This window comes from Lactuca saligna, chromosome 8 (assembly GCF_052625555.1).
Source record: "Lactuca saligna cultivar CGN05327 chromosome 8, ASM5262555v1, whole genome shotgun sequence".
Classification (NCBI taxonomy): domain Eukaryota; kingdom Viridiplantae; phylum Streptophyta; class Magnoliopsida; order Asterales; family Asteraceae; genus Lactuca; species Lactuca saligna.
Genome location: NC_136424.1, coordinates 120355127 through 120427215, shown reverse-complemented (window position 1 = coordinate 120427215; position 72089 = coordinate 120355127). Strand labels below are relative to the sequence as shown.

The 72089-nt window shown below is 39.3% G+C and overlaps 1 long non-coding RNA gene and 1 pseudogene across 1 annotated transcript; both read left to right on the top strand.

Moving 5' to 3' along the window:
• The first annotated feature begins 13245 nt into the window (after positions 1-13245).
• On the top strand, positions 13246-42903 carry LOC145010054 (uncharacterized; annotated as a pseudogene).
• A 3658-nt stretch (positions 42904-46561) lies between these two features.
• On the top strand, positions 46562-47001 carry LOC145011991 (uncharacterized). Its single transcript, XR_013664345.1, has 2 exons — positions 46562-46778; positions 46901-47001. It is a non-coding gene; the product is annotated as an uncharacterized LOC145011991 (long non-coding RNA).
• The last annotated feature ends 25088 nt before the right edge of the window (positions 47002-72089 follow it).

The following is a 72089-nucleotide window of genomic DNA, read 5'->3' as shown; positions in this document are numbered from 1 at the left end:
TTCAGCAGAGTATGGATAATGACCACATACTCCTTCTAGACAGTCTCCTGGAACGCTAGCAGGTTCATAACCTGTAGGTGTTGTGAACGATGTGTTCACCGGTGTACTCTATCCCCCTCATGGTTGACTTTAGGATATCTATTGTTGAGGAAACCCCTTAGCAGTAATGTCCGTCCCGATGAAAATCCTAGATTAGGTCCCTTGAGATAGATGTTGTTTTAGGGACGTAAAGTGAGGATAACGGGAATGGGTAATCGGGATAGTGATTGGTTGGTGAAATTAAATATAATTTATTTATTGTGGGTTGAAAACCCTATATGCTCACCAGGCTCCCAAGCCTGACCCACTCAGTTTTATTTGTATTACAGGAAGTGGCGCAAGGGCGTAAGATGGACGAACCATCAAGTTGTTTTGTTTACAAGTCTGTATATGTATATATTTGTTGAATGACTTGTAATGTTATTATTTATGCTTAATGGTCTGTATCGGAACATGACACCCCGAGTTTTAATTATATAATGAAAATGCATCTCTTGATGAAATGCTTTGATAAATATTATTTTATCATGTTTTGTTTTGGGAACAAATTCCGCAACTCTTTCAAATCAAAAGGATTTACTCTGAATTTATTTTAAAATCATAAATGAAAATCGGTCTTTTCTGGCCGTGATTTTGGGGATGTCACAAAAACTCATTTGGATATCTCTTCTATAGACCGAGTGACAATGTTGTTTTCGTTGTGAGGAGAGGAGAATTTCACAAGAGATAGCTCATATGCCAAAAGGAAAGTGGGAGGCAAATTGATCTTGAAGAGCTTCAAGAGACAAGAGATGAAGGAACCTCCAACACTAGCGATCAACTTGAGGAGGAAACTCCTATTGAGCCAGTTGACAAGTCCCTACCTCTTAGACGTCCTAGTAAATTTAGTGGTCCACCTGTGTTGTATGGGTTCCATATAACATCTGAGGGTGATACGTTTAATAGTGATGACACTCTAGTAAATTTGGATGAACCTAACAGCTACAAGGAAGCCATGGCAAGCCCTGAGTTTGCTAAATGGAAAGAGGCAATGGACAGCGAGATTCAGTCCATGTATGACAATCAAGTTTGGAACTTAGTTGACAATGTACCAGGTCGTAAGACGGTTGGGTGCAAGTGGATCTTCAAGAAGAAGACTGACATGGATGGGAAAGTGAATAGATATAAGGCGCGATGGGTTGCGAAGGGATTTACTTGTAACATCCCAAAAATTGAGACAAAAAATTTTTGTTTTTAATTATATTACTTATAAAATGGTCCACGGAAAAATAACGTCAATATCATAGCAAATCATAAAATCACAATCACGTGTCTGAAAAACATATCATCAAGTAGTAATAATGTCAGAGTACAACCCCAGGGATTTCAAATGCAGAATCATGTGTGTGTGATGCACTGCTACCCTGCTGGCTCCTTCCTATTTGACGAAGAGGCACCTAAAACCAAAAATGAAAATCGTAAGCACAAATCTTAGTGAGTTCCCCCATCATACCACATACCATACAATAGATATACTGTCGGGCAATTTTGGGGTGCCTGACTTACCCATGTCAAGTCGTTCTGGGGTGCTGATCTACCCATGTCAAGCCATTTTGGGGTGCTGACCTACCCATGTCAGGCCATTATGGGGTGCTGACCTACCCTCCAGTGTATTTCAACCGGATATCGAGGGCTATTTCACATCCTACCACTACCACATAATAACACAACATATTAGCACACAAATACAACCGATAGTGGCATACCCGACAATTATCACACAGACAAATATCTACTACAAGCTCCTACTAGCGGGTCCGCATTGTGGCCTTAGACCCACTTCTACTGGAAGGTAACTCACCTCGATGTCGTGTAGTGTTTGCACTGTCCTTGATATGGAAATCAATTCTTCTCAACTCCTCAATCCCTACACAACAAACTTCCTAAATTACCATTTCATACTTATAATCCTTACAAGGTTCACTTTAGGTCCAAGTCAAAGTCAATGTCAAAACCCTGGTTAAAGTCAACTTTGGTGAAAGTCAACATCTGGTTGACTCGACTCGCCGAGTTGGTCTACCAACTCATCGAGTTCCCTCACTCACAAAATGCTAAAACCTCGTCCCTACTCACCAAGTCTAGCAAGATGTCGACGGGTTCTCCTTCAACAAAACATTGGGACCTTCTTCAACTGACTCACTGAGTTCATCCTTGAACTAGTCGAGTTCATCTTCATTCGTATGAAATTGTTTAGTCTAGGACTCTCCGAGTTCTTCTTTAACTCGTCGAGTCTGTCTTCATGTGGTTAGGACATTGCCTTGAACTCGTTGAGTTCATCCTTGAACTATTCAAGTACGTCAATTTCCAAGTCTATAATGAACCCCAACAAACTGAGTTTTTCCTTCAACTCAACAAATGACCATTTCCAGAAGTCATTTGGGGGAAACTGCGACCCGACTCGCCGAGTCCCATGAGCGACTCGTTGAGTTCCTCTTTGTCCAAAACTATATAGTCGATTTCAGTTGGTCTCATTGCATCCAAACCATAGATCTGAACTCGTAGGGTCCATATTATACATAAAGTTCCAAGCTTGACGTCCATGCATGGGGGATTTGGCCCAAATGGCCCTAGAATGAAGTCTACAAGATGCATGAGGTACATATGGCCATAAAGTTGGCACCTTTATGCCATAAGGACCCTCAATGGATCAAGATCTAAAGTTATACCCTCGATGAACCACACAATCCCGAGTATGGCACTTCTATGGCTTAGAAAAGGTAGAAATGAACCCTAACTAGAGATCTAAGATATACATGGTCAAGGTTTCAATTTATACCTCAAGTGAGCTGGAAATAGGGCACAACATTTGAATCTACTAGCTTCCACTTGAACTTCCAAACTCCTTCTTCTTTCTTAAGCTTCACAACCACCACAAACACAAAAAAATGGCTCAAGATCACTCAAACAATGTTAGAGTTTCGATTTAGGGTTTATCTGAGTTGGGAAGGACGATGGAGGATAGGTTGGGACAATATAACGCGTTTAAATTGGGTCCAAACCCTAAATATTAGGATTTCATCCAGATAGCCCTACTCGTCGAGTCGGTCTCCATACTCGTCGAGTAGGTCACTAAACCCCCCGATCAAAATCGAGTCTACTCGACGAGTTGGGCCTCCAACTCGCCGAGTCCCAGAGAAAAACATGAAATTACTTGAATTCAATATGTATCAGGGACCAGGTGTTATAAATCTCCCCCACTTATCTTAGACTTCATCCTCGAAGTCTGCTGCTGAATCCGAAAAAATCTCGGGGTACTATTCCCTCATCTCGTCCTCCAACTCCCTCGTCCATTCTGAGCCCTTACGATGTTGCCATTGCACCTTCACCATCTCCACCCTCTTGTTCCTCAGATCCCTCGACTTCTTGTTGAGGATAGCTACTGGCCGATCGATGTAGCTCAAACTGTCATCCACCTGAATATCCTCCAAAGGCACCATTGCCGAATCGTCTACCAGACACTTCCGCAGCTGGGAGACGTGAAAAGTACTGTGAATCTGACTGATTTCAGCTGGCAGGTCCAACCGATATGCCACCTTGCCGACCCGGGCTACAACACAGAACGGTTGAATATACCTGGGGCCCAAGTTTCCCTGCTTCCTGAACCGAATGACACCTTTCCAAGGTGACACCTTCAGGAGCACCATATCCCCGACCTGGAACTCCAGGTCCAAACGATGCTTGTTGGCATAACTTTACCGCCGACTCTGAGCAGTCTGAAGCCTGCTCCGAACCTGTTGGATCCTCTCTTTAGTCTTTAGTACCACTTCGGTATTCCCCATGACCCTCTGTCCCACCTCACCCCAGCATATCAGGGTCCTGCACTTCCTCCCGTACAACATCTCGAAGAGAGGACGGTCGATACTTGCGTGATAGTTGTTATTGTAGGAAAACTCTACCAAAGGAAGGTAAGTGTCCCAACTACCTCCAAAGTCCAAAACATGTGCCCGCAACATGTCCTCCAAATTCTGGATGGTCCGCTCGCTCTGACCATCCGTCTGCGGGTGAAAAGCGGTGATAAAGTGTTGGCGATTATCCAGCTCGTCGTGAAACTTCTTCCAAAATCTGGAATTGAACTGCACATCACTGTCGAAGACCACCGAGAGTGGCACCCCATGGCGCTCTTGGTCAATCGATGCACGATGACCCAAATCGAATCCACTCTCTGCGCGGTCCTGGGAAGCTTCGTGATGAAATCCATAGTGATATCTTCCCATTTCCACATTGGAATATTCAATGGTTTGGTCTTTCCGTGAAGCCTCTGGTGCTCTGCCTTGACCTTCCTTCAGTTCAGGTATCTCTCCACATACCAAGCTACGTCCCACTTCATGTAGGGCCACCAATAATTAGGACAAAGATCCCTATACATCTTCGTCGCCCCAGGATGAATGGAAAACCTAGACTTAAGCACCTACTCCATTAATACCTGGTTCACACCTCCATGATATGGTACCCACACCCTACGGTGTAGGGTCAACAATCCATGGCTATCATAATCGAAGGAGGAAACTTGACCCACGATACACTCACTTTTATGATGTTCCTCCTTCATAGCCTCCTGCTAGGCCTCTTTTATACGTTCCAATAGCGGAATCACCACTATTATCCTCAAGGAAATATCTCTAATCGGGGTTGCCTTGTGACTAAGTGCATTGGCCGTGATGTTAGCCTTCCTGGGTGGTAAAGGGTCTCACAATCGTAATCCTTCACCACATCTAGCCATCGATGTTGCCTCATATTCAGATTCGGTTGATCCATGAGATACCTCAAACTTTTATGGTCCGTGTAAATGGCACAACGGACCCCATAGAGGTAATGAAGCTAAATATTGAGGGCAAAACCAACTACCCCAACTCCAAATCATGCGTCGGATATTTTTTCCTCATGAGGCTTCAGCTGCCTCGAGGCATAGGCGATAACATGCTCCCTCTGCATCAATACCGCGCACAAACCGATGTATACGCATTGAAATATACTACAAAATCCTCCACGCCCTCTTGCAGTGCTAAGATTGACGCTTCGCACAATCTCTATCTCAGTGTCTCAAATGCGGCTTGCTGCTCAGGCCCCCAACGAAAGACCACGACTTTTTTTGTCAACCGGGTCAAGGGTACGACTATCCTGGAAAAGTCCTGAATGAACCTCCAATACTAGCATGGCAATCCCAGGAAACTCCAAATCTCAAATGGAGACCTTGGAACCTCCCATCTCATCACGGCCTCTACTTTGGCCGGGTCAACCAAAATCCCGTTCTGGTTGACAAGGTGCCCGAGAAACTGCACCTCGCACAACCAGAACTCACACTTGGAGAACTTGGCATACAAGTTCTCCCTCCTTAGAGTATCCAACACCTCATGCAACTGCTCCTCATGATGCTCCTGGGTCTTGGAATAGACCACGATGTCATCAATGAAAGCTATCACAGACCAATCCAACATCGGTCTACATACGCGGTTCATGAGTTCCATGAATACGGCAGGGGCATTGGTGAGCCTAAAGGGCATCACCATGAACTCTTAGTGACCGTATCGTGTCCGAAAAGTAGTCCTATGCATATCGTCTTCTCTGACCCTCATCTGATGGTAGCCTGACAACAAATCTATCTTGGAAAACCAAGATGCCCCCTGAACATGGTCAAAGAGATCATCAATCCTCAGGAGTGGGTAACGGTTCTTCATCGTAACCTTATTTAAATCCCGGTAAGCTATACACATCCAATGTGACCCATCCTACTTCTTCACGAATAGCATCGGGGCTCCCCAGGGTAAACTGCTCGGTCTAATGAATCCCTTGTCTAACAGCTCCTGCAAGTGTGTAGACATCTCTTGCATCTCAGAAGGAGCCAACTGATATGGTGCCTTGGCTTTCGGAGCCACTCCAGGGACTAGGTTGATCCTGAACTCTACTTGCGTCTCTGGAGGTATCCCATACAACTCCTTTGGGAATACATCTGCGTACTCTCGCACCAATGGTACATCACTCACCGTCACCTTACCCGCCTCCTGGGTGTCCAAGACATAGGTGAAATACCCTGCGCATCCCTGTTGGAGATAGCGCCTAACTCTTGCTGCTGAACATAGAACTGGTCCACGTTGTGGCCTCTCACCCTGAATCACCAGCTCTCCCCCACTTGGGGTCCTGATCCAGACCAACTGTTGGGCGCAGTCGTTCACTGTCCCGTTAGGGCTCAACCAATCCATGCCTATAATAACCTTGTCCCCCCATAATGGTATGGGAACCAAGTCTACCAAGTAGCGCTCCTCGTACAACCTCAATACACAGTGTCTAAAAACCTCCGATGCTCAAACTGATCGGTCGTCCGCAATCTCGACCTATAGAGGGCAATCCAACATGCCCGCAGACTCTGGGAACCTCTTGCTAAGTGCATGAGAAACAAATGATCGGGTAGCACCCAAATCGAACAACTGCCACAACTGGCATTTTGCTAGGAAATTCTATTCCCATGTAAACATCATCCATTAAAAAAAACATGTACTCTAAATGAATATCATGCTCTATGTTCACTAAATACATCTCTTATAGTCAATTATGTGTTGAAAACCCTAGAGCTTCCGGTTCAAGTTTAATATGAACTAGGATTCTCTTATTGGGCCTAATGGCCCAATAAACTTTCAACTTCATCACTTTGGGCCTAGGAAACCTAATTGGACTCTAAATAGACCATATTCATAAAACTTTAGCATTTTGGGCCATGTGGGCCTAAAATAATCCATCCTATCTCTAATGGGCCTTGTTGGGCCATAAAAGATTTCATTTTCCCTAATGGGCCATAAACTCTTTTATTGGGCTTCATTTGGGCCGATAAACTTAACAAGGGATCCAATGGGCCGAAAAGTATTCTTAAACTTCATAAAAATTGAGCAAAGCCAAGATTGAGACGAAATCACTTCAACTCCTTTCTCCTAGCCCAAATTCTCAGCCCAAGGTGTTTATTAGACGAAAAAAATGAGATATTATGAGCAAGTGCCACCTCAATATTGCATGGTGATCACCCATGCACCAAAACCCCACATACAACAAGGTAAGATCTCATATAACTAGGCAAGTCTTCTCTCTCCCTATCCCCTCTTCAAAAATCATGGCCATAAGGCCTCCTCACCATTTTTTTACTTTCTCAAACTCTCACAAGAAGTCCCTTAAGAACTCTCCTACATTTTCCCTCTAACTTTTTGAGTTTTGGTGTCGTTTCAAGAGGTGTTTTCATCAAAGACCATCATCCTTGGTAAGATCTCACAAACTAAGTTGATTTACTACATATTTAAACTCAAATCACTCCTCTTACACCATATTTTCGTGGATCATGATTCTTAGAACCATCTAAGTTCAAGATCTACTCAAGAAAGCTTGCTAGGATCAAAAAAATTCTTCAATCTCTTCCTCAAACCGAATCCAAACCCCAAATGTGAGTTCATACCCGTTGTTTTTGGTTTTCATATGATTTTTAGGGGATAATACAAGTTGCTTTGTGTAGATCTATGTGTATGTGCTTGAATATGTGTGTTTCTCATGACTTATTTGTTGATTATGTGCTATTTACCTCCTAAATCTAAAGATATGCTAAGAATATTAAGTTTTACCACTTGGATCTTGATGAAAACTTTTAGATAAGTGTGTGTTATCACACATAATACATGTAACCTTGTAGATATGGGATTTACACACTTTAAATAGCAAAAATGAATGTTGTATTTAAAGATCTATAAACTATACTCATAAAACAGCCGTTGACATAAAAGATTTGGTCCAATCTCAAACTGTTTTGACCAATTAATGACAATATTTTTCAAAACTATTATACATGAAAAACATTCAGGTTTATACCTTTAAAATGACTACCCTCACGTTTTCATACGATTTTTCTATAATTTTTGGTGAAATTTACAAAACTGCATATCATATTTGAAATAATTTCGGACCAACCAGTGAACGTGAGCAATTTCACACTAGTTGAGGCCAACAAAAATTATGAAAAAATTGTGAAAAAAGTTCACAAAAATTCCAAAATTTGAGAGTTTTTGGATCCAAATTTCAATTTACGGTGATTTTTCTACAAATTTTCCAACAACCAGGTCTGAAAAGTCAAAGATCAGAAAAATATGCATTTTCACTAAAATCAAGCCAAAAATGATATTTTTGACAAAAATGGGTTAGAAATGTTATTTTTACTAAAAAATAGGCATGAATGCAAGTTTTGTACAAAAATGGGGACTAAAGTTTATTTTTACAAAAATTGGGCCTTAACTGTAAATTTTTGGCTTATTGGGCCAAGAATGTCATTTTTACAAAAAAGTGGGTTTTTATGCTATTTTAGTGAATACTTGAACCAAAACCAATGATAAACTAACAAACGGATTAATTTGATCATTTTCTAGGTTATTGGGCCTTTATGGCCCATTTTTATGTGTAACCGGTCCTGTATACTATTTGTATGTTTATTGGGCCTTATTGACCCATTAACATGTGCGACGAACCTTGGATACTCTTTGTGTGCTATTTGGGCCTGTAAATACCTTACATGTGAAATGGGCCTTAGTTGTCCTTTCATATATATTTCGGGCCCATGTTATATAATCTTATTCCAATTGGGCCTTGAAATGATTTACACGTTTAGCGATGCCTTAGTGGTTCACTTGTTGGATTAGTGTCTAAGTCCATAACTATTTTGGTATGTACTTGACCCGATGGTGCATGGTCCTTTTGGGTTGCCTTCGTCAAAGCAACTTGATAGGGTGAATTATGGAGAGAAAGGATTAAATATGATTTATTAATATATTATGAGAATAATATATTAAAGGAGAAATCATATTGTTTAATTAATATTAGTCAAGAATTAATTAGTAATTAGTTTTGTGACTAAAAGAGATTAATTAAACTTAAGGGACTGGAATTGTAATTATAAGATAATTGCAATTTTGGGCTATGGATTGTCTTAAATTAAGGAGTGGACGAATTCTATGGGGAAGCCCATAAGGAAATCGTCCAATGCCTTAATTAAAGGAGTCTATGGGTTGCTTAGGGCTTAAGCATCCAAATTAGGGTTTCCTTGTTAGATAACCCTAATAGCCTCACTATATATAGAACCCTTAAGGCTCAAAAACGTGAAAAAACTTCTCTTCTAAGGTTAGAACACATTTTGGGCAGCCTCCATCATCTCTCCTCTTCATCCTCTTGCTCTTGGTGTTTGTGAACCATTAGAGGAGTGACATTTGTGACTCTAAGCTTTCTAAAGTCAATACAATCAGGAATTGGATTGTTATTGCTACATAACAATCAAGGTATGATCTTAAACCTATTCTCATGTTAATATGATTACTTGAATGCTGCAATTAGGGTTTATAGTCTTGGATAACTTGCATGTACAATAGAGAAACCTAGATCCAAGCATTAGGGTTTGTATGAGCACATAGGATGTTCTTATGACCAAAACCCATCATCACTTACACGGTTCATTGGGCCTGGAATGAGTTTATACTTTTCTTCGTGTAAATTCGATTAAAGATCTAGTGAGTTTTGTCGGTTGGCACCTATTAAGTGTACGATCATAGCCTGTAGTTATAACCAGAGTCTCTTGGAGGGGGAGCGGGGATTTGTGTATAGATCTAAACAGGGATGACACCCTACACTTGAGTTGTTCGCTACATTTAGAGTAACTCAGTCTAGGGTGATGAAAACCTTATAATCAAAAATGAAAACTGGCGTCCAACAACGCCAAGACAGGCAAAATTGTCATTATTTAGTATGGTTATGACGACTCACTTAGAGGAATTAACATTATGAAGTTTACAGAAGACGATTCTCTTTTCTCTTGGATTACTCGGAAACATTCTCGTATTGGTACTCAACCTCGGGGGTTGGTATGGCAGCTTTCTCTTTTACAGACAACATCGGGTTGTCTGGTAACATTCTCTTTACATGCTCTTTACATTTTCTCTACATTCTCTTTATCCTTTTTGAGTCAAATAAACAATAACATACATGCATTAATACAAGATCTGACACAAACATACTAAACAGTTTGTAGAAAATATAGGATTTTCTGGTGGTTTTAAAAATATACAAATCAATTGCAAAAACATGCTTATGAACTCACCAACATTTTTATGTTGACCGTTTTCAAAATAACTTGTATTCTTAGGAAACCGTTGACACAGGATGAACAAAACAAACCAATGGATATTGTGTTATATTTTGTTTCATCACACTCTTACTATTTTGGCATGTAATATTCAAAAAAGTACTCGATGTAAACAATGAATGTTGTTATATTACATGTGTGATGATGATGATGATGTTATGTTTCAATTATATACTTTGTAATGATACTACAACAATGAAGTCACACATAAGCCCCTGGACGTTTCCGCCGTCTGGTTTGGGGGTGTGACAGATTGGTATCAGAGCATTGTTTATAGTGAACTAGCATATCTAATCATACAAGATATGTAACTATAAATACAATGGGTCTAAATAACTCTAAACATAATAATTAAAATACATACTTTTATGTGCATTTTAGATTAATAACAAAACAAGAACAATAAAAGTCTTTAGAGGATTTGAACAACGCTATTAAACCCGGACAGTCATGTAGTTGTATTGGGAGTGAATGTAGCCTGATCAACTACATTCATTCAAAATACGACCAACATGTGTTCGGGAGCAATGTTGTAAAAATCTCCGAGTTGGCCGATTACTCCTCTGAGTACTCTCTACTCGGCCCCTTACCGAGGCGAGTTATAGAATCCTGAGTACTCCCCAATCGACCCTTTTACTGAACTGAGTAGTGTTGTAAAACATGGTCAATTCGGTAATTAATATGTATAATATACTTAATGATTTATTATTTAACACACATATGTGATTATTACTACATATATATTTTAAATTTTTAGTAATTATTCATGAAGTGAGACCATTATGTGTTTTCTTAGCTTTTTTGTATTCACATGTACATTATTTTGTTATATATTTCAATCAACTTATGATTTTAACTTATGATTTTGACATATATAATTTTCCTAAAAATATTTCTACATGAATTACCGAATCCGAGTGCTCCCGAGTACTCTAGGGTACTCGCTACTCGGTAGTCGGCCGAACAGGTACCAAGTAACGAGTTCTGCAACCTTGTTCGGAAGTAATTGTGATGGACAATGAGTCAAAAACTTACCACCTAATTATCCAAAGGGCTTATAGAACCAATCCTAAACAAAATTAAAATACTATAGGAGTATTTGGTGTACTATTTGTTTCTAGTACTCATACCCCTTCGTGAAATAAACTATAGACAGGTATCATTAGCCAGGAAACCCCTATCTCCCTAGTCAGGGAAAAGCAAGGTGGCTCGACCCAGAGGAAGATCCATAATGAGAATCAGAGGAGGAACATGAAGTACAACTTACAGATGAGCCCGCCGAACCAATATTGAACCTCGAAGAGGAAGAGCTCGAGTGCGATGACGATGATGACTCGGATGTAGAGTCTGAGGTCATCAATATTCCATACATGGCCAGAGTACCGGATTATCGTAAGGACCCTGATGGCCCTACGCCCCATGAGCACATGATAATTGGAGATGGAGTCACCAGCAGGGGATGCAACCACACTACGGTAGGAACCGAGGTCTCTTCGATCTTAGTCATAGAGGACCACCTGATCGGGCCCTCCCAGTCATGGTCTGACGCACCCGAGATGCTGGCAACCAAACTCAGGTCACCCACAAGAAAATGGAACAAATGCGGGCTGCTGTTGAGAGAACTGAGAGACAAACTGAGGAGTTGATCGGGACTCCCAAACGAGGCAGTTAGTTCAGGAGGCACGACTATGAGACACCGAGCGAGAAGTAGCTCATCCTCAGGGTGCATCCACTTCATCAGCACCACCACCAGATACTTTCCACCATAATTAGGATCAACCTTTTCTTTTTTCCCCTACTATCTGATATGACTCTCTTTCATGTACTAAGATGGTACTTACCAATGAAAGAATTATGTGCTATCTTTATTTCATGTAACCACATAAATTCAATTATATGCACAGCTGAACCCTCGAAACCGCTAGATACTTAAGGATCTTGAAACCGAAACGACCCATATACCTAAGGATGGATGTAACGATCATGCCAAATCTGCGATTACCTACTACCGTAAATACATCATAGGGATGTAGATGGAAACAGTGAAAATTATACAACAAGATGAAAATTTTATAGAGTACAACCAGGAATGATGATCATTACTTACTATCTGGCTTATTAACATGCAGCAGGAAAATGTCATCCCACAGAAATGGTGGATTAGTGTCTAAGTCCATAACTATAATTGGTATATACTTGACCCGACTCAGCATGGTCCATTTGGGTTGCATGGCGTCAGAACATTTGGATAGACCGTTTATGAGAAGAAGACATTTGTGACATATTAATATATTATAAGTTCTAATATATTAATATGAAATCATGTTATTTAATTAGTATTGATCAAGAATTAATTTAGACTTAATTTAGTGATCAAAAGAGACTAATTAAATATACAGGGATTGATTGTTTAAATCATTCATTCTTATATATGTAGGCTTATGATCTATGATTCCTTATGTTGGGTTTAACCCATGTGGTGACCCATGGACACTCCATGGGGGTTAAAACCCATGGATCATAAGGAATGGGTAAAGTCATGAGTTACATAGTGTAACCCTAATAGCCACACTATATAAAGACCCCTTTAACTCAAGAAATTGGCACTAGTGATACATATGTGAGGTCTAGCCTATTTGAGCATGAAATGTCTTCTTCTCATGGTTATTCCAAGTGTTGATGATGTGTGAACCATTTGAGGTGTCACACTTGCGACACTAGGCTCTCGAGCATCATGGAGTCAAGCTACATCAACAAGGTATGTATTATAACTTGTTATATTACCCAAGTATCAAAAGATTGTATGCTAGATAGGGTAATACCTTGGAATATTCATATCTGCATGTATAATAGAGAAAACATAGATCCAAAGTATTTAGGGTTGCATGTACACTTAGGAGTGTTAGAATGCTCAAAACCCAACAAGAAATAACAAGCACACCCGCGAGACACCGCTCCTTCAGATGGACTCTACTACATTCCAAGCTGCTGTAACAGCGGAAGTAACCGCGACTATGACACAAATCAACGCAAACAACACCAATAGAGGTGGAAATAGCATCAACAACTCCCGCCAAAGGAACGAGCATGGAAACCAACAAGTGACAGCTTATCAAGGTGCTCCAAACCCCAAGCTTAAGATCAGGAAGCGGAAGTATGGAAGTAAGAGAAAGGGACAGCCTACTCAAGGGTTCTCGAAGAAGCAACATGTTGTTGTTGTCCATGCAACCATGACCCCTACTACATTAACACCAATGAGATCATATGTTGGAAGCCTTCCCAAATGAAACTAGTGCAATTTCCATCATAAGGGAGCCTGTTGGGAGCTGCATTGTAAGAAATGCAACCAAAAGAGTCACACCACCAAATACTGTAGAACTTATCCACAACAGAATCAACATCCAAACAAAAACAACAACAATCGCAGCAACCTTAACCACAACACCAATGTTGGGACCAGTCACACCTGCTATGGGTGTGGAGGAGCCGATCACTTCAGGCATAATTGCCCCAAGGCTAACAATCAAGGAGCAGAAGGATCAGAAGTGATCCTGACCTTGGGTCAAGGTGAAGCACTCCAAGACCCGACGGTTGCTATTGGTACGTTCCCACTTAACAACCCCTTATCTTGCATTTTATTCGATAGTGGAGTTGAGAGAAGCTTCGTTAGTAACAAATTCGAGCACTTACTAAAACAACAACCCTAAAAGCTAAACGAAGCCTTCACGATGGAGATGGCTAATGGGAATAACCAAATTAACCTAGGATATTTAAGTGGAGTACACCTTAACTCTACAAAACCATTCATTTCAAATAAAATTTAATGCCAATAAATATTAGGAGTTTTGATGTGATAGTTGGAATAGATGGGTTAAGCCCCTACCATGCTGATACTATGTGTCGCGAGAGGCCTGTTTGCCTTCACCTCCCCAATCACAAAACCCTAATAACCTATGGTGATAAACCTGGCACCAATCTTCGTCTTATCTCGTGCATTAAGGCACAAAAGTGCATGCACAAGAAGAACTACGTTTTCCTCGCTCATGTCGTGGACAAGACCAAGGAAAAAGTAAGCATACAAGGCATTCCAGTAGCATACGATTTTCCAGATGTATTTCCCAAAAAACTTCCAGGAATATCCCAAAGAGACAGGTCGAATTCCGAATCGACCTAATAATAGGAGCCACATCAATTACCAATTCAACCTACAGGTTAGCTCCCGCTGAAGTTAGGAGTTATCCAGTCTATTAAGAAAATCGTTGAGCAAAGGATTCATTAGACCAAGCTTTCCACCCTAGAGAGCTCTAGTCTTGTTCATCAAGAAGACGGATCCTTTAGAATCTGCACCGATTTTAGGAAATTGAATAAGCTCACTATCAAAAACCGATACCCACTCCCTCGGATTGACGACCTATTTGGCCAGCTCCACGCAACTAGTTACTTCTCTAAAATAAATCTAAGAATCGGTTATCATCAACTTCGAGTCTGAGAAAAGGACATTTCAAAAACTGCTTTCCGAACTCGTCGCGACCATTTCAAACTCATTGTGATACCCATAGGTCCAACGAATGCTCCCACAGTATTCATGGACCCTTCAAACCGAGTTTTCCCAAACATTCCTAGTTTGCCTTTTTAATTATTTTCATCGATATCATACTCGACGGCTCACGAAACAAGAACAAACATTGTCAACACCTATGATCGGCTTTGGAGGCGTCAAAGTCGAAGAATATCACGAAGGAAGCACTGCGTAGACTGGATAAACTCTCAAAGTCAAAAAGACGAAGCTTATTATTACAAGAGTTGGATTGAGCACGATTTGGGTGATAGTTGATAGGTCAACCAAATCTGCTCATTTCCAACTAATAAAGGAATCAAACAAGAAGGAAATATTAACACGGATCTGCATCAAGGAGATCGTGAGACTCCATGAAGAACCAACATCTATTATCTTGGATCGAGATAACGGATTTACTTCAAGATTTGGATAGTGACTTCAGAAGGCTATGGGAATACAGCTAGTCACGAGCATTGCTTACCACCCTCAAACCAATAGCCAAAGCGAACGGACCATTCAACCACTCGAAGTCATGCTATGAGTCAGGATGTTTGAATTCCACAAGTCATGGGATACAAAGTTGCCCTTGATTGAATTCTCATACGATAACGGCTATCACGCAAGTATCAAGGTTGCTCCATTTGAGGCCTTATATGGTCGCAAATGCAAATCGCCTCTATACTGGGATGAGATGGGTGACACCCAAGTGGCAAAAAGGGCAATCACCAAGCAACACACTTACGTGACCTAAAATCATTCGCGAAATGACAGAGAAGATAGTACAAATCAGAGCTCGACTTCAAGCATCGCGAGACCGACATAAGAGCTTTACAGACAAGAGGCAAGATCCATTATAATTTCAAGTCGGGGATCGGGTGCTACTGAAGGTCTTTCCCAAGAAAAGAATTATTTGCTTTGAAAAACGGGGAAAACTAAACCCACGGTACATAAGACCATTCGAGATTCTCGCCCGAATTGGTCTGGTAGCCTAAAAGCCGCGGCTACCTTCGGAGCTCAGCAATGTACATCCCATGTTCCGCGTCTCAAATTTGAAAAGTGCTTATCGGATAAAACTCTTATCGTCCCTTTAAAATAAATCAAAGTAAACGAGAATCTCTTGTTCGATGAAGAACCGGTCGAAGTTATGGATAGGGAAGTGAAGCGTACTTAACAAAGTCGCATTCCGATCGTGAAGGTTCGATGGAATGCCAAACATGGATCGAAATTCACATGTGAACACGAAGACCAAATGAAGCAGAAGTACCCTCACCTATTCTCTTATTCATGATCCAATCTTGCGAAAGAATTTCGGGACGAAATTCCCTCTAACGGGGAAAAGATGTCACAACTGGTATTTTGCTAGGAAATTCTTTTCCATTGTAAACATCATCCATTGCAAAAAAACATGTACTCTAAATGAATATCATGCTCTATGTTTACTCAATACATCTCTTATAGTCAATTATGTGTTGAAAACCCTAGAGCTTCCGGTTCAAGTTTAATATGAACTAGGATTCTCTTATTAGGCCTAATGGCCCAATAAACTTTCAAGTTGATCACTTTGGGCCTAGGAAACCTAATTGGACTCTAAATAGACCATATTCACAAAAATTTAGCATTTTGGGCCATGTGGGCCTAAAATAATCCATCCTATCTCTAATGGGCCTTGTTGGGCCATAAAAGATTTCATTTGCCCTAATGGGCAGTAAACTCTTTAATTGGGCTTCATTTGGGCCGATAACCTTAACAAGGGGCCCAATGGGCCGAAAAGTATTCTTATACTTCATAAAAATCGAGCAAAGCCAAGATTGAGCCCAAATAACTTCAACTCCTTTCTCCTAGCCCAAATTCTCGGCCCAAGGTGTTTATTAGACAAAAAAAATGAGAAATTATGTGCAAGTGCCACCTCAATATTGCATGGTGATCACCCATGCACCAAGACCCCACATACAACAAGGTAAGATCTCATATAACTAGGCAAGTCTTCTCTCTCCCTCTCCCCTCTTCAAAAATCACGGCCATAAGGCCTCCTCACCATTTTTTTACTTTCTCAAACTCTCACAAGAAGTCCGTTAAGAACTCTCCTACATTTTCCCTCTAACTTTTCGAGTTTTGGTGTCATTTCAAGAGGAGTTTTCATCAAAGATCATCATCCTTGGTAAGATCTCACAAACTAAGTTGATTTACTACATCTTTAAACTCAAATCACTCCTCTTACACCATATTTTTGTGGATCATGATTCTTAGAACCATCTAAGTTCAAGATCTACTCAAGAAAGCTTGCTAGGATCAAAAAATTTCTTCAATCTCTTCCTCAAACCGAATCCAAACCCCAAATGTGAGTTTATACCCCTTGTTTTCGGTTTTCATATGATTTTTGGGGGATAATACAAGTTTCTTTGTGTAGATCTATGTGTATGTGCATGAATATGTGTGTTTCTCATGACTTATTTGTTGATTATTTGCTATTTACCTCCTAAATCTAAAGATATACTAAGAATATTAAGTTTTACCACTTGGATCTTCATGAAAACTTTTAGATAAGTGTGTGTTATCACATATAATACATGTAACCTTGTATATCTGGGATTTACACACTTTAAATAGCAAAAATGAGTGTTGTATTTAAAGATCTATAAACTATACTCATAAAACAGCCCTTGACAGAAAAGATTTGGTCCAATCTCGAACTGGTTTGACCAACTTAATGACAATAATTTTCAAAACTGTTTTACATTAAACAATTTCAGGTTTATACCTTTAAAATGAATACTCTCATGTTTTCATACGATTTTTCTGCAATTTTTGGTGAATTTTACAAAACTACCTATCATATTTGAAATAATTTTGGACCAACCTGTGAAGGTGAGCAATTTCACACTAGTTAAGGCCAACAAAAACTATGAGAAAATTGTGAACAAAGTAGACAAAATTTCCATACTTTGAGAGTTTTCGGATCCAAATTTCGACTTACGATGATTTTTCTACAAGATTTTCAACAACTGGGTCTGAAAAGTCAAAAATCGAAAAAATGTGCATTTTCACTAAAATCAAGCCAAAAATGGGTTAGAAATGGTACTTTACTAAAAATTAGCCATGAATGCAAGTTTTGTACAAAAATGGGGACTAAAGTTTATTTTTACAAAAATTGGGCCTTAGTTGTAATTTTTTGGCTAATTGGGCCAAAAACGTCATTTTTACAAAAAGTGAGTTTTTATGCTATTTTAGTGAATACTTGAACCAAAACCAATGATAAACTAACAAACGGATTAATTTAATCATTTTCTAGGTTATTGGGCCTTAGTGGCCCATTTTTATGTGTAATAGGTCGTGTATACTATTTATATGTTTATTGAGCCTCATTAACCCATTAACATGTGCGACGAACCTTGGATACTATTTGTGTGCTATTTGGGCCTGTAAATACCTTACATGTGAAATGGGCCTTAGTTTTCCTTTCATATATATTTCGGGCCCATGTTATATAATCTTATTCCAATTGGGCCTTGAAATAATTTACATGTTTAGCGATGCCTTAGTGGTTCACTTACATGGTTCATTGGGCCCGAAATGAGTTTATACTTTTCTTTGCATAAATTCGATTAAGGATCTAGTGAGTTTTGTCGGTTGGCACCTATTAAGTGTATGATCATAGCCTCTAGTTATAACCAGAGTCTCTTGGAGGGAGAGCGGGGATTTGTGTATAGATCTATACGGGGATGACACCCCACACCTGAGCTCTTCGCTACAGTTAGACTAACTCAGTCTATGGTGACGAAAACCTTATAATCAAAAATGAAAACCGGCGTCCAACAACACCAAGACAGGCAAAATTGTCATTGTTTAGTATGGTTATGACGACTCACTTAGAGGAATTAACGTTATGAAGTTTATGGAAGACCATTCTCTTTTCTCTTGGATTACTCGGAAACATTCTCGTACTGGTACTCAACCTCGGGGGTTGGTATGTCAGCTTTCTCTTTTACAGACAACATCGAGTTGTTTGGGAACATTCTATTTACATGCTCTTTACATTCTCACTACATTCTCTTTACCCCTTTTAGTCAAATAAACAATAACATACATGCCTTAATACAAGATCTGACATAAACATACTAAACAGTTTGCAAAAAATATATGATTTTCTGGTGGTTTTCAAAGTTATAAAAATTATTTTCACAAACATCCTTATGAACTCACCAACATTTTTATGTTGACCGTTTTCAAAATAACTTTTATTCTCAGGAAACCGTTGATGCATGATGACCGAAACAAACTAATGGATATTGTGTTATATTTTGTTTCATCATACTCTTACTATTTTGGCATGTAATCTTCAAATACAATACTCGATTTAACAATGAATGTTGTTATATTGCATGTGTGATGATGATGATGATGTTATGTTTCAATTATATACTCTGTAATGATACTACAATAATGAATGTTGTTATATTACATGTGTGATGATGTTATGTTTCAATTATATACTCTGTAATGATACTACAACAATGAAGTCACACACAACCCCCGGACGTTTCCGCCGTTTGGTTCGGGGGTGTGACAATAACATTGATGCTCAATCCTGCATCTACTCTTTGTACTAGGTTGGACTTTCATTCGTAACCCTTGAGTTACAAAATAAGTCCTTATTGAGGACTCCTTCTTCTTCTTAGGATAAATTCTTTCCTTTACCTATTGTAACAGACCGATGGGTCATGTTCTAATGACCTCTCATTGTATGATGCAACGCTTAGACTCAAGTATCTTAGAGTCAAATTCCAAAATGGAATATACCTTCCTTCATATTCTAATGTGATATAATCACATTTTTACATGTAGCATCTCTACCTACAAGCTTCCTTAACAACGAGCACGATGCCATCGATCACATTGATTTCAATCTTCTGACTTAAGTTAAATGCAACATCGAACTCGGTTCTCTGAACCACGTAACAAACTCATCGTAGTCGGACTCAATTTGATATTACCACTAGGGTCAGAATATCAATCATCTTCTTAGTAAATACCGAAACGATGGTAACAACATACTTGAATAATACAAGACCAATCACTAGCTTCTTGGTAACCTTGTAACTTTCCCTGATCCAAGTGTGAGCCCTGTGCTTCCAGTAGTATAGATCTCTATTACTATTCACACCTACTCATACTCGTCTCAAGTATTGTCTCGCAGTCCCCAAGTCCTAAAATCACCAAACAATTTAACACATACGAATGTGTCTAATTAATCATACAACTTTTCCTAGACTCTACTAGGACTTCTTTCACGCGTATCTTTTATCATCATTCATGCTTCAACTTGGTTGGTGCGGGAAATTCCAAACGATGGGACAACTTCAAGAATTACACCAGTCGTTCCATCATCCTGCCAATCGAAGGTGTTCTTCAGACGTACCGTACTCCTTTAAGCGTTCTGTTATTTTATCATACCGCTCTTAAGATATCTTCGGATAGGTGTCATTCACTATCACAAAGCCTTTCATTTCCACCATTTACTCAATTCTCTACGATTCTTCTCCATAACGTTTTGTACATCTAAGGAGACGTTTGGTGTACCGGGCGAGAATTTAAGATAAGAAAGCTTTATTTACGATAGACGTATAAATATCGTTATCACTCCGAAACGTTTACATGCTAGTTATAATACCGTATTCATACACTTAAAATTCTAAACACATAAGGTTTCCAGATCCGGTTGGCAACAAACCATAGATCCAAACAAATAATATAATATATGGCAAACATATAACATTTAGCACATGAAAGCATTTTAGGCATCTTTCCTACAATATACTAGTGCTCGTGTCTTAAAATATATTAGACTATCATCTCGGAATCATCGCTTAGCATTCTAAGTTTAAGTCTAGAAATCCTACAAATATCTAGTTCGCTTAAACTAATGATCTGATACCAACTGTGACATCCCCAATTTCACGGCCAGAAAAGACTGATTTGTTTATGTTTTGTTTTATAAAATCAGAGTAATATTTTGATTAAAAGAGTTGCAGAATTTGTTCCCAAAACAAAATATGATAAAATTTATCAAAACGTTTCTCAAAGAGAATGTATTTTCATTAAATAATAAAACCTCGGGATGTCATGTTCCGATACAGACCAAAAGCATAAACAGTACAGTACAGACCTTACTACAGTTATTTGTAACTACTGGTTTATAATCCAAAATCTCTCTTCAAGTCCATCAATTTATACTCTTGTACCATTACCTGTAATGCAAAGAAAACTGAGTGGGTCAGGCTTGGGAGCCTGGTGAGCATATAGGGTTTTCAACCCACAATAATATAACTATTATATTTAATCATCAAACAATCAACCCAATTACCCATCCCCGTTATCTTCGTTTAATCTTCCCTAAAGATATTGTCCTATGGGTCATCTCCTATATCATATTTACCTCTCATCTCCTTACATATTATATCCTTATATGTTTGTTCCTAAGAACTTTTCCTAAGGATCATCGCCTACATCGCATAAACAATACTAATTCGGGGATTACTCCCTCAATATGTGTCTAGTAAGGGTTAGGGTATCATCGCATGATTATGCAGCCATAACATCGTCTGGACTCATAAATCATAATAAGGGTTAGACTATCATCGCATGAATACGCAGCCACAACATCGTCTGGACTCGTAAATAATAATAAGGGTTAGACTATCATCGCATGATTACGCAGCCACAACATCGCCTGGACTCGTAATTCATTACCTATCTATCATTACCTAATTATCATCACCATTATATCCTCACCTATCTGTTATCACATTATTTCATCACACACCAACTATTTCATCTACCCATGTTCTACCCAACATATTTGTAGCTATAAATTACATATACAGTTTAAAACTACTTAAAAACTTGTATAAAACATTCATTCAACATTCATAACAAGTAAACAACAGTATATAAACACATAACACGTATTTCATAGAAAATAATTCATATCTATGTGTTAGAAGAAAGTAACCACACACTCACTTGATTAGAAGATGATTGGACAGCGCTACGGCTTGTAGAAGTAGTACTCTTCAGTGACACCGGGAGATCTTCACAAAAACCAAGCTTCTCGCGGGCAGAGATTCGGCTCGAGAATTTCACTTCTCGGGATCTTCAGGGCTTCGGGACTTGCTTCGAGTCTCGGGAATGATATCGGGGCTTCGGGGTATTTCTTGCACGCAAAACAAGGTAAAAACACGAGAGAAATGGAAGAATGGAGCACCAAAACTCGGCTGCACTCGACATATATTTATAGGGGCTAAAACCCTGAATTATGTTGGGTGTAATCCTTAGTTACGCTGGGCGTAACCTGGATAAGGTTGCTGACCCCCCCTCCCCCCCCCCCCCCCTTTGGATAATATCGAAATTTATAATTAAATTTAATATTTTAATTATTTAATAAACTTCAGAAATTCATATCTTCTTTATACGAACTCCGTTTTCGACATTCTTTATATTCACGCGTAGGTGAGAGTATGTTCTACAACTTTTGTTTAGACTCCGTCGGCTAATTTTGATTTATTTTTATCATTTATTTTTAGTAGATCGGGACAAGAAAACTCTGTTATAAAGTCATAACTTCTTCATCCAAAGTCCGTTTTCGTATGTCTTTTTACCGTTGAACTACTATCAACAAGATCTTTGATTCTCGTTTAGATTGTTTTGGCTAAAAACCGCTTGATCTTAAATCGAGTATTCGGGCTGCATACAGCTAAATCGAAACTTAGAAAAATCATAACTTCCTCATACGAAGTCAGATTTGGACGTTCTTTTTATGCACGCTCATAGTTTAATGAACTCTACAACTTTCGTTTAGATCGCTAAGGCTAAATATCGCTCTAACATAAATTCACTTTTTACATCATTCAGCGTCATGTCGGTTCTGTCACGAAACTTCGACGAGTCATAACTTCTTCGTTATAACTCAGATTTCAGCGTTCTTTATATATATATGGAATCCTTGTAACATATACTATAACTTAGTTAAGATTAATCCTTCTAAATAATCCTCCATAAAAAAGTCATTTTTGATGCTTATCGTCTTTAGATTGACTAGCCCTAATCTACGGTCGTTACAATTGCTTCCCCGAAACCCCAGTAACCTACCCCGTCTCTGCCTTCCTCTTCTTGAGGTGCTCCAAATCAATCTCCCTCTCCGTCGCCTTGATAATAATGGACTCCAGGGTCGGGCAGGATGAGTAGTTGACATGCTCCCGAATATCTGCCCTCAACATGTCATGATAGCGGGTCTTGTGCATCTCCTCAGCCTCTGCATACCGAGGTACCAATAAGTCCCTCTCTTAGAACTTGGCGGTGATCTCCACCACTGACTCAGTAGTCTGGCTCATGTCTAGAAACTCCATGGCTAGCTACTGAAGCTCCACAGCTGGCGCAAACTCAGCCCTGAACCTGGTCACAAAGTCCGACCAAGTCATGACCTTGATGGTTGGGGCTCCCGCTGAGTCACCAACCGACTCCCACCAATCCCTAACTCTGTCTCTCAAACAACCCGCAACAAAGCGGACCTTTGACCCTTCCGAGCTGAAGCTCGTCTACTTTGCAGACAGTATGTGCGTACCCGACTGGCTGGGCGCCAAGTCACTCCTGAATGTCCGGAGGAGATCCTCCATCAACTCAATAGTCCCTTCCTTGATCGACCCAAAAATGACCGGGGTCGCCTCAGGGATATATGTTGTGATCTCAGATGCGATGAACTCGCGTAGCCCGTCATCAACCTGCTCGGATCCCACACCCGAACCTGATCCTGATACAGACCCTGAACCTCCTGCCCCATGTCGTGTAATCGCCATACTGAAATAAAACACATAAACCCCAGAGTCATACATACTCTCGAGAGGTCTCACACACTCTCCAAGTTCCCTGGTTTTTTCTTAGCCCTCCCTGATTCGAGTATGGATCCTCTGCTTCAAGTAGTAAGGGCCCGTACTACCTTCCACATTTATCCGTACTTTCCTCAAGGATTGCTTCGACTTCACCAAGTCCCTTCTAATAATACTGCTTTCCAAACTAATCCCATCCTAGGCTTGTCCTAGGGTACTCTCTGACCTTCTCTCCGTCATCAGTTGCACAAGGAGTCCCTATCATCTTTCCCTAACTAGCTTGAGAATACTATTTGTAACAACGCAAATTTTCAAATAAATTTTTCATTTAAAATAAAGTAGTTTCATTCAACCAATAATATTATTTCATGTCTCATATCAAATACATATATAAAATCCCCAAGATCTCAAATGGCAGCAGTGTGTATGCATCATGCCGGCGCCTTCCCACGGTCCTCGCTAGTACCTGAAACACATACATAACAACTTGTAAGCATAAATGCTTAGTGAGTTCCCCAGTATACACTTACACATATACGCCTTTCCAGGCCCTGACCTTCCGGTCCAAAGTACAACGCCTTCCGGCCCATGAGATAATTGCCTTCCGGCCCATAATATTTTGCCTTCCGGCCCATAACATATTACCTTCCGGCCCGTAACATATTGCCTTCCGGCCCGTAATATATTGCCTTCCGGCCCATAACAGATTGCCTTCCGGCCCATAAACATATGCAACACATAGTACAATTACTTTAACACATATAGCACATATATCATATATCATAACTGACCTTTCTGTCACATAATACTTTGCCTTCCGGCCCATAGAACATATATAGCATGCATAGCAACTACCTTTCCAATTATAGAATATGTATAACACATAACATATCCGACCTTCCGGTCACACATAGATACCCTTCCGGGTACAGTATAGTGAGAAGACTCACCTCGTGGTAATGTAAGCTATCAACTCTTGAAACTACTCGCACTCGATCCGCCGATCTGCAGACTCCCTATAATACCATATACCCTTATTAATACTCTTATCATTCAAGACAACTGACCATAAGAATTTACATGCAGGTCAACTCTGGTCAACGGTCAACTTGACCGGACTCGTCGAGTGCAAAGGCGACTCGGCGAGTCTAGACGTCCTCCCCAATTTTCCCTGTTGTTCTCCTTTCTACTCGTCGAGTATCCCTCTTGACTCGACGAGGTCCTCGTGGAAGAATCGCGGGGCCACCCCGACTCCACTCGCCGAGTCTGAAGAACAACTCGGTGAGTCCCAGTGAATCTTCAAGCTACTCGCCGAGTCTGCTCATCCGACTCGGCGAGTCCATGCCATGCAGTCGATCAACTGCTTCCTGAAACACGTATGATCCCGAAATACACACTCATGGGACTATCTGGACCTCTAAACATCCTATTACTGGGGTATAAACACTTGGGTAACAACATAATATTCCATCTAATCACCAAATGGGTTCTATAAACCCTAACTTCATATACACATCAATCACAGAAGAACGAAATCCAAGATATTACCTGATTGATGCACTTTCTGTGTCCCCAAATCCTTAGAACGTGATTCTCTTGCTGTTCCTTTAGCTAAACCTTCCTCTTCCTTGCACCCAACTCTTCCAAACCCAACAATGGTCTTCAATCCTTGCTCCAGATGCACACAATCGTTCTAGGGTTCTTCTCAGTAAGCAAAAACTAACAATGACGGCCTAAGAGGCGTTATATACGATCCAAAACCAAACGGCTAGGGTTTCTGCTGAACAGCGTCGACTCGCCGAGTCCCTAATGGACTCGTCGAGTCCAGTCGCGAATCCGCGACCAAGTCTGTGGTCCTACTCGGCGAGTCAGGCACTAACTCGCCGAGTCCCCTCCTAAAATGCCCCAAAAATAGTTTAAATCAATACCTGAAATTCCGGGCTGTTATAACTCTCCCCCACTAGAACTAGACTTCGCCCTCGAAGTCTCACTCTGCGAATAACTCCGGATGTTGCTCCCGCATTTCACGCTCCGGCTCCCAAGTCATCTCCGATCCCTTCCGGTGTTGCCACTGAACCAACACCAGGGGTACCTCCTTGTTCCGCAGAACCTTGATCTTCCGATCCCTGATAGCTACTGGTCTCTCGGCGTAATTCAGGCTCGCATCCACCTGAATATCCTCTAACGGAACCACCGCCGATTCATCGGCTATACACTTCCTCAACTGTGATACGTGAAAGGTATTGTGAATCTGTCCCAACTCTGCTGGTAACTCCAACCGATAAGCTACCCGACCTACCCTTGCAATCACACGAAATGGACCTATGAACCGGGGCCCCAACTTGCCCCTCTTTCTGAACCGAATCACTCCCTTCCAAGGAGAAACCTTCAGGAGAACGAAGTCGCCAACCTGGAATTCTAGCTCGGACCGGCGTCTGTCCGCATAACTCTTCTGTCGGCTCTGGGCGGTCAATAACCTCTGCCTAACCTGTTGAATCTGCTCTGTCGTCTGGAGTACGATCTCGGTACTGCCCATCACTCTCTGTCCCACCTCTCCCCAGCAAATGGGAGTCCGACACCTCCTACCATACAACAACTCAAAAGGTGGCATACCAATGCTCGAATGATGGCTGTTGTTGTAGGAAAACTCTGCCAAGGGTAAATACGCATCCCAGCTACCCCCGAAGTCTAACACACACGCTCGAAGCATGTCCTCCAATGTCTGAATCATCCGCTCGCTCTGCCCGTCGGTCTGGGGATGGTATGCGGTACTAAAATGCAGTTTAGTACCCAGCTCCTCATGAAATTTCTTCCAGAACCTGGAAGTGAAACGTACATCACGGTCTGAAACAATCGAGATCGGCACTCCATGCCGAGATACTACCTCTCTCACGTATAACTCCGCCAACTTCTCCGCTGATGAACTCTCGCTAATGGCAAGGAAGTGTGCACTCTTCGTCAATCTATCCACAATCACCCAAATTGCATCGACTCCCCTAGCAGTTCTTGGCAATTTGGTGATGAAATCCATAGTAATCTGCTCCCACTTCCACTCAGGAATCTCCAAGGGCTGCAACTTACCATGCGGTCTCTGGTGCTCGGCTTTAACCCTACGGCAAGTCAAACACCTCTCAACGAACCATGCGACGTCTCTCTTCATACAAGGCCACCAATATTCCTTCCTCAATTCCAAATACATCTTCGTAGCACCGGGATGGATCGAGAATTTCGATCTATGAGCCTCCTCCATCAAAATAGTACGCGTACCGCCCACGAATGGTACCCAAATCCGACCCTGAAACGTCAAAAGTCCTCGTCCATCCTTAACGAACTCTGAAATTAACCCAACGACTCTGTCTTTCTTCTGTATCTCGGATCTCACAGCCTCGGCCTGCGCCCCACGAATAGCATCTAATATCGGGGTCATCACTGTCAGTCTCAAACATACGTCTCGCAATGGAGTGCTCTCCGCTCTACGACTCAATGCATCGGCTACCACATTAGCCTTGCCTGGGTGGTATAGGATCTCACAGTCATAATCCTTAACCACGTCCAACCATCTCCTCTGACGCATATTTAGGTTGGGTTGATCCATCAAATACTTCAAACTCTTATGATCCGTGTATATAGCACAACGAACCCCGTACAGGTAGTGACGCCATATCTTGAGAGCGAACACCACTGCCCCCAACTCTAAATCATGTGTGGGATATCTCGCCTCATGAGGCTTCAGCTGCCTCGACGCATAAGCTATCACATGCCCTCTCTGCATCAACACCGCACCCAGTCCCGAAATCGATGCGTCGCAATATACGACAAAATCTTCCATCCCTTCCGGGAGAGCTAATACCGGGGCTTCGCACAGCCTCTGACAAAGTGTCTCGAAGGAAGTCTGCTGCTCGGGTCCCCATGAGAATGTAACACTCTTCCGGGTCAATCTGGTGAGCGGTACCGCGATCTTGGAGAAGTCCCTAATAAACCTCCGATAGTAGCCCGCCAACCCAAGGAAACTTCTGATCTCGGAAGGTGACTTCGGTGCCTCCCAACTCATCACTGCTTCCACCTTGGCCGGATCGACCAATATCCCTGCCTGATTAACAACATGTCCAAGAAATTGGACCTCCCGCAACCAGAAGTCACATTTGGAGAATTTTTCATATAGCTTCTCCGACCTCAGTACCTCAAGGACCTCCCTCAAATGTCCCTCATGCTGCTCTCTAGTTCGCGAATATACTAGGATGTCGTCGATAAATACAATCACAAACCGATCCAGCATCGGCCTGCATACCCTGTTCATGAGGTCCATGAACACTGCCGGGGCGTTGGTGAGCCCGAAAGGCATCACCACGAACTCATAATGCCCATACCGCGTCCTGAATGCTGTCTTCTGGACGTCCTCATCCCGCACTCTTACCTGATGGTATCCTGATCTCAGATCGATCTTGGAAAACCAAGATGCCCCTTGCAACTGATCGAATAGATCATCAATCCTCGGTAACGGATAGCGGTTCTTGATCGTCACCTTGTTCAACTCCCGATAATCAATACACATCCGGTGTGAACCATCCTTCTTCTTGACGAATAGAATCGGTGCTCCCCACGGCGAGCTACTCGGCCGAATAAATCCCTTCCCCAGCAACTCCTGGAGTTGCGAGGACAGCTCTTGCATCTCCGGAGGTGCAAGACGATAAGGCACCTTCACAATAGGCGCAGCCCCCGGAACCAGATCGATACCAAACTCTACTTGCCTCGCGGGAGGTACTCCCAGCAAATCCTCGGGAAAAACATCTGGAAACTTGCGCACCACTGGAACCTCCTCCACTGTCCTCGGTCTCTCGGAAGCCTCCCGCGTATCCATCACATACGCCATAAAACCTTTACATCCCTGCTGTAGACATTGCCTCGCCCTAGCGGCCGAACAAAAAGCTGATCCCGAACGGGTACCCTCGCTGTACACCGTAAGAACTCCCCCACTAGGGTCTCGTATAGTCACCAGCTGGCGCTCACAGTCGATGACGGCGCTGAATCGGCTCAACCAGTCCATGCCCACGATGACACAGACATCACCCATCGCAATAGGAATTAGGTCAATCGGAAACGCAACCCCAAAAATCTCTAGTACGCATCCCCGAAGAACCTCCGTAGCACAAACCACCCTCTCGGCCGCTATAGAAACGCTCAGAGGCCGACTTAACGACTCACGACTAATGCTGATATACTGACTAAAAGCTAAAGATACAAAGGATCTACTCGCACCCGAATCAAATAACACAAGAGCAGGCATAGAGTTCACAAGAAAAGTACCTACACATATATTAACATAAGCATAACATTTCAACTTTAAATAAATACGCGAATTACAGTATACCTGCCACAACATCGGGTGCAGCGCGGACCTCCTCCGCAGTCAGCTGAAAGGCTCTCCCGCGAGCCCTCAGGGCCTCGACCTTCGCCGGTCGTGTCTCGGTAGTCCTGGTAGTAGGTGTAGATCCCTGACGAAGCTGCAGGCACTCGGCCTTCCGATGGCCTGTCTGGTTGCAATGAAAGCAAACCATAAACCCCTTAGGGCAATCCCTGGCAATGTGTCCTTCCTTGCCACACTTGTAGCAACCCCCCGCTCGACACGCCCCCTCATGACTCTTGCCGCACTTTCCGCAAGTGCGGCCCTTCGAACCTCCCATCCTCGAATCAGCGGACTTGGTCCGCTTGGCTGCCGGCTGAAACTGAGCTGGTCGCCGGTCGCCGGTCCGCCCGCCGAGACTCAGCCTCCTCCCTGGCCTGGGTCTCTAACTCGATCTCACGCTTCCTGGCGTTCGCCTGAAGCTCAGTAAAAGTACGATAGGTGGAGTTTGACACAAACTCCCGGATATCCCTCCTCAACACGCCCAAGTACCAACTCATCCGTGACTGCTCTGTAGACACCAGCTCGGGGCAGAACATCGCCCTCTCGTGAAACTTCCGTGTAACCACCGCAACGGAATCAGTACCCTGCTTAAGGGTCAAGAACTCTTGAATCAATCGTTCCCTCTCCACTGGGGGAACATACTCGTCCCTGAACATCTCAGTAAACCTCTCCCACGTCACCATCAGGGTGGTCTTAATGGACCCAAACATCTCCGGGATCTCAGCCCGAACCGCCGCAGCTACCTCCTCCTGAATCATCTGACGAATCTCCTCGTCACTCATACTGCTCGAACTCGCTCCGTGGCGTGTCGTAACCATGATGTCTCTGAAATACAACATAAAATTATCAGAGACTCCATCAAGTACAATTGTACTTGATAACGCAACCCTACTCAGTCTCCGATGTCCAGGGATTCTTACTTGGGTCTTCCACCGACCCGGTGTCTTCGGTAGTACGGGCCCAATACTACCGACCACACCGTGTCAGTATTCGTCCCAAATCTTCCTCCCCAAACCCCGAATAGTGAGTACTCTACTTCTCGTATGCACTATCTACCTGCACGCTACCGAATATCTCATACAAGCAACCTCCCTAGACTAAGGCATCACAAAACAGGCCATTCTAGTCCTATCATGTATACCTAGTCTTCTAGCATGCATAACAATTCATAATTCAGTGCATAACATAACATTGTAAGGTATTCTAGGGATCTTTACCGTTCGGGCGCTGGCTGATCGTACACACTGCGTCTTTCTTGTTTACCACTTTACCATTTATAAAAGTTTATGTATTTATTATTATTTTTTTTTTAAAAGATTTTTCCTCAAATCCTCGGTTTGAGTTCAGTTACACCCGAAGGTACACCCGAATCCCTCAAACCAAGGCTCTGATACCAATTGTAACAACGCAAATTTTCAAATAAATTTTTCATTTAAAATAAAGTAGTTTCATTCAACCAATAATATTATTTCATGTCTCATATCAAATACATATATAAAATCCCCAAGATCTCAAATGGCAGCAGTGTGTATGCATCATACCGGCGCCTTCCCACGGTCCTCGCTAGTACCTGAAACACATACATAACAACTTGTAAGCATAAATGCTTAGTGAGTTCCCCAGTATACACTTACACATATACGCCTTTCCAGGCCCTGACCTTCCGGTCCAAAGTACAACGCCTTCCGGCCCATGAGATAATTGCCTTCCGGCCCATAATATTTTGCCTTCCGGCCCATAACATATTACCTTCCGGCCCGTAACATATTACCTTCCGGCCCGTAACATATTGCCTTCCGGCCCGTAACATATTGCCTTCCGGCCCATAACAGATTGCCTTCCGGCCCATAAACATATGCAACACATAGTACAATTACTTTAACACATATAGCACATATATCATATATCATACCTGACCTTTCTGTCACATAATACTTTGCCTTCCGGCCCATAGAACATATATAGCATGCATAGCAACTACCTTTCCAATTATAGCATATGTATAACACATAACATATCCGACCTTCCGGTCACACATAGATACCCTTCTGGGTACAGTATAGTGAGAAGACTCACCTCGTGGTAATGTAAGCTATCAACTCTTGAAACTACTCGCACTCGATCCGCCGATCTGCAGACTCCCTATAATACCATATACCCTTATTAATACTCTTATCATTCAAGACAACTGACCCTAAGAATTTACATGCAGGTCAACTCTGGTCAACGGTCAACTTGACCGGACTCGTCGAGTGCAAAGGCGACTCGGCGAGTCTAGACGTCCTCCCCAATTTTCCCTGTTGTTCTCCTTTCTACTCGTCGAGTATCCCTCTTGACTCGACGAGGTCCTCGTGGAAGAATCGCGGGGCCACCCCGACTCCACTCACCGAGTCTGAAGAACAACTCGGTGAGTCCCAGTGAATCTTCAAGCTACTCGCCGAGTTTGCTCATCCGACTCGGCGAGTCCATGCCATGCAGTCGATCAACTGCTTCCTGAAACACGTATGATCCCGAAATACACACTCATGGGACTATCTGGACCTCTAAACATCCTATTACTGGGGTATAAACACTTGGGTAACAACATAATATTCCATCTAATCACCAAATGGGTTCTATAAACCCTAACTTCATATACACATCAATCACAGAAGAACAAAATCCGAGATATTACCTGATTGATGCACTTTCTGTGTCCCCAAATCCTTAGAACGTGATTCTCTTGCTGTTCCTTTAGCTAAACCTTCCTCTTCCTTGCACCCAACTCTTCCAAACCCAACAATGGTCTTCAATCCTTGCTCCAGATGCACACAATCGTTCTAGGGTTCTTCTCAGTAAGCAAAAATTAACAATGACGGCCTAAGAGGCGTTATATACGATCCAAAACCAAACGGCTAGGGTTTCTGCTGAACAGCGTCGACTCGCCGAGTCCCTAATGGACTCGACGAGTCCAGTCGCGAATCCGCGACCAAGTCTGTGGTCCTACTCGGCGAGTCAGGCACTAACTCGCCGAGTCCCCTCCTAAAATGCCCCAAAAATAGTTTAAATCAATACCTGAAATTCTGGGCTGTTACACTATTACATATTCGCTTACTAGTTAGTTAAAGCTAGCAGGAACCCCTATAAGCAAAAAACAAGCAACATTCGTGCATTGAGTAACCAGTACCAAGCATAAACTAATAAGGCTACCATACCGCTGACTAACTAGCGCTAGCATATAGCTCAATAAACTCATACAACAAGCAAATAAGGCATTCTTCCTAGATCCTTAGCCCCAATCTAGCATGCATTTCTTATAATCATATAACAAGCATACAAGGCATCCTCCCTAGATCCTTAGCCATAGTCTAGCATGCATCTCTCATAATCATATCATATAACATAACATATCATGTATGGGTATCTTGGGGAAAACTTACTTGAGCTCGGCCGGTCGTACGCGTCACACACCTTGTTTTTTCTCAAAACTCCTTATTTTTAAATTTTAGAAAACCATTTTTCTTGTAAAAATCCTTCAAGCCCTCGATTTGAGTCCATACACCCCCGAAGGTGTGCCCGAATCCCTCAAACCAAGGCTCTGATACCAACTTGTAACATCCCAAAAATCGAGATCAAAAATTTTTGTTTTTAATTATATCACTTGTAAAATTGTTTGAGGAAAACATTAATGATATCACATCAATCAACAAAGCCATAGTTACATTTCTAAAAACTATAATGTCAAATAGTATAATGTTAGAGTACAATCCCAGGGTTCTCAAATGCGGAATCATGTGTGTGTGATGCGTTGCTACCCAGCCGACTCCTTCCCTATTAGATGAAGAGGACCTGAAACCAAAACTGAAAACCGTAAGCACAAAGCCTAATGAGTTCCCCCCATCATACCACATACCATACGATCATACATACTGTCAGGAAATTCTGGGTTGCCCGACCTACCCATGTCAAGCCATTCTGGGGTGCTGACCTACCCGTGTTAAGCCATTCTAGAGTGCTGACCTACCCGTGTCAGACCTTTCTGGGGTGCCTGCTTACCCTCCGGTCTATCTCACCCAATCATGGGCACTATTTCACCCCTACCACTAACACATAATAACATATCATGCCGCCAGACATATCTGGGGTGTTTGACCTACCCTTCAGTCATAACGACCGAATTGTAGGACTATTACCCTCCTACTACCACTATCACATAAAGCATATCATATTGGCACGTAGAACACATCGAGTAGTAGCAAACCAGACAATTATCACAAAGACAATCATCTCAACTATAATCAACCACCAGTGAGTCGGCCTTGGTTCCTTAGACCCATTTCTACTGGAAGGTAACTCACCTCAATGTCGTGTAGTGTCTGCACTATCTTTGGTAGGAAAATCAACTCTTCTCGACTCCTCGATCCCTACACGACACCCCTTCAAAATTATCATTTCATACTCATAACCCTTACAAGGTTCAACTCAAGTCCAAAACCTTGATCAAAGTCAACTCTGGTCAAAGTCAACATCTGGTTGACTAGACTGCCAAGTTGGTTCACTAACTCGTCGAGTCCCCTCGTGCACAAAAAGCTACAACTTCTTCCCTACTCGTCGAGTCTAGTAAGAGCTCAACGATTTCGCCTTTAACAACACATCAAACCTTCTTTAACCGACTCCCGAGTTCATCACTGAACTCGTCGAGTTCATCTTCATCCATATGAAGGTATTTAGTCTATGACTTGTCGAGTTCTCCCAGAACTCGGGAGTCCGTCTTCATGTGGTTGGGATATTGCCATGAACTCACCGATTTAGCGCATACACTAGCCGAGTTCTATGATTTTCGGGTCCCTAATGATCTGAGACTACTGAATGATCTTCAATCTTATCATCAACTCCTTTAACAGAAAGGGTTTGATGGAGAATATATCCCGAATCGGCGATTCCCATGAACGACTCATCGAGTTCCTCTTTGTCCCAAACTATACAGTCGATTTTAATCGATCTTAACGCATCCAAAAAATAGATCTAACCTCCTAGGTTCCATATTACACGTAAAGTTACAAACTTTACGTTCATACATGGGCCATTTAGCTCAAAAGGCCCTAAAATGGAGTCTTTAAGATGCTTGGGGCTCTCATGGCAGTAAAGTTGGCACCTTTATGCCCTGAGAACCCTCCTAGGTTCGAAATCTGAAGTTACTTCTCTACATAATGACCTAAACCCTAAGGTAACTTAGAAATGCACCAAAAATGACAAGATTTAAACCCTAAAGAGGATCTAACAAATGGAAAGTCAAGGTTGAAGATTTTTACCTCAAATGAGTTGGAAATAAAACACAACCTCTGGATCTACTAGCTTCAACCTGAACTCCCAAGCTCCTTCTTCCTTCTCAAGCTTCACAACGACCAAAAATGCACAAAAATGGCTCAAGAATCACTCCAACAAGGTTAGGGTTTTGATTTAGGGTTTCTCTGAGTTGGGAGGGATGATAGGGGCTGTTTTGAGGCATAATAAGTCGTTTAAATAGGGTGCAAACCCTATATATTATGGTTTCCTCCAGAAAACTTCTACTCGTCGAGTCAGTCTCCTGACTCGTTGAGTAGATCACTAAACTTCCTGGTCAAAATCGAGTCTACTTGACAAGTTGGGCCTCCAACTCGCCGAGTCCCAGAGCAAAACATGAACTTACTTGAATTTAAATACGTACCAGGAACTAGGTGTTACAGACATCCCAAAATTTTAAAATGAATAAAATACATTTCTTCAACAATGTTTTGATAACGTATTTATCATGTTTTTATGGGAACGAATTCTACAACACTTTTCTTTAAAATGTACTTTGATTTTCAAACAAAGCATAAACAAAATCGGTCTTTTCTGGCCGTGAAAATGGGGATTTCACAATCGTCAACATATGTGAAATCCCTTCTTCATCATAAAAACGGTTCAGCCCAGTCGATGTGAATTCTCCACCTCTATCCGTATGGAAAGTCTTGATCTCTTTACCGATTTGTTTTTCAATTGATATCTTGAATCTTTTAATAATTCTGGATGCATCGCTTTTGTTCTTTAAAAGAAAAGACCACATATATCTAGAATAATCATCAATAAGAACTAGAATATAAATATTACCCGCTTGGGTGGGGGGATCAACCGGTCCACAAATATCTCCATGCACCATTTCGAGAATATTTGTAGCTCTATAATTTGCTTTCTTTGCAAATGACTGCTTTGTTTGTTTTCCAACCATGCAAGATTCACAAAGTTGGTCTTGATGTTGGATTGTCGTCACCCCTTTAGCTAGCTTGTTCATCAAGTTTAGCGCACCAAAATTAATGTGGCCAAGTCGTGCGTGCCATAACCAAGCTTCCTCATTAAACTTGGCTTGTAAGCAATGTGGTTTTCCAACTTTCAACTTTATTTTGTAAAGTCGATTTTCACTTCTCGGGACCTTCATAATTAATCTTCCATCTCTATCTCGCATGGTTAGAAAATCACCTCGCATTCGGATATCACAACCGGCTATTGTAGATTTCACGAGGCTAATAACATTGATACGAAGTGATGGGATGTAACAAATATCCTTCATTAATTTTTACTCACCGCTTTTCCCTTCGAACAAAATTGACCCTTTTCCTTTAATGCTAACACACGATCCATCTCCAAGTCTCACTCTACCAGTTATATTTTTATTTAATTCAGAATGATAAGAGTAGTTGTCGGTCATGTGACCATTGTCTAAGTACCAAATCCCATCTTCGTCAGCATTTGCTTCAACTTTCGAAGGGATATATTTATCTTCGTTCAAGAACACCATTTTTTGAATTGTATTCATCATAAAGAACGTCCATTTTTCATGATTTATGTCTCCTTCGTGTGTCTGATTAAGGTTAGCCTCATGATTTTTTATTCAGTTCGGGCATCTTGAAGCAAAGTGTCCATATTTATCACACCGGTAACATTGGATGTATGCGAGATCTCTTTGCTCACGTTGTTTTCCTTTTTTTTCTTTAGATCTTCATGATTTTTAGGGGATTCTGAGTGATCGTGATTTTATGTAACATCCCAAGCCTAGGTATACCTTGTAAACCTTGACCATATGAGCATTTGTCCATTTTGGCCTTATTAGAGAAAAGGTGGTAAATGAGTACGCGAGGCGTACTAAAGTGTACGCTCAGCGTACTCATATGCATGCATATGACGCGGAGGCCACCTAGTATGTTGGGCGTACTAGGTCCAGATCGTTAACCCTAATTGTTGGTGAGTCCCCTATATAAAGGATATGATGGCCTCATTCCTGGCCACCATTCCCAAACACCAAACCCTCCTAACCCTAATTCTTTGTTCTTATAGCTTGTGAGTGCATTTGAGAGCTTGTGAGTGTATTCTTGTGTTCTTGAAGTTGAGAAGGAGTCTTGAAGAAGAAGGAGTGGGATTCTAGGCTTTGGATCTGAGCTTATCTGAGTGTGGAGCTTCATTTTAAGGTATAAAGCTTAAAGCTTTCTCACTTTTTGATTTGTGCATCTACATAGTGTATTTTAGGGTTGTCCCAAAAGATGGAGACTTTATGATATAATGAGCTCCAAAGACCATGATCAACCCTTTTTAGTGTATTTTGTGGAGTACTATCATAAAAATCCAATCTTGGACGTTAGAATCAAGCCATGCATGAGATATGAGCTTTATTACAAAAAAGGATGAGTGTTTTGGGTGTTTGTGACCAAATCAGCCATGCAAATGCTTAAAGTCACTCACTTTATGGATTAAAAGATATTAGGGAGTCCAGATATGCGATATGAGCCAAGGTCTTAACTAATTAAGACCAAATATGCGAGGAGGGTGAAACTAGGACTTACACTGGGTGTAATCCCAGTACGCGCGGCGTAGAGGTCGAGCATCCCCGATGCCTGCATGGCAATTGAGTACGCCCAGTGTAGAGAGTTGGTACCTTCAGCGTACTCCCCACCGTTAACTTTCAATTGACTTTTAAGGTTTGGTTAATGTGTGGATTATTAAGCCCAAGGAGGGGTAAATTGGTCTTTTACCCTTATGTGAGTGTATGGAAGGATTTGTCTAGCTTCATGAGAATCGTTATTAATTAGGGATAATTATTGTGTGTATTAGGCGGAGGCTAGTTCGAGATTTTCGAGCACAAGACTTTTACTTACTAGCTTACGAGGTGAGTCTTCTCACTATACTTACCAAGAGTTGTATTTTGGTGTGATTGAGATGTCTTATGTGCTTATTTGTGTATTGTGCTACTTTGCATTTTGTCCTTGTGGTTTATGCTTATTGTTATGAACTTATTGAGTGAGGGCCAGAGGGTCCTACCGAGTGTGGGATCGGAGGGTCTCCACTGGAACACATTGGCCAGAGGGTCGTATTGAGCTAGCCTCGAGTGGATAGTGTGATATGTGTGGTATTTTGGGAAACTCACTAAGATTTGTGCTTACCATGTTATGTGTTATGTGTTTCAAGTACTTCTTTAAATCACGGGAAGGCGTCCGCCTGATTGTACACACGTCAACGATTGAGTTATGATTTAGAGGATCATAGAGTTTTAAAATATGAACAATTTTAGATATGAGATTTGATTTGACATTTGATATTTTGTGTTTATTAATTGAGAAAAATGTGTTTTTAATTTTAAAATTTTGGTTGAAATTTCACGTCATTACATTTTGGGTGTTACCCCGACCACGTCCACCGCCACGTCCTCTTCCTCGATTATTTGAACCCCGACCTCTACCTCTTGATGAATCGGTGTTTCTTTTGGACGATTCAGTTCAAGAATAAAATAATTTATTTTGATTCTCAATTACTTTGTCTTCACCTTTGATTCTTTCTACATAAGCCTTTAAACGACCAACCATGTCTTCAAAGCCAATCGTTTTAAGATCCAAAACTTGTTCAAGGGCTGCAACAATGTGGAAAATTTTCCTAGGGAGAGTCGTAAGAAACTTCTTCGCAAGCTTCTGTTAAGTCATAACTTCTCCTAGTGAGGCGGATTTCGAAGCAATTATGGATAATTTTGCAGCGAACTCATCTATTGTATCACTCATCTTTAGATTTTCAAATTCTGTGATTAGAGTTTGGAATCAGGCTTCCTTCACACGATCAGCTCCTAAGTTACAAGTTTTAATCACTTCCCACATCTCTCTTTCGGTTTTCAAATTACCGATTTGAAGGATTAAATCCTTCGGAATCGATTGAAACAACAATCCTTTCACGATGTTGTTTTTCTTCATGGCATCTAGTCTAGGATCAATCACATCCCAAATGCCATGAATCCCGAGTAGCACCTCCATGCACATCCTCCAAATGATGTAGTTCGTCGATGTCAAAGTCGGACATTAGAACGTGAACGACATGTGTTCCTTAGCCGGTGGTTGGGATGATTCTCCTCCCGACACCGTGATTCGATTTTTGATTCCTCCTTAGGTGTCGATTTATAAAAAATATCGTAACCCTCCACACAAATCAGAAAACTGATTTAATATATATATATATATATATATATATATATATATATATATATATATATATATATATATATCAAACAATTCATAGATCAATAAAACATGTTTTTTTATGCACACAAATTAAAAAACTAATTTAGTGAGATTTGGGCCCATTAGTGAATAAAGGGTTTGTGATTTGAACAAGGGCCCAAAAAGAAGAAAAACATGGTTTTTTTCTTTAGGGCAAAACAGGATCTCTTCCTCGCAGCAGGTTCACTTCGTGTGTTTGGCGATCTTCCAAATAACTTACGACCTCAAGATTATTCACGAGCCAAGTTTAAACTATCGATGATTCTGAATAGGAGAGTTTTAATCGTCGATTTCTCTTGGTGCTATCACGATCTCAGCTTAGGTAACGATCTTCTAAAAGATTTGCAGTCACTAAGTTCTATTCCTGCATAGATTCTCCTCATGAGAATTACTAAGTAGTTTTACTTCTTGATTTCTCCAAACAGATTCTAAAATAGGAATCGATTTCAGGAACTTATTTTTCTGTTTACACGAACTTGCCTTCTTCCCGTCTTTGCTTTCTTCTTTGCTTTGATACCAATTCAAGGTAAACAGGAAACTAGAAAACAAAATGTTTTTATTGAAGAAATATAGCTCTAAAACTTCAATCGATGATAAATTGAATACAAGATCCTATCTCATTAAATACTATACAAAACACAATAGAATATAACTAGGATTCTGGTATCTACACTTTCCTAATATTGCTCAAGGAAGTAAGGAGTCCTTAGACAACACTCCAAGACTTGTGATCTGGACCAAACACACATAACTTGCCACATTGGACTCAAATATTCACCAACATACATTTGATTATCTAGCTATTCTGGACTTATTTTATCGAATGACATATGGAAAATTGAATTATAGTTAAGTTGATTAACTGACAATGGCTTCAAACTTCAAAGACAATATAAGAGGTTCAGTTTAAGAATCACTTTATATATGTTTTACATCTTTCTTCTTACATGACTAATATCATTTAGATTGCACAATCTTGTTCTAGTATAATACAATTTATGTATATACTTAGCTACAAGGTTTTCATAAAATAACAGCCTACTTTATATATGTTAAAATAAGATGTAATGTCAACTTATTATATGTTTTTTTTTCTTTTTTACAGTTTACTAACTTTTTATGGTGTTACCGAAACATATGTATATTTTTTTCATTTTTGGACAAATTTTGCTAATGACATGTTAAAAATGCCATTTATTGGTTTCTTCACGCCCCTATTACCCCTGCTGACGTGGCTTGGAGACTGGGCATTTCTAAGTGTGACACTTCTTGAAGTACAAAAAAAGAACAGGAGACAAATAAAATAAGTATATTGTTATTTTATAACCTTATCTTATTTTCTTTAAATAGACTACCCAACTTTGATTTCTACCATTTTTTTTTTTGCAGCAAACGGACTAATCAAGCTAAAAATATTGAAGGGTTATTCATAAATAATCGGAAATGAATTTAATTCTAAAGCTTAATATAACGATCCAATTTTCACGACCAAAAATTTCATTTTTAATTAAGTGATTTGCACAACATTTGTATCAAAATATCAACCGATCACATCATTTAATAAAAGCATATTTCGTATCTGAAAACCGAATCGCAAAAACATGATAATGTCAGAGTACAAATCCCAGAATAACTCATAATGCGGAAAACAAGAGTGTGTGTACAATGTGTCGCTACCGCGCCAGCTCCTTCCCCTTCGCTGAAGAGGTACCTGAAACCAAAACTGTAAATTGTAAGCATGAAGCTTAGTGAGTTCCCCTATCGTACCACATAACATGTAATCACATTGCATACATACTGCCAGGCAATTCTAGGGTGCCCGACCTACCCGGTACGACCATTCGGGGGTGCTGACCTACCCATTCGGCCATTCTGGGGTGTCGTCCTACCCATGTCAAGCCATTATGGGGTGCTGACCTACCCGTCGGTCCTAACAACCGACCCACCCCTTACTGCTACTATCACATATATCATAACATAAACATTCTACCTAACATATCTGGGGTGTCCGAACTACCCTACAGTCCTAACAACCGAACTTGGGGACTATTCCCCTCCTACTACCGCTATCACATATAACATATCATATTATCATGCCAGCATATAAACATATCAGCACATATTATCAGACATATATGGGGTGTCTGACCTACCCATCGTTCCTAACAACCGAACTCTACTACTATCACATATAACATATCATGCCAGCATATAACATATCAGGTAGTAGCAAACCTAGATGATATCACAAAGACAATCATCTAATCATACAACCCCTATTGGTAGGTCGATATTGTGGCTGTAGACCCACCGCTACTGGAAGGTAACTCACCTTGTAGTGGCTGCTAATCTGTGCGGGAATCCTCTGACTGTTGTCGCTGTTGCTCCGGATATCCTCCGGCTATAATCCCCACAAAAACACTTAGTCAAACACTGCTAACTGTTCTTAGGGTAAAATGACCATTTTACCCCTGACCAAGTCAAAGTCAAAGTCAAAGTCAACTTCTAGTTGACCTGACTTGCCGAGTTGGTTCGCTAACTCGCCGAGTCCCTATCCTTCCATTTGACCTTATACCCATCTCTACTCGTCGAGTTAGGCGATGACTCAACGGATTTTCCTTCTAAATGAACCTCGATTGGATCCTCATCCGACTCACCGAGTTGTATGAACAACTCATCAAGTTCATCTTCAACTGATACACAGGTCTTGTCCTTGACTCGCCGAGTTATATGAACAACTCATCGATTTCATCCTCATCCTTAAGAAGATTGTCTTGGACTTGCCGAGTCCTATGAACTTTCAGAACAATGGTTTAGTCCAGAACGTTGGGTCACTCCCCGGGACTCCCTAGAACCTTTCCACACTCAACTGGGTCCTTTTGACCCTCAACTGATATGGGACAGAAACTTTGGACTCGCCGAGTCCAAGGATGGACTCGTCGAGTCGATCACATCCTCTCACTAAATCTTCGATTTCTGACGTACAACCCTTGATCAAAAGGTAGATCTATGCTTCTACAATCGATCTAGCACGTAAAGTTACAAACTTTACGTGCGTGCATGGGACTTTGAGCTCAAAAGGTCCTAATCTCTTATAATGCATGGGGCCTTCTTTGAGTGCAAAAGCCACTCCTTTCTGCCTTGTAACCCCTCTAAGGACCTAGATCTGAAACATCAACTCCTAACCATGCTTGCAATCATGGTTGGTGACCAAAATGGCTTAGAAAAGCCCTAAAACACCACAAAATGGGATCTATCAAAAGAACAAACAAGGTATAGACTTTATACCTTCTGAAGACTGCAAATGATGCTCAAAATCGGATCCTTCTAGCCTCCTCTTGATCCTTCAAGCTTTTCCTTCCTTCCTTGGGACACAAAAACAACAAAATCAGACCAAATGCCTTAGATTGCTTCAATAACGGCTAGGGTTTGCTATGGGGTCTTCTGGGAGAAAATGGGATGAAGGAGGTCGAGTTAAGGTGTTAAATAGGGTGCAAACCCTCGGGTTAGGGTTTTTATCCAAACAGCACCTAATCGCCGAGTCTGTCACTTAAGTCCTGCGTCCCATCCCGCTTCTACTCGGCGAGTTGATCCTTCAACTCGCCGAGTCCAAGGCCAAAATGCAAACTATTTAAGGAATTAATAAAAAGAATACGTACCAAGAACCAGGTGCTACACTTAAGCACCATTTACCCCATGGATTTCACACACGTGCTCCAATAATTTCCCTCAATTCCATAAACTCAACATGGTTGACCAGTATATTCAGTCAACCCGCAAAAGAAACACAACAAGAAGAAGAAGAAGAAGAAGAAGAAGAAGAAGAAATAGAAATCGACCAAAAATGTCTCCCAACTGAACACCAAAGCCCACCAACAAGCCGTGTTTGGAGACTCGTGGACGAAATGTCATCGCTCACATTACTCGAAGTGGCTGAACTCTCTTCAATTATAATGAAAAAAATAGGCATGAAAGAGCCGCCAGTGGTGGCGGTGATGAAACTGGGTGCCACCGGTTTAGCCGCTGCGGGATCTGGCGGTGGTCAGGCGGCGGCTAAGGAGGAGGTGAAGCCGGAAAAGTAGTTTTTTGCATTGAATTTGGAGTCGTTTGAGGCGGCTTCGAAGATTAAATTATTAAGGAAGTTAGGAGTTGTACTGATTTAGGGCTTAAGGAAGCGAAAGATTTGGTGGAAAGGGCACCGGTTGTGTTTAAGAAAGGGGTGAATAAAGAAGAATGTGAGCAAATAATTGAGAAAATGAAAGGTGTTGGTGCTAAAGATGTTATGGAGTAGTGAAAGAATATGATAAATTTGAGGTGGTTTTTAGACATCGAAACATTTTTTTGTTATTGTGGGGTTTAGTGGCATATTTATAGTTGATGTATGCTTGGGAACCATTTCTGAAAGGGGGAAATTTGGATTGTTTTTTTTTACCCTTTTGGGATGTATGCAAGAGCAAGATTTAATAATGTGATATGTTTGGTTTGAGGGTGTTCTGGTTGTTGATTTTGGTAGGTTTGATGGAATTGGATTATGGAATTGGTTTGACCATCTTAAATCTCAGATTCTTCCCATTTTTACTTTTATTATCATCATATTTGATGATTGGTTTTGGGGTTTTATATAAAAACAACATATTTATCATGATCTGGAATAAAATATCGATTACCTCTCTCACTTTTCAGTGAGTAAGAGGGAATAGTTTTATTACTTTTATAATTATAGCATATTAGCATTGTAGTTTCAAATTAACATATTTTCAAGTAAATATGTTATAAAAAAAAAACAATAATCTCCTAATACTTTAGCAGCAACAAATAAAACTTCATTATAATAATACAACTAAATATACAGTGGACCCAAAAAAGTGAGATCAGGTCACAAAACATAAACATAAAACTAATCGGTTTTAATAGTCACAAAAATAATATCATGACTTTTATGAGCATTGAGATCCAAGACATTGTTTTTTTTTCCCAAAATTTTACATAAAATGTTAGGTTTATATTAAATCATTAATAGGTATTACATACCATGATTTAAGGGAGAATTCGTATATGCTATTATTAAACGTTAAAATATCATATTTGCTCGGTCTAAAATCTAAATATCGTATTTGCCCTTCTTAATATTTTAAAATATCAAATTTACCCACATCTATTTTTTTTAATGATTTTTATTATTTTATAATTCTTTTTATAATCTTAGATCATTATAATTGACAATACACACTAAATGGACAATAATGCCCTTACCTCTAAATGCTAGGATATATCATAATTCACACGTGAGGATTTACCATTGCATGCTTCCCCCTTCCTCAAGATCACATCGCAAGTAATTGGCACTTTACAAAGTATCAGAAATCTTTACAGAAGCTTTGAGGCTAGTTTTAACTCACGTCCTTCTACAAAAGGGTTTAACTCTAAACCCTATTACAAGCTTGTATTAGGTGTTGTTTGTTTTTTCGAAGCGAAAATTCATGAAGTCTGCAGACCACCTCTGCAATCCTCTGTAGCAGAAGAGGTGGAACAAACGGCTGCAGCCTATAATAAGAAGCATTTTTGTTTTTTAACATCTGCAGACTGCTGCGGTAAACTAAAATTTAAATAATCTAATTTTATAAGCTGAAATAATTCTCAACATTGAAATTTAATAATTCTAGTCTTAAAACATTGAAATAATAATAACAATAACATGTAAAAAACAAAAATATAAAACTTTTTTTTTAATAAAACGGTAAAAAAAATTAAAAAAAAAAAACAAATTAAAAAAATCGTGGAAATTATAAAAATAAATTGTATCACATCCATATATAAAAATTTAAGAAAATCAAAGTTAAAAATAAAAAAAAAATAAAAAAAAAAGAAATTAAAAAAAAAAGTTATACAAAAATTCTTAAAAAAACACTTAGAAAAAATGAAAGCTGAAGAGGTTAGAAGAGGCAAGTCAAGTGCTGCGCCACGCAGCACACGCGCAGAGGTTTTGTAGTCTGAAGTCTTCCAAAAAACAAACTACTGCGAGAGGGAAAGTGCTGCGCGTGTGCTGCGTCATGCAGCAATAAGTGGTTTGAAGAAGTTTTTATAGAAAAACAAACAGCACCTTACATAGCTTTATTCATGTATTATTAATTTACTTTCTCCATTACTACAGATGAAAATGGTGATGGATGTTGGTGATTTAATCACCAAATATATTTTAGTGTAATAGATTTAACAAGTGTTTCAAGTATAGTGATTTAGTTATAATACAAGTTAGGAGGTGTGGGAGTACACATTTGTATTTACTAAACATTGTTAGTACCGAACTTTGATCTACTGTGTCAAGTCGGGGGTCCCGTTGTGTGGATAAATTCTTTAAGGATGCAAATTCAAGGATTAATTCGTATTTTCTGAAAGTTGAAAACTGTTCTCGTTTTATCCATTGTGTGGATAAGTCCGAGAAAAAATACGACTTCGTTGAAACACAGAAAACTGAAAGGACGCTTTCTTCTTCATTCTCTCTCAAATTGATTATGTGTTTTGTGCCTAAAATCAGAATCATTTCTTCAGGAATTATCCTAGTTTGGATTTCGTGATACCTAAGGCAATTAGGGTCAAAATATCAAACAAGGAAAGTGTATCACACGATTCCTGTTTGTGATCCAGATTTCCTATAACCCAATTTCGAAATTCCCCAAGAATGGATACCGTTGTTTATGTTTCCCTTTTTGCCACTGCGGTTTTCAATTCTTATTTACCCCGGTGTATTTGTTTGAGAAGAGTAACATGGAAGTTTCACAAATTCAATTCAACTTCTGGATTTTCTTCTTGAATGCTCTTTGTGCTTTAACATTAAACTTGTCAAATATATTAGTAGTGTAACAGGTATCCTGAAAGATTGAATACTGATTGCTCTTTCAACTGTAACATTTACAGAATCTGCTATCACTCAGCTCAATATTATGGTTCAGCCATTGGTATGCAAAATGTAATTATTAACTTTTTAATATTATTATTACTAAAATTTAAAATCTGAACTAAAAAGATTCATTAAAATTTGTTTCTACTTTGTAGCACTTTATGGTGCGGTGAAAAAAAAAAAAAAAAAGGTCAAAATGTCATTATTGACTTTTTAATATCATCATCAGGAGTTGTTGAAAAAAAAAAAAAAAAAAAAAAAAAAAAAAAAAAAACTTCCAATAACCTTCAGAAAAACAGATGAAGTTTGCCACAACAATTCAAGGGAATAAACAAGGTTTTGCTCAACATCATCATCGATTAATTTAGAAGTAAGAGCCTTATTGTCCTTTTGATATAATTTTTCATTTATAAGTATTATTGCTTAACGAAACTGATCACTTTTTATAAACTTGGGATTAATATAAGCCCCTAAGACTTATTATTATTCATTGACATGCCAACTTGTGGAAGAAAAGTATCCACACATCTATTGGACTCATTGCTTCCACTTGATGCTTGAATACATATTCCAGTTGCCCTGCCTTAAAAAACACTTGAAAAGGAAATTACAGTGAACATTTTGACAATTTAGATTCAGACTTGTTATTGGGAAGAAAAAAAAAATGTATTTTCTCTTTCAGAACAATCCTCAATATATACAAGCTAATTATCAGCCTAATTTACAGATTTCTAGGGCAGGATATTTTACCATCATAAATAATGTTGAGTTGACTATAACAATTTTAAATTCGTCTATTCATTAGGCAATTTGTTTCTACCCATGCAGGATGAAATACCAATTTTATTTACTCGTTATAAAATATTATGAAGTTTTCTAGAATTTCCGGTCAGCAACGACGATTCAGAGTCCACGTGTTCATTTGACTTCAAAAAGTTCCGGTCAAAGTCACACGTATGCGGCTGCCTTTTCTCATCTGAAAGAAACTTCAACCTTTCTTCTTCTTCCCGATATCTGCATCTATTTAGTATTTATACACAAACTCATTCCAAAAACTCTCATTCATCCATTCCTTCTTTTCCTTTCTCTAACTCCCTTCTGTTTTACTTTTACATCTTCTTTATTAATTAAATATTATTATTCTCATTCTTCTATTTTAATCCAAAATGATGAGATTAGATGTTCTACCAGTTATCGGTTTCATGGTTATGGCGATTCTTCAACTTACTCAAGCCCAAAACTTTGCTCCTTCACCAACTCCAAATCCTTCAAATGATGGTGGGTTTAGTTTAATTTCCTTTTTTTTTCTTAGATAATTAATTATTATATGCTGATTTTTTTTATTATAATGTTTTAATTTGTGAAAGAAAATACTTATGCTATATGGTAATTAAATGCAGGGGCAGCAATTGATCAAGGGATAGCTTATGTGCTTCTACTCGTAGCATTGGCAATCACATATCTTGTACATTAATAGTAATAATACATTTATTTTTATTCATATTAGTTAAAATTCTTTTATTATTATGATCCATGGTTTATGATTGATGAATGTTGCTTTGATTTTTAAAGGTATTGTGAGATGTGAGAATCGATAACTTTGTGTATTTGTAGACTAAAGAAGTTTTAACTACTTACACAAGCTCAATTGAACAAAAGTATAAAAATATTAAATGAGCATTAACAATAGTTTATTACAAAGTTGTAGAGTTTTTGTTATATGATAGAATGGGATGTTTGAACTTGTACATGAATTTAAATATATTAACAAATTTAAAAATAGATGTTATATTTAATTATTTATAATTCATTTAGGGAGGTTTGGTTTGTAAGGCCCGTAGCTTTATTGATTCGAGGAAGCCCATTTTGAATTGTTTCCAAAAACACTCAAATGGGCCAACAACCTTATCATATAGCCCACAACGTCGTTAACATAAAAAATCAAGGAATAAAATTTGATATTATCTTGAGGAATTGATTTCACTATTTTAATAATAAAGATTTGTCTAAAAAAACCATCACCTTAAAAATGAAACCAAAAACCATATATTAGTTTTGGTTTGGTCTAAATATGGATATTTTATCAATTATCACCAAACCCAAATCTTCAAACCTTTGGTTGGAAAAAGTTCATATATATATATATATATATATATATATATATATATATATATATATATATATATATATATATATATATATATATATATATATATATATATATATATATATATATAGAGAGAGAGAGAGAGAGAGAAAAAAAAAGTTCAATAGAGAACCATAATTATTGATTCTTCAAGGAATCAAATCTTTTTTTTAATGTCTAGAGCTTATTATTTATCGAAAAAAAAAATCTAAAAATATCTAAATTCATATATTAACATTATGAATGTGAAAAATAGTTTTCGGATTCACCGTGTGAATCCAGATTCACGTTGTGAATTTTCAAAAATTCACATTGTGAATTTGACGTAAAAAAAATTGAATTTGATATCATTGGAAAAAGGATAAAAAGTTATGAGTTTCTGTATTTTTAGTTATTTTTATAAAAAATAAGCTCTAAAAGTTGAAAAAAAGATTGGTTCCTTGGTTAATTATAGTTATTTATTGAACCTTACCCTATATATATATATATATATATATATATATATATATATATATATATATATATATATATATTAACCTGTTGAGGGTCCGAGTTTGTGGTGGGTAAAATTTGTAAATTTTTAGTTGTTGTAAAAAAATTATTACACATTCAATCAGTAACTCCATCGTTGGAGAGTTAAATTGTGAATTATTGTGTTGCATAAGTATATCTTTGACTATTTTTTCTAGATTTCATTTTTGTGGAGCATAGGATGCTTACAAGGGCTTATGTCAATCGTTTAAGTGCTTTTTTGCTAACTTTAACAGAAATGGGCTCCCCATAAAAGCACATCAAATTGATCTTATATGGGTTCAAGCATATTCAAACAATAAAGTGTCCATTCCAATAATGAACAAGTACTAATAAAAGAATTTCACATCAAAGGGTTTCAAAGTCTAAATGAGAGGTTATTCAGTATAAATATAATTTTTTAAATCAAAAGCCTCCCTAGAAGGCTAGAACACAACTTTTGTCATTTATGAAATGTCTTTTGCACCGTATTTATCGTATTATCCAAATCAGTACTCTTAAAATGCACTTTTAGTAGTTAATTTATTTTGAAAATTTATAACTTTTTATAAGCATGATCGATTGTTAGTATGTTTTACATTAAAGCTTAAAGTGATCTTTGATATTAACTTCAATAAAAATTTTGATCACACTGTATTTTTGTCATGCTTTCCTATGTCAAATATAATATAGAGTAAATTACACAAATGATCCTTATGGTTTGGGGTAATTTATACTCTTTGTCTCTAATTTATTTTTTAACTCAGAATATCACTAATGTTTGTTTTTGTTACGAGTTTGGTCTCTACCGTTTGTTTTGTTACTCATTTGGTCCATGTCTTACCTAAAAATACTATTATTTAAATAGGGGAAAATGGTAGAGTATGTAAGATAAAGTGAGTGGGGTGGGGTTGTGGTGGGTGGGGTTGTGGGTGTGTTTATTTAAATAAAGTAAAAAATCAAGGGTAAAATAGTCTTTTTGGATAAGACAGGATCCAAATGCGTAACAAAAATAAATAGTAGGGACCTTTCAAGTTAAAAAAATAAGTTAGGGACCAAACGTACGAATTACCCCTAAACCATAGGGATCATTCGTGTAATTTACTCAATATATTGAGCTTTAATCATCGTTGCAAACTTTCAATTTATAACAGTTTGGTTTATCAGTTTATCTAAAAACCACAAACAGTAACATTCTGATGTCGATGGCAATCTAGTTTAATACATGATAAATGATCAAAACACTAGGGTATTATATGTAAATTGGAATAAAACTTCTAATTTCATTTGCAAAAAGATTTCTAAGGTTTGTATACTATTTAGTCTTACAAGTTGGGGAGTTGTATAACGTGGACTTTCCTTTTTTTAGCGTGGCAAATATTTATTCATTTATTGAGTGACTCATAAAACTTAGATTTCATTTTGACTTTACTACTTTCAATAGATATTTTGACTTTTCTTTACACCAAACTTCGTCAGCCTTCGACCCTTGTTATCTTCCTCATAGCCTTAAATTTCTTTGCCCCTTCTTATTTTCCCATTAATCTCTTCCTCATCCAAGAAATATTCAAATAGTCTTCTAATGTCATTTCCCCACCATACCACCACAATCTCCAAATTTCTTTCTATGTACAACTACATTGTTTGGCATTAGTAACTAAGGGAAAAAAAATCTTATATTTTTGGTTTTATTGACAAAAAATCCACCATTGATTTTTTATTTATTTATTTATTTATTTTATTTTTTTGCAATTCAACCACTAGAACCGGTTATTACTTGCAATTTAGTTTAATTTGCAGGTTACCTCAAATAATATTAGGCTTCAATGGTTAAATTGTAAACAAAATATCAATGCAGGTTTTTTTTTTTGTCAATAAGCTAAAATATAGATACTTTTTTTCAATGCAAAACAATTTTTAACCTCAAGTCTTAAATATTATAAGATTAAAAGGGTGTTTAGGATTTCCTTTTGAACCTCAAAATGATTTTTAGGCAAAATGACTTACTGACTTATAGTGATGAAAAAATGAGGTTTTAAAAATTATTTGGATTGACTTTCCCGAGAAAGTCAATAAATTTTTTTTTTTAATATTTGTCTTAACTTATACATGTTTTAAGAAGTATTTAATTTTTACAACCCAAAAAATTATAAGAAGTTTTGAAAAGTTAGAAATTCTGACTTATTGAAATCTCTTTTTTTTGTTGAAACACCTATAAATTATAATGTATTTTTTAAACAACCATTACAATTTGTTTGATTTTTAATATATAATAATCAAGAAATTATACTTCTATTTAATAAAATATAAAAATCGATTAAAATATAAAAGAGAAAATGTATTTTTAACCTAACGAAGTTGTCATGATTGTTTTAAAAGATCACTCAGTTATTATCTTTTATATATTAAGGGAATAAACTTTATTTTTATCTGTTATTTTTAACACTTAACCCATTATAGTAGGTTTTAGTGCTACATAAACACATATTTAATACACTAGGATCCTATGTGTATGCCTAGTCACACCCACATTTGCGATTCAAATACATTATAAACCAAACACACTTGCATATAGTGAGAAATCGCTTCAAGAATCGAGGAGGAACAACACGAAAACTCGTCAAATAGAAAAACCCAACTTAGGTTTTAGTATTGGAACCGTGTATTTGAAGGATAAAAAAATACCATGACTTCGTATCTTTCGTTATCATGACTCCTTGTTACAATACCTCCACCTCACCTCCTCCTCATGATTTTACCTGGCGATCCTATATTGCAAATCATAAAAATGGAATAACAGAGGATCACCATTCTTAACGATCCAACGACTTACATAAACTTACTGACGATGAAGCACCAACATGGCCTCTAGTCCGGTGGTCCGACAATTTAAAATAGAAAAATAAAGGGGGAAAGAAATTGAATAAGTTGAGACTTTCGATGAAGATCCAGACTTGATCCAACAAAATCTATTAGTTTTGAAGGGGCTTTTTGTTGGATCGCTGAGTGAGGTTACCTCTAGTGAAGTCGATGTTGGTGGTCGTCAGTAGTTTGGGGTTGCAAGGGGACGGAGACAATCACATAATCTCATTTTCTACCTCGATTTTCTTCTTCTCCTTATGCTTTTGTTTCCATTTCCGTAGCTTCTGACTAAAACCTGAAGCTGCATCCTAGAAATTTGTCTTCTTGTTCAACTACTGCTCTGCCGCAGTTCAAGTAAAGCTCCTGACGATGAAGCACTGGCATGGCCTCTGGTCCGGTGGCCCGACGATTCTCTTCTTTCAAAAAAGAAAAAGAATGGGGGAAATAAAGTGAATGTGTTGAGATTTTTGGTTACTTTCGATTGATTTTTAAGAGAAGATGGGTAGTTGGAGTTCACCGGATGAACACGCCTTGTTTGGAAGAAGAAGACCTAATTGTTCGATTGGGTGTCTAAGGGGTCGTTTGATAGTTGTTAACTGAGTTAGAGCTCAATGGGTTATAAGTTGACTGAATTAGAAGTTCTGACTAAGTCCACATGTGACTGAATTTATGTTGTTTGATTATTTTTCTGGCTGACTATGGTGAATGATGAAAAATGACTATATACCCTTATGACCACATATGACTGAGTTTATGTTGTTTGATTCTTTTTTCATTTGCTTGGAATTATGTTTAAGATCATAAGGAAGAATATGCAATCTTGATAATTAAAACCAATTTATAAAATATCTTTAAATAGTGGTTTCAAGAACTATTTCTATCGTACAACTAAAGGAGCATAACTATTTGTTCATGATAAACTTCTAAAAACGTAAATAATAAATAACCATAGTAGAAAAGAGCCCAACATAGTAGTAATTGTGAACTTGCAATCCTTATCTAATCTACTCCCATGACAAAGCGTATAATAAGAGAATGTAAACTAGCAATCTTGTTCTTTCTTCTACAGTTTCAACATCACCTGCACATTTAGAGAAAGAACATTTTCCACCTAGAAAGTACCGCTTGGAAATCTTCCCCCACAATACCTTCATGAGTAACAAAAACTCCTTTCAACATTTTATTACAATGTTTGTTGCATAATCAAAGAAATTGATTCAGTTTACATAAAAAAATATGTGTAAAAATATCATAAAATCAATCAATCTTCAAACTAAACAAAACCAAAATCGAAATTGATAGAAATTAGCAAGCAACATACTCGAAATTTGAAGGTACATAAGTAAGAAATAGGTATATAAATAAAATGAGCTTGAAGTTTTTCTAGGTAAATAAGCAAGAAACAGGTAAAACTTACTTCTAAATGGGAATTGAATCTGACAATAATGAGTAGACACATATGACATAACAAACATCCAAGAACCCAAAGTTATAATGTAAATAAAGAAAAGGGTGAGATTTTACCTTTGTTGCAACACCCGTAAAATTCAAGCCAATTTAAAACTTTTCAAAACATTTGAAACCAGCAGTTATTACCAATTTGTTTTCAAAATAGTCTAATATCAGAGTTTTCCCATAATCATAAATAAAGCATGAGGAGCTGTGTGATCAAGCCTTCGCCTTGCCACGATCCTCAACCAATCGGTTGGAATGCCAACATACTATGGATCCAATCATCCTCGGGATGGAATACCCCAGGACCACAACCAACATGTTGGAATGCTCACATACTATGAGTCCAATCATCCTCGGGATGGAACACTCACGACCCACAACCAACAGGTTTGAATGCCCAGGTCTATTGGCTTTCGCACAAAGCAAATAATCCTCAACTGCCAAAAAAATATGTGCATATATAACAGATAATCACATAACAGTCTATAGACAACGAACTGATCAAAGGGATCATACCACATAACACATAATACCATCCTATCTATCAGGATACCGATCTAACAGATCATACTAGCATATCACATAATACCATCCTATAACCAGGATACCGACCGAACCAAGTCACTAAGCATAAACATAACCTCATCCCAACTACCAGGATGCAAACCAATAAACATTTCATGTCATAACCGGATACAATCCATAAAGGGTCGGCCTTGGTGCCTTAGACCCTGTTGATATAGTGATGATAACTCGCCTCGCAAGTAGTGCTGAAATACTGTAAATTTATGACTTCTGTCTCACCGGGAATCTCAAATTATTACACAATAAATACTAAGTTAATACCCAAAATAACCTTCTTGACTAAATGTCAACACCATTCATTAAGTCCATTTTCTTTATTGGGCTAAGGCCCAAATACCCAGTCATTGACTTGAAAGTCCATATATAAAGCCCATTATCAGCCCAATTTACTAAATTGGGCCTAACTTCCTAATTGAGCCTAACCCTATGATCCACTATCACTACTGGGCCCAAAATATCTTATTTACAAATTCCAGCAAAGGCCCAATTCTATTTAGTCCATAAACAGCCCAAAATTCGAAGCCCATTTGTCAAAGGCCCAATAGAGGACGTACGCGGGGCGTACTCCTCTGGTATGCGGGGGGTACTCGTCCAGATGTTGACCACCATCGGGGTGGTTGATCCAGTACACTGGGCGTACTGGATTTACGTGGGGCGTACTCGACAGCTTTCCAAAACCTTATTAAGTGCTTAATGGCTTAAGCACTTAAGCCCAAACTTCAGATCCAGAGACCTAACATGACTAGGATCCATAAAGACATGAACTTTATCACTTTAGATGTCCATAAAGTTCTTAATGCTTTGTATTAATCAATTAAGACCTTATTTCTCCATGCATGGGACACATACAACTAATGGGACCTCATTTTTATCACTCAAGGTCCCTTCAAGAGTCTAGAAGGACAACCTTTTTCGTCCAAATCACATAATGCACCACCTTATGGATTTTGGGACAAGAAATGCTTCAATTAAAGTAAAATGGTAAGATCTATGCATATATGCATAAGGTTTGGAACTTTATACCTTCTGGAGCTTCTTGAGCACAAGCTAACTTCAAATGTACAAGTTTGATCTTCTTCTCCAACTCTCTGATGCAATACCTTCCTATTAAAGCACTCAATAACACACTAAATAAGCTTAAACACATAAAGGAAAGGCTAGGTTTGGGGAGGACGAATGTAATCTGTGGAGGCTGAGGTAAGGGAGGTTTTGATGCTCATAATGTTAATTATATAGGCCCCAAACCCTAAATATTAGGGTTTCACCCTGACATTAGTACGCGTAGCGTACACAACTAAGGTAGACCTTAGTACGCTTAGTGTACTCTTATGTACGTGCAGCGTACTCCCTCTTGGCCTAAGTTTGCAAACTTGGCCCTTAAACTTATCTTAGCTCTTCACTTCCAACCCCGAAGGACTATAAATGACAAGGAAATGATAGAAGAGGGTTCGGGAATACCTACCAAATCTCGGGATGTTACACTTCTCCCCCACTTAACTTAGTCTTCGTCCTCAAAGTCTGTTACGACAAAAACATCCAGGTAATGCTCCCGCATCTCGGACTTGGGCTCCCACGTCCACTCGGATCCCCTCCGATGCTCCCACTGTACCTTCACTAATGATATTTCCTTGTTCCGAAGAACCTTCATTTTCCTCTCTAGTATGGCCACAGGACTCTCTACGTAATTCAGGTGCTCATCGACCTGAATATCATCTAACGACACCACTGCCTCCTGATCTATAATGCACTTTCGCAACTGCAAAACGTGGAAAGTGTTGTGGATCCGGATAAGCTCCTCCAATAGCTCTAGCCTATATGCTACCTTGCCAACCCTGGCAACAATCCTGAACATTCCAATGTAGCGGGCACCTAATTTCCCCTCTTCCTAAAGCGATTCACACCCTTCCAGGGTGAGATTTTCTGGAGTACCATATCACCCACCTGGAACTTTAACTCAGAACGGCATCTGTCGGCGTAACTTTTCTGCCGACTCTAAGCGGTCTGCAGTCGCTACCTAATCTGCTGAATATTATAGACTACCTCCGTCCATTCCATCACCATGTATCTGACCTTACCCCAACAAACTAGGGTGCGACATCTCCGCCCATACAACAGCTCGAAAGGAGGGGCACCAATGCTGGAATGATAGTTGTTGTTGTAGGCAAACTCTGCAAGGGGTAGGCGGGAATCCCATCTCCCACTGTAGTTAATGACACACTCCCTCAACATATCCTCGAGGGTCTGAATGGTCCGCTCACTCTGGTCGTCGGTCTGTCAATGAAATGTTGTGCTAAAGTGCAGCCGCGTGCCCAGTTCCTCGTGGAACTTCTGCCAGAAACGGGAGGTAAATCTAACATCTCAGTCCGAAACAATGGAGATCGGAACCCCATGGCGAGCAACGATCTCGTGAACATACACGTCGGCCAACTGCTCGGCCGAAGGAATCTACCATATAGCCAAGAAATGGGCACTCTTGGTCAAACGATCTACGATGGCCCATATAGCATCAAACCCATTCGCCGTCCTCGGCAGTTTGGTAATGAAATTCGTCGTGATCTACTCCCATTTCCATATGGGAATCTCCAGGGGCTACAGCATACCATGCGGCCTCTGATGCTCGGCCTTAACCATACTACAGGTCAAGCACCTCTCGACATACCAAGTAATCTCTCGCTTCATACATGGCCACCAGTAACTCAAACTCAGGTATTTGTACATCTTGGTGTCCCCCGAGTGAATAGAGAAGTGATAATTATTAGCCTCCTCCATGACTGTCTGTCTGACCCCACCAGAAATTGGAACCCATACCGACCGCATCGGATCAATAATCCCCGGCTATCCTGCACAAATCGGGTTTTCTCACGATCCTCTCCAGCTTATAGTTCTCTGGTCGCATACCCTCAACCTGAGCATCTATGATCAAACTCACAAGCAGAGAATCCACCACTATCCTCATACATATCGTTGGGGTGGAAGACCCAACTGACTTGCGGCTCAAAGCATCCGCCACCACATTCACTTTACCAGGGTGGTAAAGGATCTCACAATCATAGTCCTTGACTACATCCAGCCACCTGCGTTGCCTCATGTTCAGGTTTGACTAATCCATGTTGTTTCTCAAGCTCTTGTGATTCGTGTATATGGTACAACGGACCCCATATAGGTAATATCTCCATATCTTGAGAGCGAACACCACTACTCCCAGCTCTAAATCATGCGTAGGGTATCTCGTGTCATGCGGTTTCAACTGTCGCGATGCGTAAGCTATCAGTCGTCCTCTCTACATGAGGACCGCCCCCAAGCCTGTGATGGATGCATCATAGAACACCACAAAATCCTTAACTCCCTCCGGGAGTGTAAAAAATGGAGCCTCACACAACCTCTGACAGATGGTCTCAAACGCCCTCTATTACTCAGGGCCCCACCGGAAATCTATCCCCTTCCTCGTCAGACGAGTGAGGGGTACTTCAATTTTGGTGAAATCCTGTATAAATCTCCGATAGTACCCTTCTATTCCCAGAAAACTCTTGATGTATGAAGGAGATCTCGGCACCTCCTACTGCATGACTACCTCAATTTTGGCCGGATCGACAAAAATCCCCTCCTGGTTAACGAGATGTGTGAGGAACTGGACCTCTCGTAACCAAAACTCACACTTCAAGAACTTAGCATACAGGTGTTCTCATCTCATAACTCCTAATAACTCCCTAAGGTGCTCCTCGTGCTGCTCTCGGGTCTTGGAATATACCAAGATATCATCAATAAACACTATGACTGAACGATCAAGCATCAGTTTGCAGACCTGATTCATCAGGTCCATGAATACTGATGGCGCATTAGTGAGCCCAAATGGCATCACCATGAACTTGTAATGACCATAACGAGTCCAGAACGTGGTCTTCTCCACGTTCTCCTCTCTGACCCGGACCTAATGATACCCCGACCTTAAATCTATCTTGGAGAACCAAGATGCACTTTGTAACTAATAAAAGAGATCATCTATCCTTGGGAGTGGATAACAGTTCTTCATCGTCAACTTGTTCAGCTCCCTATAATCAATGCACATCCGGTGTGAAACGTCCTTCTTACTGACGAAGAGGATCGGTGCTCCCCACGAAGAACTACTAGATCGAATTAACTGCTTTCCCAACAGTTCCTGCAGGTGTGATGACAACTCCTGCATCTCGGGTATCACCAACAGGTACGACGCCTTGGCGATAGGGGCCGCACCTGACACCAGGTCGATTCGAAACTCGACATGCCTCTCCGGAGGTATCCCTGGCAACTCCTCTGGAAACACATCAGCAAAATCCTTGACTACTGGAACCTTTGAAACTGAAATTTGATCCCTAGCTTATGTATCCACCACATACGCCAGATAACCTGCACACTCATGCTGAATATACTATCGAGCCCTGGCAGCTAAACAGAACCTGCTCCCACTCTGTTGCCCTCATTATATACAATCATTTCTCCCCCACTTGGGGTTCGAACTACCTATCGCTGACCCTCACAATCGATCATCGTATCGAATCGACTGAGCTAGTCCATGCCCACAATTACGCACACCTCCCCCATGAGAATCGGAATCAAGTCTATCGGAAAGGACACTCTGAAGATCTCCAACTCGCATCCTCGGTAAACTGAAGAAGCAGAAACTCCATGTCCGTTGGCGATAGAGACTCACAACAGACACTCTAGCTCACCTACTGGCATACTGAACTCCCTACTGAAAGTTTGAGATATAAACAACCGACTCGCCCCCGAGTCAAATAAAACCAATGCAGGAAAGGAGTTAACTAAAAATGTACCTAACCACAGGTACAATAGATAAGCATAAAATAGATATAATAAAAGAAACATAGGGTAGAAATATACCAGCAACTACGTCCGGTGCTGCCCTAGCCTCCTCGGCCGTAAGCTAGAAGGCACGCCCCTAAGCCTTCGGAGGTTCTGCCTTAACTGGCCTTTCATCCACAATCCTTAATGTAGTCAGCATTGGAGCTTGCGCTGGCTTGGCGACTAGAAGAGGAAATTGGGTCTTCATATGGACCACCTGCGCACAATGATAACAAAGTCTGACTCCGAAAGTCGTAGTCTGCTGCTTGCAATCACTGGACAGATGGCCCTAATTGTTACATCGGTGGTACCCACTCCCTGATCGGCACGTCCCTGAATGAGCCTTTTCATACTTCCCACAAGTGCGGCCTAGCTCTCCGCCAATCCTGGTATCAACGGTCTTAGATTGATTTGATGTCGGTTGCGACTGTGTTGGGGCCTGCTGTTGCTCCCTCAATTGCAGCTCGATCTCCAACTCACGCCGCCTCGTGGCATCTTGTAAATCCAGAAGAGTATCACATCGTTAGGTAGACACAAACTGTCAGATGTTAGTCTTGAGCATGCTCAGATAACGAGTCATCTGAGCCTGCTCGGAAGCAAACTCTGGGCAGAACATCACCCTCTCTGTGAACATACGGGTGATCTCCGTCACCAACTCCCCATCCTATCTCAAACTCAAAAACTCCCTAGTCAATCATTCCCTCTCAACCCGTGGAATGTATCGGGCGCGGAACATATCCATGAACTGCTCCCAAGTAACAACAAGTCTCTGATCATTAGTGTACGACCCTATCGTCAATCTCCACCAGTCCTTGGCCCCAGGTCTTAGCGGGTTCAGAGCACACCTGACCTTCTGTTCAGTAGGACACGACCAAGTAAAGAAACACCCATCCACATCAGAAACCCACCTCATAGCCTTGATGGGGTCCTGGGTCCCATCAAAAGTAGGGGGCTTCGTGTTATCGAAGTCCTTGTACTGGAAGCATCGACTAACTCCTATTCCTCCTCATGCCACTATTACAACCGATGCAGCTACAACGGAAGCCGTCTCCGCAAGGTTTGCGTATATGTCATCGAAGTACTTCATCATAGCGATCTTGATAGACCCAAACAACTCTATAATCTGACCGCAGACAATCTCGACCACCTCCTCGCGGATGATCTCCCTGACTCGATCCTCTGTCAACACTGGCCCCTCCTGGCTGATAACCTCAGGCATTGTTGGGGCCTCCTGATCGCCATGCCATGATCCAGATCCGGATCCAGTCACAAAATGCCTCGTAACCACCATACTAAAAATATAACAATAAGACATTAGAAAATCCACATAATAACTGGGAACCAACTCCTAACTAAACCCTAGGGGTTGTGACTTCCTTGCTACGCTTATGGGTCCCGTGCTTTATGTAGTATGGTCCTATACTACCTTCCACACCTACCCATATTTATCTCAAGTATCACCACAACACCCTAACAATATACATGCATATGGTGGTCGCTCAACCTCACTCCTAAAGGAAGGCTACCTGTCTCACAACTGACATATCGGTCTCACACAACCCACCCATTAATGAAACTTCCATCAACCCTGTAGCACTAGTTTATGCTAGTCATACATAACGATGGACCCTATATACTTTCGAATATCTGATCCTACCCTAAGCTCCTAATCAATAAAAACATAAGGCCAAATCAAACATTCTAAGGCTATAACATCATAATTATGTATGACGTGTTGCATACACTAAGCAACTACGGTAATGATGTCAATCTCATATAAAGGAAACCCTAGGCTAGCAGGCATCATGTAATCAGACAATTCTATCATGCAATTCCTGAAAATCCCTAGCCTAGTACTAGCATGTTGTTCTAACATATCACATAATCAAATAATTGGATGGTATTTTGGGGTCTACTTACTGGATCCAGCTGATCGTACACCCTGCATCCTCATTTACTTATCTTGAAAACCATTTAAAACCATTTTGAAAATCTTTCCTTGATTTGAGATTGTATTCACACGAATGTTCCTCCAATTCACTCAAACCAAGGCTCTGATACCAACTTGTAACACTCGAAAAATTCAAGCCAATTTAAAACTTTTCAAAACATTTATAACCAGCAGTTATTACAAATTTGTTTTCAAAATAGTCTAATATCATAGTTTTCCCATAATCATAAATAAAACATGAGGAGCTGTACGATCACGCATTCGCCTTCCCGTGATCCCCTGATGTAACTGAAACAATAAACTGAAACTATAAGCCCGAATGCTTAGAGAGTTCCCCCAAAATACCCGTACCCACGACAATACACATATAATCATAAACAACATACTATGGGTCCAGTCAACCATCGGGTTGGAATACGCCAGACCCTTAACCAATCGGTTGGAATGCCAACATACTATGAGTCCAATCATCATTGGGATGGAATACCCCAGGCCCACAACCAACAGGTTGGAATGCTCAAATACTATGATTCCAATCATACTCGGGATAGAATACTCACGACCCACAACCAACAGGTTGGAATGCCCAGGTCTATTGGCTTTCGCACAAAGCAAATAAGCCTCAACCGCCAAACAAACATGTGCACATATAACAGATAATCACATAAAAGTCTATAGACAACAAACTGATCAAATGGATCATACCATATAACACATAATATCATCCTATATATATATATATATATATATATATATATATATATATATATATATATATATATATATATCAGGATATCGATCTAACAGATCATACTAGCATATCACATAATACCATCCTATAACCAGGATATCGACTTAACCAAGTCACTAAGCATAAACATAACCTCATCCTAACTACCAGGATACAAACCAATAAACATATCATGCCATAACCAGATACAATCCATAAAGGGCCGACCTTGGTACCTTAGACCCTGTTGATATAGTGAGGATAACTCACCTCCCAAGTAGTGTTGAAATACTGTAAATCTCTTATTGTTGTCTCGTCGGGAATCCCAAACTATTACACAATAAACACTAAGTTAATACCCAAAATAACCTTCTTGACTAAAATTTCACACCATTCATTAAGTCCATTCTCTTTATTGGGCCAAGGCCCAAATACCCAGTCCTTGACTTGAAAGTCCATATATAAATCCCATTATCGGCCCAATTTACTAAATTGGGCCCAACTTCCTAATTAGGCCTAACCCCATGATCCACTATCACTATCGAGCCCAAAATACCTTATTTACAAAGTCCAGCAAAGGCCCAAATCCATTTAATCTGTAAACAACCCAAAATCCAAAGCCCATTTGTCAAAGGCCCAATAGAGGACGTACGCGGTTCGTACTCCTCTGGTACGCGGGGGATACTCGTCCAGATGTTCACCACCATCGGGGTGGTTGACTCATTATGTTGGGCATACTGGATTTACATTGGGCGTACTTGACAGCTTGCCAAAACCTTATTAAGTGCTTAATGGCTTAAGCACTTAAGCCCAAACTTCAGATCCAAAGACCTAACATGCCTAGGATCCATAAAGTCATGAACTTTATCACTTTGGACGTCCATAGAGTTCTTAATTCTTGGTCTTGATCCATTAAGACCTTATTTCTCCATGCATGGGACACATACAACTAATAGGACGTCATTTTTATCACTCAATGTGCTTTCAAGAGTGTAGAAGGACAACCCTTTTCGTCCAAATCACATAATGCACCACCTTATGGTTTTCGGACAAGAAATGCTTCAATTAAAGGGAAATGGTGAGATCTATGCATATATGCATACGGTTTGGAACTTTATACCTTCTTGATCTTCTTGAGCACAAGCTAACTTCAAATCTACAAGCTTGATCTTCTTCTCCAACTCTTTGATGCAATACATTCCTCTTAAAGCACTCAAGAACACACTAAATAAGCTTAAACACACAAAGGAAAGGCTAGGGTTTGGGGAGGACGAATGTAATTATGGAGGCTAAGGTAAGGGATGTTTTGATGCTCATAATGTTACTTATAGAGGCCCCAAACCCTAAATATTAGGCTTTCACTCTAACATTAGTACGCGCAACGTACACAACTAAGGCGGACCTTAGTACGCTTAGTGTACTCTTATATACACGCAGTGTACTCCCACTCGGCCCAAGTTTGCAAACTTGGCCCCTAAACTTATCTTGGATCTTCACTTCCAACCCTAAGGACTATAAATGACAAGGAAATGATAAAATAGGTTTCAGGAATACCTGCCAAATCTGGGGATGTTACATCTGTTTATATGTAATGAGCAGCAATGTATTCACGAATATACATTCTATGAACATCAGTGAGTGGAAGAAGCAGAAAGTGCTCATTCAATACCTGATAACATATCAAGTTCCAAAAATCACTAATTGAAGCCCTTTTCAAGTGTCAAAGAACACAAGAATCAAAGAGAGGACTCGAGAGTACCTTTATATTGGAGTGGGAAACCTTAATTTTGATTGGAAGGAGGCCACAAATACGACCACAATCAGTTGACGACGATGACCTTTAGAGCTCTCCCTTCACAATTTAATTTATATTTCCATACTAGAGCGGAGACGAAGAGAGAATGCACGAGCGGGGCAAGGAGCGATGGTGAATATCGTTCGTGTTGTTTCAGATAAGAAGAAGAAGAGAAGGTGTGAATTCTATTTAGGAACAAAGGTGAAAGGAAAATGCGTGAAAGGTAAAAGGAGCGAGTCAAATTCGTTTTGTTGGAGGACCGAATCAGCATAAAATTGGGGGTCGAGTCCATGATTTGGAACGAGTCCAAGATGCAAAAGGCAAAGCAAACAAGCTAATTGGGGATTGAGGACCAAGTATTAACTTTGGACCCAATTAGAAGGGTTATCAAACATTCCCTAAGCTCATAACTATAATTGGTATAAACTTGAATTGATAGTAGCACTGTCTTTTTGGGTTCCCCTCAAACCTAGTAATTGAATAGGATAACTTTTAGAGAGAGACTGATTTCTTAATTTATTATATGTTTAATAAATTAATTAGAAATCAAAATAAATGATTTTTAAATATATTATGAGAGTGATATATTAATTAGAAATATTATTATTTAATTAAGAATTAATCAGAAATTATGGAATTAATTTTAGGATTAATTGGATTAATTAAAAGTATAGGGTTTAAAGTGTAATTGTTCGATAGTTGAGCAAGAGGCATTCTAGAACATACCTAGAAGCCTTCGATGCTTTTTGTAGGGCTTTAGGATTCTAGAATTATCCTTGGAGGATAATTAGGAATTTGGATAATTACCAAAAGGAAATAATATTATTTTATTTCTTTTAGGGTTATCTGGGGTTTCCAAGTTGCACTATATAAAGACCCATATACCTAACATTTTCAGATATGACTTCTATAGGTTAGTTAGGCTGAAATTCCTCCTCTCTCCTCTCTATCTATCTCTTCAAGTTCCTTGGTTCCTTGGAATACCCCAGGCCCCTCAACCATCGGGTTGGAATGCCAATACACTACGAGTCCAATCATCCTCGGGATGGAATACCCTCGGGCCCATTCAACCATTGGGTTTGTATACCCCGACCTGTTGGCTTATGCACAAAGCAGTGAAGCCTCAACGACCGACCAAACATGTGCACATATAACAAATAATCATATGACAGTCTACAGCCAGTCAAATAGATCTACAGATCACTAAGCATAACATCATCCTATATACCAGGATATTGATCTATTAGATCACTACAGTATAATAGAATGCATAAAAAGATATCCATCCAGTGGGCCGGCATTGGCATTTTTGACCCGTAAGTACAGTGAGGAAAACTCACCTGAATCCGCTGATAATCAAATCACTGCTTGGACCGCTGAACCAGACAACCCCACGCCAACTATCAATAAATACAATCTTAATCAATAAATCCCTGATAGCCCAAAATCCAAGGCCCGCTCCATAAACCAACTTCCTAAAGGGTAAGAGACCATTTTACCCTTTTCTTACTTGGCCCAAAACCAAAGCCTAGTCCATTTGCACAAAAAGTCCAAGATAGCAACCCAAGCCCAATATGGCTCAACTTCCTAATTGGTCCTAAAATTCTCAAGGGACCAATACCAAGAAACTCCTCAACCTAACCATGGCCTATAAATAGAAGCCCAATGGTCCAACAAGGCCCAAACTCAAAAAGGCCCAATAATGTTGAAATGGGGAGTACACCCTGCGTATACAGCCTCAAAGCACAGAGTACAAGTCATTTATGCACAAACTAAACATGATGTTGAGTGTACACTTATGTACGCCCAATCTACCCCTCATACCCCTTTTTCACTCTAATAAGCCCTTAATTGTTTAAGACAAAGTGCCAAACTCTTATATCTAATTCTATAAGACTACTTATCACATAAAGTTGGCAACTTTACGTGCTTGCATGGAAAAAAGGGATTCAAAAGCTCAATAAGGATTTAAAAAAGGTCTTAATGCTTGCATGGACCAAAATATACTATAAAGCTTGCATTTTTATGAACCTAAGGACCGGATGGAGTTAAGATCTAGCACCCATTGCTTCTGGAGAGTAGACCAAAAACCCATATTTAACACAAAGACTCCCAAAATGCACAAAATATTCCATGAATTAGATCTAATATATAAGATCACCAAGGTAGAAACTTTATACCTTCAAGATGTAGATCAAGATGCAACAAGTCTGGATCCAAAAGCCTCAAGTAATCCCACACTTCTCCAAGAAACTCCTTCTTCTTCAATGAACATCAAAATCATGAAATAACACCAAAAAACTAAAAAACCAATCAAATGGGGGATAGGTTTTCGTTTCTAGGGTTTAGAGGGATGAAGGATAAAGATATTAGGGTTAAGTGATGAGATAAGGAGTTTAAATAGGGTCCAAGACCCTTAAATAGGGTTTGGGACTAACCGGAGTACACCCATTGTACTTCTTGTACGACATGCATACTCCAAAGGGTAATCACAGCTATTTGGCTTAATATGCCCTGTGTATGCCAATGTACACCACGCGTACTGACACTCCTACTAGTATGCCATGCGTACACTCGTGTATTCCCCGCGTACCCGGTGAAACCCTAATTTCACCAATCTTCCGAAGGCCATAACTTCTTCGTTATAAGTTCATTTCCGACGATCCTTATATCCACGAAAAGGTAATGAGAAGATCTACACTTGTATCAAGTTATACCAGCCTTAAGACCTTCCAAACAAAAATCCAATTTCCACAAAAAGCACGAACTAAAACTTTACCGAAATACCCATAAGCTCCAAAACACAAATTGAACACCAGATCCCCTCAATTACATTACTTGCACCCAAATATTTCTATATCTCACCTTTCTAAAGGCCCTAAGCCTTATTATGACCGATCTTTGGGTCACAACCTCGAATTAGGAATCGATTCAGAACAGGGTGTTACAAAAATCAAAGAAGAAATGATTCTTGATTGTTTACTACAACAATAAAAAAAGTTATGCAATTTCTATCTTGTTTGTCAAAATCAAAAATACCTAGGGTTCATAGGTTTCTTAGTGTTCGATAGAATGGTACATCAATAGTGTTATGACATAGATATTTAGGTTGCATGTACACTTAAGTCTTAAAAATACCTAGGGTTCATAGGTTTCTTAGTGTTCAATAGAATGGTACACCAAGAAACTCCTCAACCTAACCATGGTCGTTGAACGAGTTTCCACTCTCACCCACCGCTCTTCTGTGTGGTGGAGGGTTGTTAGCTGAACGGATTTGATATGACATAATCTCATTAATAAGTATAATGAAATAAAGTAACTAAAATATTTTTAAAAATTCCGCTCTTAGTTACTTTAGGAAAAATGTGAAATGTATGCTAATCCATGAAAACACACATCGTACTTTATGCGTCATTAGTGGAGCGTAAACACATCAGTAACTTGATGTTATAAAATATATTGTTGTGTACGATTTAATGAGTAAATAGTACTATCATATAAGTCGAAGTTTATCTATTCCTTTTATCCTAAGAGGATTAAAAGCGATATCTTGGGCCCCTTGATGATTTTGTGTTGACTTATGTGTCGGGCCCGGTCAGGACTGAATTGATGTGTTCAATTAAGTTCTATGTCAAATAAATCAGAAATCAGGAAACAAACTGTTGGACAATAAGTATGACTATGTTCCATGTATTTTTCCACATGATATTTTGAGAATAGAGTAATACATGATCCTTTATCTAAAGGGCGCGTTACTGACTAGGTCAGAGTTCGACAACGGCTATTTGAGAGCTACGATTGCTAATCGGATATTGAAGTTACATTGGCAGTTACAGTTATTAGACTTATCCAAGTGGGAGACTATTGGATTAGGGGTCTAAGCCCATAAATATAATTGCGATGTACCTGACCCAATAGTAACATGGTCCTTTTGGGTTACCTTCATACTAGTGACTAGACATGATGACTGTTGAGTAGGGATGTTGATTTATTATTAAGAATAATAAATAGGGATAAATATGATTTATTAATATATTATAAGAATAATATATTAATTAGGAATCATATTATTAATTAGTATTTAATCAGAAATTAAATTGGAATTAATTTTGGGATTAAAGGAATTGAATAAAAGTACAGGTGTTGTTTTGTAATTATTTGATAGTTGAGGCTTTGGGCCATTGGATCACCCTTATTAGTGATGGGCCGAAAATCCTAGAAGGATCTAGGAGTTTTCGTCCAAGGCATAAGGTAAGGAGGTCCATGGACTTGCTTAGGCCCTAAGGTAAGGAATTAGGGTTTCCAACCTGAAACCCTAGCTAGCCTCAAGTATAAATAGACCCCTTTGGCACTAGATTTTGTCCACACCTTGTGAAACCCTAGGAGTGCCAAAATTTTGAGCTAGTTACTCTCTCTCCTGTGACAACCATCAATTTCCGATCAAGTCAAAGTCAAATAAAGTCAACAGGTCGGACCGGTGAGATCATATAACCCTTGCATATTAAGGCTTACACTATGTTACTATTGTGCAACTCACTATTTTAATAATAAGTTATCACTTGGAAAGTTCATTCGTTCAAAAATTTCAAACCATAATCGGGGTAAGTGATGAAAATATTCGATAAAACGTTATTTCATACCCCTCGAGGGCATAAAACCATCATAACTAAGCTTAACAGGGTGTACAAACCTTTCATTTCGAAGCTAAACAATCAAAAAGGTTACAAACGAAGTCTCTCTCAATCTCTCTCTGTCAATCTCTCTCTCTCTCTCTCTCCCAAATCTCTCCCAGTATCTCTCCAAATCTCTCCCGAATCTCACTCGTAACCTTCCTCAACTTCTAATAAAGATTTGGGGGCATCTCTACCCTTAACCTAGCCAAAAATTACGCAAAACAGAGAGTTAACGCAAAAATTAGCCACTTGGGGCCGAACCTTCTTAGGGCCGAAACCCTAAGAGGCGAGACCCCAAGGAACCGAAGCCGAAGCACGAAGAACCGAAAGAAGCTTGAGGAATAGAACCTCCCTAAGGAACTGAAGCTGAAGCAGGAAGAACTGAAAGAAGCTTGAGGAACCGAAACCTCTCGAGAGCCGAACTCCCGAGAAGCGAAACCCTCAGAACCGAACTTGTTAGAGCCGAGCTTGTCAGAACTGAAATTCGCCTTCGTTCCTTCCCTCGCTTACGAAATCTCTCAGCCGAACCTTACTTTCGGCTCCCACCCTCCCTAAAGAGCTGAACCTCGGTCCTTAGTCAGGATTTTCGCACCCTGGCCTGTTTTTCCTGGTTTTTGACTATTTTCGCGTTTTAAGCTTGTTTTTCATGATTTTAACGCAAGATTTTCACCCAAACTTATATTTTGACATATAAGATGCCATATTTCCATAATTTAAACACATTTTTAGGGAAATCTTTATTTAAGAATAAAATATGGTGGGTAAGTTATTTAGGTGGAGTGTTGACTTATCCTTTGTACAAGAACACAACTTACCTCCCATAGTCACTCCATGACCATTCCTAGTCACTATTCCACCATAACTTGTCATTCCATCGTCATTTTTTGCAACATGATTCCAACCATACTCTTGAACAAAAGCTGGAAATCCCCATCTCTCTTCCCATTTCACTCCTTCTCCACCAAAGAGCAAAAATCCATTCTCTCTCATTTTCTCCCACTAATCTCGAGATTCAAGGGCAACTTCCAAGTTCTTCATCCAATTTTGGTAAGTAATATTATCCTTCATATAGTTATTCCACATTTTTCTACTCAAATCATAGGTTCTTACACAAGCATCATCATATTTGTGTTAGATCTTCGAATCTTCAAGCAATTTTCTAAGTGTTCTTGCATTGAACACTTCTTTTCTTCGACATACATCCACTGAAATCACACAAGGTGAGTTCATACCCCCACATTTTCATGTTTTCTTCATGTTTTAGGGGGAGAATACAAGTTAAAACACCAACAACATAATTAAACTCAAACAACAGCTTTCAACAGAAAACTTAATGTTCATTCACGAACTGTTTTGAGCATCTTAAACTTTTTAGTTTTAAAAATTGTATTAGGTACAAATAGTTCAGGTTTATACCTTTAAAATTACTACTTTCACATGTCCATACAATTTTTCTACAGTTTATGGTGATTATTACAAACTACCTATCACTGTAGCTACGAATTTGGACTAGTCTGTGAATATGAACATTTTCACACCAGTTAGGGATTTCTAAAAATCATAATAAAAATTGTAAACAAACTAGACACATTTTCTAAACTCCTAGAGTTTACGCTTCTAGTTTTCAATCTCGTCTGAATTTTCTGTGATTTTTCTAAATCAGTGCAGAAATGATAAAAACAAATTCATAGATTACAACTTTATTAACACTTTGTAACATGTTGAGCAAAGTGTAAAACCTTGACGTCTTCATATTTTGCATGAGTTTTCTGTTTCGACACATTTATATTACAAAAAAATGTTCACTAAATTGTAAGAATTTCTTATTATTACAATTAATGCATTATGAAGCATGGTAAACATAGAATCATTTTGCTATATACATTCTACTTACGTAGAAAGTGAATACTACACACTACAAACATTTGGATAAACTATAATAGGTATTGTCACACCCCGACCGTCGGCGGAAATACCGGGCGGTGTAACGTCATTTCTCGTATCATAGTTATCAACATCTTGAAAACACATGCATTTTAAAATACGTCAACATAAAGTTGGTGAGTTCACAGGTTTTGACTCCATATAAAACTAACACTTTTTATCAAGTTCAAAAGTATATTTTTGAAAGTATAATTTTGAATCTTCAACATTTACTATATATATACTAGGTATAAAAGTTTACTTACCAAATAAGTATATACCTATATGTCTCATATACTATAAATATAAGTGTTGTAATTCCATACGAACAAAAATTGCTACGTATAAATCTTATTTCAATTCTATACGAGAAAAACCACTACGTATAAATCTATTTTAATTCTATACGAGTATGTGTGCTAGGTATAATTATCTACTTAATATAAGTAGTACCTAGGGTATAAGTAGGGGGAAACTTATACTTAACATTAATACTTGTATAACGACAAAGTATAATGCTTCTAACAACTTGCTACCATGAGTCTGTAACTGCTGCTTGACAACAAAACCTCTGACAAAACAATACACTCATAATTTACCATGAGAAACAATACACTCATGATTTACCATGAGAACAATACACTCATGATTTACCATGCGAACAACACCGCACGCTTCATCGACGCTAGAATAAAAATAAAAGGAACGAATCGTCACTCGCTTGTCTTGGGTTGTAATCAACAACCACGAGTGGGGTCGTCAACCTGTATCTTATTCATACACGACTTCCTCACTCACATGGGATTAACGGTTACATGTCAGAAGACTTCCACTAAGACCCCTAATCTTAGTTGATGAATGAGGTAGCTCATGTAGACTTTGACGGCTTCTTATAGCTCTAACAACAAAATCATTTTCATATCTAAAACCCTAAGTCACTAGACTATGATTTTAAACATTACTCCTAACTTCATAACATTTAGGCAGTATAACAGCTATATCTTGAAGTACAACCAGGTTTTATCTTGACCTAAAACCAATAATAACAACATATAGCGTTTCTAGTTTTATCTTGACATAAAACTATCAATAACAACATATAACATATCCAGTTTTATCTTGACATAAAGCTAACAATAACAACATATGACATACCAAGTTTTATCTTCACATAAAACCAATAATAGCAACATACTTTATAACTTAACTTATAGAACTTCCGAATATAACTTCGGAATTATATCGTACACAAAATATATATAGAATCCTAAGTATAAATCAAGATCTACATTAATATACTACTATAACAATAACATGTTAACAACTTTACGATAGTTGTATATTTTCAGATACGAAATAACTATATCCCGGTTATTATAATTATCTATGTTGATACTAATATACTATCATGTAGACATAATAATAGTGTATATACAATATTTAGCATGCGTTTTCCCCCTGAAAATATTAGAAAGTGGGGCCGTGAAACTCACCTTAATAGCGTGATTTTATGTAATCTAAGCAGAAACGGTCAGCAGTATGAGGTGATCGGGGCTCGGGAAGCGAAACGACTTCAGCAATGAGAGAGAGAGAGAAAAAAGAAATGGTGTAAGGAGAGAGGAGGCTGGAATTGCTATTTATAGGCTATTTTTGGCCTCTCACGACGTGAGAATGATAGATTCATGTCGTGAGATATAGCAAGAGTCATCCCGTAGCTTTAACGCGTGTTTTCTAACCCCGATTCGTGTCCTGCAGCGTCCTCACGTCGTGAGAAAACCTAGCTCACGTCGTGAGCTTTTGGGTTATCGTTCTGTAGACTTCTAGATGCAAAATGAGGTGGTTGGACTCCTCACGTCGTGAGTTTTTAGGCTCACATCGTAAGTCCAGTCAGATTAGGGTTTCTGACACGTGTCGTGCACTCAGACAACTGTAACTTCGGAACGTCGTAACTTTTGCATACGAACTCCGTTTTTGATGTTCTTTATATCCACGCGTAGGTATTTACAAGAACTAAAACTATTTCTTAGACTCAAATAGCTAATTATAAGCCTATTTTAAATTCCTTATGTTATAGCGATTTTATAATGTTCGGTTTATCATAACTTCTTCACGCGAAGCCAGATTTCGACGTTCTCTACATTTTTGGAATCGTATGGACATATACTTTGATTTATACCATAAAGTATGTATTAAATTTCATATTTATATTATAATTATCATGAAATACATAGTGATTTTACTACATTACTAGTTTAACAAAATCACATTACATGATTGGTATAATCACATGTGATTGTTATTGACCTATTTTGACTAGTGTTATAGGTATAGCTTATGTTACATATACAATACAAAACACATTTCTATAAAAAGGGGTTTCATTATCACACTACGCAAATCTGTTAAATTTATGATACATTTGCTTCACGTTACTTCCTAGTAGCGCAATCAAAAGTCCTTTCATTATAACCAGAATCTCTTGTAGGGAGAACGTGATAGTTGTGTATAGATCTATATTGGGTTTGACAAACCCACACCTTAGCTGCATGCAACAGCTAGACCAGCAGGTCTGGGGTGACAAATGTCATTAACATTCTGACGCCTGAAGAACATCGTATACAAGTCCAACTAAGTCATAGTATGGTTATAATAACTCACATGGGGTATTAACAAACATAAGATCTATGGGATTTCCATTTAAACTAACAAGATTATGCCGATTTAAACTTTCATGATTCAAATTTTAAATGGAAAAATACTAGTATACTATTAGTCTAGGCATTTTAGACTTCAATACATTTTAGAGAGAAAATATGGGATTTTATGGAACAAACACTACTTTTACAAGAAAGGATTTCAACATTTCATTCTAAGAGCTTATGAACTCACCAACCTAATTGTTGACACTCTTTCAAAACTACTTGTTTCTCAGGGAATCCGTAAATCAGGTAAACAACGACTTTTGAGGATGGAACGCAAAGGCGTCAAACATTGTATTTTTGTCAACATAATGTAATTGATTTAGAAACATGTAAAATTTTACTATGATGTAACTTTTTCAATTATATTTATGTTGGTTGTTTGTACTTTGATCACTATTATACTCGTTGTTGTGATACT